The 72,089-nt window shown below is 48.4% G+C and overlaps 1 pseudogene across 1 annotated transcript; it reads right to left on the reverse strand.

Annotated features, from left to right (window-relative positions):
* Positions 1 to 30,627: 30,627 nt before the first annotated feature.
* LOC123093589 (actin cytoskeleton-regulatory complex protein pan1-like) lies at positions 30,628 to 37,553 on the reverse strand (annotated as a pseudogene). The gene is made up of 13 exons (XR_006445421.1): positions 37,274 to 37,553; positions 35,749 to 37,105; positions 35,256 to 35,469; positions 34,922 to 35,130; positions 34,130 to 34,201; positions 33,877 to 33,948; positions 33,608 to 33,706; positions 33,424 to 33,495; positions 33,209 to 33,323; positions 33,010 to 33,078; positions 32,127 to 32,442; positions 31,486 to 31,594; positions 30,628 to 31,411 (listed from the first exon to the last, which is right to left on the reverse strand). The product of XR_006445421.1 is annotated as an actin cytoskeleton-regulatory complex protein pan1-like (transcript).
* Positions 37,554 to 72,089: the final 34,536 nt, after the last annotated feature.

Raw genomic sequence — 72,089 nt, forward strand, 5'->3', positions numbered from 1 at the left:
CCACTTAAACTTAGAGAAATTAAAAATTGCAACTTTTGGTAATTAGTATCTAATCACCCCCCCCCCCCTCTAGACACCTCTTCTCGATCCTCTCAATTGGTATCAGAGCTTTGGTCTCCATTGCCTTTGTTTAATCACCATTGGAGGAAGATGGATGAGTCTACTTTGGGGAGTCTTAGACATAGAGTGCCTATACTTGATGGAGAGTATTTTCATGATTAAAAAATGAGATGCTTGTGATTTTCAATCAATATCATTTGAACAAGTATATTGCTAGCCCATGTGCACCTCATGTTGATCCTATGCATCCTACCCTTGATGAGTCAATTGACATGATCAGGAATGTTAGAACTGCTAATCTTATCACTAGAGGCTTGCCTAGAAACTTTATTGGAAACTTGCCTACTCTTGAGTGTGCCTACACTATATGGAAATTTCTTGAGGAATGATTTCCTGATTATTCCTTGAAAAATCTAGATGAAATTCTTCATATGTCTATTGCCTTGAGTAAGATGAATTCCAATGATCCCATGTTTGGTGATTTTCTATTCGAACTTACAAATCTTATGCGTGCCAAAGGAAATGTTGGAATCATTAGCGATATTATTTCCGAAGCTACTAGACTTCATAAAGGAGATCATTGTCAAACTCATTCTAACGAATCACCCTCTCTAGGAATTGATCCACCACATGACGATGTTGAACATGGATACTATGATGAGGATGATGATAGTGACTTTGATCTTGATGATGCAATGAGACGCTTTGGTCTTATGGCAAATCTTCGGGGATATATGGCAAGAGGAAAGGAATGGGTTCTTGACAGTGGATGTACCGATCACATGACCGGAGATAAAGACATGTTTCGTGAGCTTGCTGAAAATGATGGTCCTCGAAATTATGTCACTTTCGGTGACAACTCAAAGGGTAAGGTGGTTGGCCTCGGTAAGGTGGCCATCTCACATGATAGCTCCATTCAAAATGTTATGCTCGTTGAATCTCTTGGCTACAACTTACTTTCGTTATCTAGACTTGCTGATTTTGGATTCAATGTCTTATTTACTGAAGTAGATTGCCAAGTGTTTCGTAGAGATAATCATAAAATGGTCTTTACTGGCATTCGTAGAGGTGATCTTTACATTGTTGATTTCACTAAAAAGGCTCAACCTAGAACTTGCTTCATTGCTAAATCTTCTAAAGGTTGGTTATGGCATAGACGATTAGGTCATGTTGGCATGCGAAATCTTGACAAGCTTATTAAAGGAAATCATATCCTTGGTGTTAACGATGTCATATTTGATAAGGATAGACTTTGCAGTGCTTGTCAGGAAGGCAAACAGGTTGGAGGAAGGCATCCTGTGAAGAACATCATGACCACAAGGAGGCCACTTGAGCTACTTCACATGGATCTCTTTGGTCCCAACGCTTACAAGAGTCTCAGTGGAAATTCTTTTGGTCTATTTATAGTTGATGATTTTTCAAGATTTACATGGGTGTTCTTTCTCGATGACAAATCGCAGGTCCAAGAGATCTTCAAAAACTTCGCTAGGAAGGCCCAAAATCAGTTTGAAGTGAAGATCAAGAAGGTTCGTAGCGACAATGAAACGGAGTTCAAGAACGCAAATGTGGACACCTTTCTTGACGAAGAAGGGATTTCACATGAGTTCTCGGCTACGTACACACCTCAACAAAATGGAGTTGTTGAGAGGAAGAACCGGACGCTCATCGAAATGGCAAGAACGATGCTTGATGAGTACAAGATGCCAAAGCACTTTTGGGCAGAAGCGGTTGAGACAGCTAGTCATGCAACAAATCGCTTGTATCTTCACAAGCTACTCGGCAATACGGCATACGAGCTCCTCACCGGTAACAAACCCCAAGTTGGATACTTTCAAGTATTTGGCTCAAAGTGCTACATTCTTGATAAGCATCATCGTTCTAAATTTGCTCCTAAGTCTCATGAAGGTTTCCTACTTGGTTATGGCTCAAACTCTCACACTTACCGTGTCTACAACAATTTCACCCGAAAGGTTGAAGAAATGGTAGATGTGAAGTTTGATGAATCTAACGGCTCGCAAGTAGAGAAATTGCCAATTGATGTAGGAGACAAGGACCCCTCGAAAGCAATCCAAGACTTATCTATTAGCAATATTCGTCCAACGAAGGTGAAGGAGAGTAACTCGTCCATCCAAGTGGAAGCTTCTACCTCACGACAAGGTGAACCAAGAGTTGATACGGAAGCATCCACAAGTGGGACACACCAAGATGAAGAAAACGAGGAAGTACACCAAGAACGTCAACAACCTCCTTCTCCACCACGACAAGAGAACGACAATGCCAATAATGAATAAGGCCAAGAAAAAGAACAAGATGAAGAAGATGTTCAACCAAGACCCAAGCAAAATCTTTCATGTGTTCGAGCAAGAATTGCTAAAGACCATCCCGTCGAGCAAATCTACAATGATATCCAAACCGGGAGAATCACTCGCTCTAAAACTCGTTTAGCTAACTTTTGTGAACACTATTCATTCATCTCTAGCATTGAACCTATGAAGGTTGAAGAAGCATTGGAAGATCCGGATTGGATAAACACTATGCATGAAGAGCTACACAACTTTGAGAGGAATCAAGTTTGGACATTGGTTGAGAAGCCCGACAACAACCACAACATCATCGGTACCAAATGGGTGTTTCGCAACAAGCAAGATGAAGATGGACAAGTAGTTCGCAACAAAGCACGTCTCGTCGCCTAAGGCTACACACAAGTTGAAGGTATGGACTATGGTGAGACTTATGCTCCCGTTGCTAGACTTGAGTCCATTCGCATCTTACTTGCCTATGCTAATCACCATGATATCACCTTGTACCAAATGGAGATCAAAAGCGCTTTTCTAAATGGTGAAATTGAGGAGGAAGTTTATGTTAAACAACCTCCCGGCTTTATCAATCCTAAGAAACCTAATCATCTCTACAAACTTTGCAAAGCTCTTTATGGTCTTAAACGAGCTCCTAGAGCTTGGTATAAATGCTTAACCAAGTTCCTTATTGAAAAAGGCTTTGAAATTGGAAAATTGGATTCTACACTTTTTACTAGAAGGGTCAATGGAGAACTATTTGTATGCCAAATTTATGTCGATGATATTATATTTGGATCCACTAACCCTCATTTTAGTGAGAAGTTTGGAAAGCTAATGTCAGAGAAGTTTGAGATGTCGATGATGAGTGAACTCAAATTCTTTCTTGGTTTGCAAATCAAGCAAACTAAGGAAGGTACTTTTGTATCTCAAATGAAGTACACCAAAGACTTATTCAAGAAGTTTAATATGCAAGAATGCAAAGGTATGTCTACACCCATGCCTACTAGTGGACATATTGATTTAACCAAAGATGGTGAACCGGTTGATCAAAAGGTTTATCACTCTATGATTGGTTCATTGTTGTACCTATGTGCTTCACATCCCGATATTATGTTAAGTGTGTGCATGTGTGCACGATATCAAGCTGCACCTAAAGAATGTCATCTTAAGGCCGTGAAGAGGATAGTGAGATACTTAATTCATACGCCAAATTTTGGCATTTGGTATCCTAAGAGGGCCTCTTTCAATCTTGTTGGCTACTCCGACTCGGACTATGCCGGTGACAAGGTTGATAGAAAGTCCACTTCGGGTACTTGTCAATTCCTTGGTAGATCTCTTGTGTCTTGGTCTTCCAAGAAACAAAACTCGGTATCCTTATCCAGCGCCAAAGCGGAATACATTGCCGCTAGATCATGTTGTGCTCAATTACTCTGGATGACCCAAACTCTTAAAGATTATGGGATATATGTGAAACATGTTCCATTACTTTTTGACAATGAAAGTGCTATCAAGATTGCTCATAATCCCGTGCAACATTCTCGAACTAAGCATATTGAAGTTCGTCATCATTTCAATCGAGATCATGTTGCCAAAGGGGACATTAATCTTAAGCATGTTCGCACCGAAAAACAATTAGCAGATATTTTCACTAAACCTCTTGATGAGAAAGTGTTTTGCAGGTTGAGAGGTGAATTGAACATCATTGATGCTTCAAAATTGGAGTAGGAACTCCATCTGATACATGCAAGACATGAGCCCATGACTAATCCTTGATATTTCTCTTATAATGATAATCTTATGTCTTGGATACATTTGCACCTTGCATGTTATCTAACCCTTGTAGGAACTTGGATGAATCTAAATCTATGAGATTGCAACTCACTCACATCTTGAGCAATCTCTACATCACCAAGTCTCTACATAATGGTGGTTGAAGACAAGGAAGCACAAAACCATTCCCACATATCCTTTGACAAATTTATTATTGAGATTCATGATTGTCATCTTGGATACACAAGTGCTCTTCCTTGCAAAAACTGACCCATGTAGGTAGATGGACTCAAATTCCAAGTGGTGCTCCCAACTCTTGATGAGCTACATCAACCTTGAGCAACCCACACAAGTTCAACTACATGATCACAATCAACACCACCACCCAAGGTATGTAATTCCATCTTAGAGAATATTTACTCCAAGTCATGAGTTAAAGCAACTCGACAAGATGTGAATACATCAAGATGCTTAAACGAAAAATGGTAACCCCATTTTGAGCTTAAACGATGAGTATGACCTATGATCAAGTGATCTCACTTGACTCCTAAGTCAATATACTCTAACATAGGTTACTTTGTCACCGACCAATTCTAGATGAAGTTCTCTTGTGTTCTTTTCGTGCTCTTGAATTTGTCTCATGCATATTTGTTTCCCCTTTCAAAAAAAACTTCATCTAGATTTCTTTTAAGATTCTTCTCGTTTATTTTCTATTCTGCATTCCCTGCATCCAATTCATTGCAAATCCTTCAGTTAATTCCTTGCAAATCCTTGTGAGATCTTACTTGTCTAGTGAGCTGAGGTGACAAGTGTTTTCTCTGTGATGAAACCGGTCACACCAGCTTGTCATTTTTGGTCCCACCGAAACCTTTCGGTGCTACCGAAGAATACAACTCGGTGCTACCGAATTCCGAACAGGAAAAACAACTTGCCACTTATTTCTGTGATTCTTTTGATCCAGCTCCACTCAATGAATCTTATCCTCTACTAGCATCACATTTTTCTTGTTGTTTTGTTCTGTGACTCAAGGACCAAACCCATGTGGCAAAAAATCTAGAAGACCCTTCTTGGAAATTGATGTCAAAGGGGGAGAGAGAGATCACATCAAAACTTTATCTATAGAGAGAGATCACATCGAAACTTAATCATATCTCTAGGGGAGAGAATACTCAAGGATTCCAGATGTTTGGTGTTCAAGAGGAGAGATGCTACATGTCTTCTAGAGGGGAAAGACATGTTCATATGTGCTTATTTGCATTAGCTTTGTTCAGTTACTTTCTTGAGCTCTGGTCTTTTGTTCCCTATCTTCTCCCAGTATCCCATGCTAGATTCAGGGGGAGCAAGACATAAGGGAAAGAAAATATTTAAATTCATTGCATATCTTTACCTTTGGGGGCATGTCTAATCTAATGTGGTGCTTGGTACTCAATCTCTACATGTCATCCCAGTCTTGGTATTCTTGTGGTTTCTTCTTGTTTGCTCTGGCTAGTAGATGCATATGTGTTATCTAACCTTATTTTCATAGGTTCACTCCATCCTAAGCCAACTCAAGACCACAAGGTAAGTATATGCATCACAGTCATGTGTATGAGGAATTCTTGCTGATGTACATACTGTTTGCAAGAAGGACTCATGAGCATGAAGGTACATTTCCCAAAATTCTTCGCTCTGATGCATATAGCCAAGATACATGTAACACATTGCCTACTTTGTCATGCTTATGCATTCACATGCTCCTATATTCCATATTCACATGATTGCATACATGTAGGGGGAGCCTATGCTTGTTATATGTCTTTCCAAAGCTTTACTTGTTATTCTATATATCATCTATCTAAAGCTTTGATGTATGTTGTCATCAATTACCAAAAAGGGGGAGATTGAAAGAACAAGTGCTCCCTGGATGATTTTGGTAATTAATGTCAACATATCTCTTGTTGGACTAACACTTTTACCTAGTATGTTTCAGATAAGTTCAACAACGAAGTGGCATGGATTAAAGGATGTGGAACCCCTTCAAAATGCTAAGGATAAAAGGATTGGCTCAAGCTCAAAGCTCAAGACTCTACATTTTATATTTTAGTGATCCAAGATGATATTGAGTCTATAGGAAAAGCCAATACTATCAAGGAGGGATGAGGTGTTGCTTAATGAGGTTCTTGCTTCATAGTGCTTAGTGATATGCTCCAAAACCCTCAACTACTTTCTCACATCCACATATGACCTAAACCAAAAGTCTAACTCGGCCCCACCGATTCTTTCTATCCGACGCCACCGAGTTCAGATGTCATAGCCACTGCCACAAACCCTAAGCAAATTGGTCTCACCGATAGGGATCTCGGTCTCACCGAGATGGGATTGTAATCTCTCTGTTTATCTTATTACCAAAATCGATTCCACCGAGTTTGAGTAATCGGTCCTACCGAGATTACAATGTAAACTCTCTGTTTCCTTTTCGTAACATTTTGGTCTCACCGAAATGAGCAAACCGGTCCCACCGAGTTTACCTGACCAACTCTCTGGTTAGCTTATTACCAAAATCGGTCTCAGCCAGTTTGTGTAATCTGTCTCACCGAGATTACGTTATGCCCTAACCCTAACCATATCGATTCTACCGAGTTGCATGTCGGTCCCACCGAAAACCCTAACGGTCACTAGGTTTACTGAATCGACCAGACCGAGTTTCTTAATTCGGTCCCACCGAGATTGGTAAATTGTGTGTAACGGTTAGATTTTGTGTGGAGGCTATATATATCCCTCCACCTCCTCTTCGTTCGTGGAGAGAGCCATCAGAACAAACCTACACTTCCAACTTACATTTTCTGAGAGAGAACCACCTACTCATGTGTTGAGACCAAGATATTCCATTCCTACCATATGAATCTTGATCTCTAGCCTTCCCCAAGTTGCTTTCCACTCAAATCTTCTTTCCACCAAATCCAAATCCTGTGAGAGAGAGTTGAGTGTTGGGGAGACTATCATTTGAAGCACAAGAGCAAGGAGTTCATCATCAACACACCATTTGTTACTTCTTGGAGAGTGGTGTCTCCTAGATTGGCTAGGTATCAGCTGGAAGCCTCCGACAAGATTGTGGAGTTGAACCAAGGAGTTTGTAAGGGCAAGGAGATTGCCTACTTCGTGAAGATCTACCGCTAGTGAGGCAAGTCCTCGTGGGCGACGGCCATGGTGGGATAGACAAGGTTGCTTCTTCGTGGACCCTTCTTGGGTGGAGCCACTCGTGGACTCGCGCAGTCGTTACCCTTCGTGGGTTGAAGTCTCCATCAACGTAAATGTACGACACCACCTATCGGAACCACGGCTCAAAAATCGTCGTGTCTCCAAATTGCGTTTGAACTCTCCAAACCCTTCCCTTTACTTTCTTGCAAGTTGCATGCTTTACTTTCCGCTGCTCATATACTCTTTGCATGCTTGCTTGATATGTATTGAGATTGGTAAACTTGTGCCAAAACTCCACTGGAACTTAGAGAAATTAAAAACTGCAACTTTTGGTACTTAGTGTCTAATCACCCCCCCCCCCTCGCTCTAGACACCTCTTCTCGATCCTATCACTTGGTCTCTTTGTTGTATAGTGTGTATTTTTAGAGGTGATAGTATAGAGTAGGATAATTCTTTGAATATGCTATATCGTTCAAACGGGGGCCAACTCACCCAAACGTTGTAGTGACCATGGCCCTCCATGGCCGTATGATCCATGGGCCAGTACGGGCCATCGGATCCATGGGCCTTCAATGGGTCGTCGGATCCATGGGCCTTCAACGGGCCATCGCATCCATGGGCCTTCAATGGGCCGTTGGATCCATGGGACTTTGATGGGCCGTCGGATCCATGGGCCTTCAATGGGTCGTCGGATCCATGGGACTTTAACGGGCCGCCGGATCCATGCGCCTTGTACGGGCCGACTCATATATGGGCCTTGTACGGGCCTTCAGTGGGCCGTAGATGGGCTAGAGTGGAAATCATACATTTTATGGGCTGACCATAACGGGCCGTTAATAGGCCGTATTTGGTGATGCTATGAAAATGGCCCAACAGATTAACGGTCCACAAACGGGCCGACTGTAACGACGGGCTGAATTTGGCCCACAAGCAGAAAATGACAGTAACGGGCCATAAGTAAATGAATGCTGGAAATGAGCCCAAGAATAAATGGGATCTGAGAAGGCCGAAAGATAACATGGACTGGAAACGGCCCAACTGAATAACAGGCCGTTATTGGGTATAAAGTGATAGAATGTTCATTATGGGCCAGTTTCACCATGGGCCGTTAATGGGTGTAAAGTGATACACTGTTCATTACAGGCCAGTTTCACCATGGGCCGTTAATGGGCCAAGAGTTACAAAGGGCCTCATATGGGCCGAAAGACGTCATGGGCCATACATGGGCCAGAAGTGAAAACGGGCTGGAATCATATTGGATGGCCCAGATGACGCTATTGGGCCTAATTCGGATAGGGCGTAACGGGCCTTGGGTTAGCGGGCTGTAAATGGGCTATATGCGAACAGGCCGTTAACACGCTTTCCATGGGCTGGCCTGCCACCTTTTTACCAAGTCAAATGGGTCGGCCTTTTCATAGGAATGGGCCTTTGCTGGGCCGTGCCATGTGTTAACGTATCATAGGCGCCTTCTGTCCAATGAGTGGATGACATCTGTCCCAACGATGAGCCGACACGTGTTCCCTCCGGCCAATCAGAATTTTACACGTGGAAATTTCCCATTGGTCCGGGCTGTTAACGGGTTATCGGATCCAAAACCCGACCCGATAGGTTAACGGTGTTCCGTTACGGTGGATGCCACGTGTCAGTCACCCTTGACGAAAGCACTTCTGTGATGCGCGATTTATCGTCATGGAAGTGGACACTTCCGTGATGATAATTTTGGTAATGTCACGGAACACTTCTACGACAGCACAGGTATGACTATCTTGATTCTGTCATAAAATCGTCATGGATGTACATGCATGACAAAAAACGCGACCTACCATGACAAACATGTATCATCATGGAAGTGTATTTTTTTGTAGTGATGGTGGTTGTAGGCGGCGTCGGCCTGCGCCTCCCGGAACTGCTCCTGACGCTTCTGCCTCAACGTGTCCATGTATTGGGCACGGGCCTCGTAGATGGTCATGGTGCAATGCACCAGTGAGGATGGCACGGAGGAGGGGGTTGGCGCCGGATCATCGACTATTTTGTTCTCCATTGGGACGTCGTCGTCCTCCGGCTGCCTGCCGGCCAGCCAGTTGGCAGCAATGGCTGCCATCTCCTTGTGGTCTGTCGTCTGTCCGTCCCGAAGAGCGCTGGAGCGTGAGGAAGCCATGGTGGGCAGTAGTGGTGTGGACGGGAGAAAGGGAACGGAGGCGGATGACTACAGCTATGGTCGGCGCAGCAGTTTATATAGCAATGGTGGGGGGCGGAGGGACGGACATGTGGCGCCGGAGTAGCCGCCTCGGCAACCGCATATCATTAATGTGGGCGGCAGACGGATGGACGGATGGCACTTGTGTTGTTTGAAGGCGGAGCAATCGCCTGCACTGGGAAACGGGGCGGGCGGCGCTTACCGTTTAGGGCGGAAAGCGCGCGGACGAGGGAGGCGGCCTGGGTAGGCCAGGGCAGTCAGACTCGTGCTTGGCAGCGGGTCGGTCCAGCAGTCGAGCAGTATTTGTGTTTTTGAGGTATGAGCACTGCAGGGTTTTTCTTTAGCGATGTTTTTGTTGTTGTTCAGATGAGAGCAGGGTATTAACTAGGCGGGCTGTGGCCCGTCTAGCCCAGGCCAGATATCCAGCCCAGATATTAAATTTTTTCAAGCTGAAAACGTCTAGCACGGCTATACTTTTTTTGAGGAATACCCAGGCAAGGTCAACTTGTTATTCTCCGCCCCACTAGGCTGCAAATCTTTCCTATGAGGGATGCATTAGGCTTAACAATAAAATGGGCTTTAAGAAATAGTAAATGGGTGTAATTATAAAAACTGGGTAGTAACTATAAAAAATGCACCACACACGTAATTACTTTATAAAATATTATTTTTGGATATTGAAATTTTTAATTTCACTAATTGTTACATGCGCAATGTTTCGTTGGATTTTTACGTAATACAAATTTATATTGAAATTATATTTAATCTGACTAGAAATTTCGAGATAAAAATATTTCAGATCCCATCAAAATGTGGGAAATTTTATTGAATTATGTTTTGAACAGTTGGTTGAAATTATTAATCGTTGCCCTAGCTAGAAAATGGGATGTACCTTTAACAAACTGTAAATGGGCTGTAGTAAATTCCATTAGAATTCAAAAATGGGTTGCACATTCTTAAAATCTCAAATGGGCTATAAGTTCTCTGCCACACACTTGTGGGCTTACTAAGTTAACGTGTCCCCTCAAAAAAAAGTTGATGCGTATGCAATGCTTTGCCAATTTATAGTCAACACACGGTTCTAGCAGCAGTGGCTGTTGGATGTCCATCCAACGGATGCCGTGCTTCTTCTTCAATCTCGGATATTCTAGCTTCACCTGCCCAAAAAATGATTCCTCCCCCCAACATCTGGGGCCTGCTGTGTTGGAAGCTGACCTATGAACCTACTAAGTTGACGCGTACCAAAGGCTTTGTCAACTTAGTCAATATAAACAATTCTAGCTGCAGTGACCGTACGATGTCCATCGAACGACCGTCGTGCTTCTTCAACCTCTGGTCTTCTTGCTCCAGCCGCCCAAAGCAGCGCCGGCCATGCCGCCTGGTCCTGCCTCCCGTGGCCGGTTGTGCTGCCGTGGAGGCCTCACCGCCCCCTACTACTCCCACCGCTGGCCAGGCCATCCCTCCACTCACCCACACCCCTATTATTCTGCGGCGACGGCAGCCTCACACTTAGCTGAACCAGTGAACCCTCGTACTCCTCTCCGCGTGGGCATCCACTGTCGCGTCTTCCCCTGCTCCGCGTCGTCCACTTCCTAGGCCTCGTTGTCGTCCATCGCCTTGGTGCTCTCGGCGCGGCATGGTCAATATGGTCAATGACCGACTTCCATCGAAAGAGTATTGTACATGGAGAGGCTGACAGCTGGGTCCACGGCCGCAGCAAGGAAGTGCCTCCTTATTACGCAGAAAATAATGATTCCTCCACCTGACAGCAGGGACCCAATGGATGGGCCACCGTATTTCGCGAAAAAACGTTTCCCCCCTGACTGCTGGGACCTACCAGCTACATCTTCGCACGCAAGGAAGTGTGTCCATATTATGGGCAAAAAAATGATTCACCCCCTAACTGCTAGACCCACCAGCTACATCTTCGCACGCAAGGAAGTGCCTGGTAGTCGGGACCCACCTTGTCTAAGCGTACATAGCGTTGTCATTCTAGTCGCAAACATGTACGTACATAAGATCAGTCTGTCTAGAGGCGCGCACGTGTCGTAGTAGAGGCGCACGTAGCATGTACACGTACTAACAGTGGCCAGGGTGCAAGAAAGTAAATACGGTCATGTACGTACATATGGGCGGGGTCTCAAACGCCTATTCACGCATACATACGGCCAGGGCTCGTGTACATGGCTGGGTCGGAGCGGAGAAACTGCATTGTCGTCATGTTCATGGGGAGCCAACCGGCTGGGTCAGAACGAAATGTGTTGTCGTGTTCATTGGGAGGGCTTGGATGAAACAGCCGATGGAAATGAGGCCTCACATACCGCAGAACGGAGGAAACGGCCTTGTGTACGACCGACCACGGTCGAAAGGGGATCATGTTCATCGGGAGGGGTCTGGCGTACTGCAAAATAGATGAAGCAAACTTCTATTGAACCTCCTACGGTTGAAACGGGGTCCTGTTGACCGGGAGGGGTGTGGCGTACCGCAAAACGGAGGAAACAGAATTGTGTTGGAGCGCTACGGTCGAAACGGGAGTCCTGTTCATCGGGAGGGGTGTGGCGTACCGGAAAACGGGACTCCACGGGATACTGTTCATTTCCATCGCCGACCTCCTCCAATCTCCACAGGCTACTGTTCATCCATCATCGACCTCCTCCAGCCTCCACCTACGACTGTTCATCCACGGGCTCCTGTTCATCCAGTCTCCACCGCGCGCTCCTCCACCGGCTACTGTTCAACCAGCCCTCTTCATGGGGTCCTGTTCAACCACCCCTCCACGGGCTACTGTTCATCCTGTTGGAAATATGCCCTAGAGGCAATAATAAAAGGGTTATTATTATATTTCCTTATTCATGATAATTGTCTTTTATTCATGCTATAACTGTATTATCCGGAAATCGTAATACACGTGTGAATACATAGACCATAACATGTCCCTAGTGAGCCTCTAGTTGACTAGCTCGTTGGTCAATAGATAGTCATGGTTTCCTGACTATGGACATTAGATGTCATTGACAACGGGATCACATCATTAGGAGAATGATGTGGTGGACAAGACCCAATCCTAAGCATAGCACAAGATCGTGTAGTTCGTTTTGCTAGAGCTTTTTCAATGTCAAGTATCTCTTCCTTAGACCATGAGATCGTGTAACTCCCGGATACCGTAAGAGTGCTTTGGGTGTACCAAACGTCACAACGTAACTGGGTGACCATAAAGGTGCACTACAGGTATCTCCGAAAGTGTCTGTTGGGTTGACACGGATCGAGACTGGGATTTGTCACTCCATATGATGGAGAGGTATCTCTGGGCCCACTCGGTAATGCATCATCATAATGAGCTCAAAGTGACCAAGTGTTTGGTCACGGGATCATGCATTACGGTACGAGTAAAGTGACTTGCTGGTAACGAGACTGAACGAGGTATTGGGATACCGACGATCGAGTCTCGGGCATGTAACGTACCGATTGACAAAGGGAATTGTATACGGGGTTGTTCGAATCCTCGACATCGTGGTTCATCCGATGAGATCATCGAGGAGCATGTGGGAGCCAACATGGGTATCCAGATCCCGCTGTTGGTTATTGCCCGAGAGCCGTCTCGGTAATGTCTACGTGTCTCCCGAACCCGTAGGGTCTACACACTTAAGGTTCGGTGACGCTAGGGTTGTATGAATATGAGTATGCAGTATACCGAATGTTGTTCGGAGTCCCGGATGAGATCCCGGACATCACGAGGAGTTCCGGAATGGTCCGGAGGTGAAGAATTATATATAGAAAGTGGTATTTCGGCCATCGGGAAAGTTTCGGGGTCACCCGGTATTGTACCGGGACCACCGGAAGGGTCTTGGGGGTCCACTGGGTGGGGCCACCCATCCCGGAGGGCCCCAAGGGCCAAAGTGGGGAGGGGAACCAGCCCATAGTGGGCTGGTGCGCCCCCTTAGGCCCACCCCCTGCGCCTAGGGTTGAAACCCTAGGGTGGGGGGCGCCCCACTTGCCTTGGGGGGTACTCCACCCCCCTTGGCCGCCGCCCCCTTGGGAGATTGGATCTCCCAGGGCCGGCGCCCCCCCCCCCTGGGGGCCTATATAAAGAGAGGGGGGAGGGGGGCAGCCGCACCCTGAAGTTCTGGCGCCTGCCTCCCCCTGCTACACCTCTTCCTCCTCCGTCGCGTGCTTGGCGAAGCCCTGCCGGAGTGCTGCTGTTCCACCATCACCACGCCATTGTGCTGCTGCTGGAGCTTTCATCATCAACCTCTCCTTCCCCCTTGCTAGATCAAGATAGAGGATACGTCACGCTGACCGTACGTGTGTTGAACGCGGAGGTGCCGTCCGTTCGGCGCTAGGATCTCCGGTGATAGGATCACGACGAGAACGACTACTTCAACCCCGTTCTTTTGAACGCTTCCGCGCGATCTACAAAGTGGTATGTAGATGCAATCTCTCTCCCATGACTCGTTGCTTAGATGAACTCATAGATAGATCTTGGTGAAACCGTAGGAAAAATTTTAATTTTCTGCAACGTTCCCCAACAGTGGCATCATGAGCTAGGTCTATGCGTAGTTCTCTATTGCACGAGTTGAACACAATTTGGTTGTGGGCGTAGATCTTGTCAACTTGCTTGCCGCTACTAGTCTTATCTTGCTTCAGCGGTATTGTGGCATGAAGTGGCCCGGACCAACCTTACACGTACGCTTACGTGAGACCGGTTCCACTGACTGACATGCACTAGTTGCATAAGGTGGCTGGCGGGTGTCTGTCTCTCCCACTTTAGTTGGAGCTGATTCGATGAAAAGGGTCCTTATGAAGGGTAAATAGAAGTTGACAAGATCACGTTGTGGTTATTCGTAGGTAAGAAAACGTTCTTGCTAGAACCCAATTGCAGCCACGTAAAAGATGCAACAACAATTAGAGGACGTCTAACTTGTTTTTGCAGCAATTGTCATGTGATGTGATATGGCCAGAAGTTGTGATGAATGATGAATGATATATTGTGATGTATGAGATCATGTTCTTGTAATAGGAATCACGACTTGCATGTCGATGAGTATGACAACCGGCAGGAGCCATAGGAGTTGTCTTTATTTTTTGTATGACCTGCGTGTCATTGAAGAACGCCATGTAAATTACTTTACTTTATTGCTAAACGCGTTAGCCATAGAAGTAGAAGTAGTCGTTGGCGTGACAACTTCATGAAGACACAATGATGGAGATCATGATGATGGAGATCATGGTGTCATGCCGGTGACAAAGATGATCATGGAGCCCCGAAGATGGAGATCGAAGGAGTTGTATGATATTGGCCATATCATGTCACTACTATATAATTGCATGTGATGTTTATTATGTTTTATGCATCTTGTTTACTTAGAACGGCGGTAGTAAATAAGATGATCCCTTATAATAATTTCAAGAAAGTGTTCCCCCTAACTGTGCACCATTGCTAAAGTTCGTCGTTTTGAAGCACCACGTGATGATCGGGTGTGATAGATCCTTACATTCACATACAACGGGTGTAAGACAGATTTACACATGCAGAACACTTAGGGTTAACTTGACGAGCCTAGCATGTACAGACATGGCCTCGGAACACAAGAGACCGAAAGGTCGAACATGAGTCGTATAGAAGATACAATCAACATGGAGATGTTCACCGATGATGACTAGTCCGTCTCACGTGATGATCGGACATGGCCTAGTCGACTCGGATCGTGTAACACTTAGATGACTAGAGGGATGTCTAATCTGAGTGGGAGTTCATTAAATAATTTGATTAGATGAACTTAATTATCATGAACTTAGTCTAAAAACCTTTGCAAAATATGTCTTGTAGATCAAATGGCCGCCGCTCATGTCAACATGAACTTCAACGCGTTCCTAGAGAAAACCAAGCTGAAAGGTGATGGCAGCAACTATACGGATTGGGTCCGGAACCTGAGGATCATCCTCATAGCTGCCAGGAAACAATATGTCCTAGAAGGACCGCTAGGTGATGCACCCGTCCCAGAGAACCAAGACATTATGAATGCTTGGCAGTCTCACGCTGATGATTACTCCCTCGTTCAGTGCGGCATGCTTTACAGCTTAGAACCGGGGCTCCAAAAGCGTTTTGAGCAACACGGAGCATATGAGATGTTCGAGGAGCTGAAACTAGTTTTCCAAGCTCATGCCCGGGTCGAGAGATATGAAGTCTCCGACAAGTTCTATAGTTGTAAGATGGAGGAAAATAGTTCTGTCAGTGAGCATATACTCAAAATGTCTGGGTTGCACAACCGCCTGTCCCAGCTGGACATTAACCTCCTGGATGAGGCGGTCATTGACAGAATCCTTCAGTCGCTCCCACCAAGCTACAAGAGCTTTGTGATGAACTACAATATGCAGGGGATGGTGAAGACCATTCCTGAAGTATTTTGAATGCTGAAGTCAGCAGAGGTTGAAATCAAGAAAGAACATCAAGTGTTGATGGTCAATAAGACCACTAAGTTCAAGAAGAGCAAGGGTAAGAAGAACTTCAAGAAGGACGGCAAAGATGTTGCCGCGCCCGGTAAACCAGTTGCCGGGAAGAAGTCAAAGAATGGACCCAAGCCTGAAACTGAGTGCTTTTATTGCAAGGGGAAGGGTCATTGGAAGCGGAACTGCCCCAAATACTTAGCAGACAAGAAGGCCGGCAACACTAAAGGTATATTTCATATACATGTAATTGATGTGTACCTTACCAGTACTCGTAGTAACTCCTGGGTATTTGATACCGGTGCCGTTGCTCACATTTGTAACTCACAACAGGAGCTGCGGAATAAACGGAGACTGGCGAAGGACGAGCTGATGATGCGCGTCGGGAATGGTTCCAAGGTCAATGTGATCGCCGTCGGCACGCTACCTCTACATTTACCTACGGGATTAGTTTCAAACCTCAATAATTGTTATTTGGTGCCAAGTTTGAGCATGAACATTGTATCTGGATCTCGTTTAATACGAGATGGCTACTCATTTAAATCCGAGAATAATGGTTGTTCTATTTATATGAGAGATATGTTTTATGGTCATGCCCCAATGGTCAATGGTTTATTCTTAATGAATCTCGAACGTAATGTTACACATATTCATAGCGTGAATACCAAAAGATGTAAAGTAGATAACGATAGTCCCACATACTTGTGGCACTGCCGCCTTGGTCACATTGGTGTCAAGCGCATGAAGAAGCTCCATGCTGATGGACTTTTAGAGTCTCTCAATTATGAATCATTTGACACATGCGAACCATGCCTCATGGGCAAAATGACCAAGACCCCGTTCTCCGAAACAATGGAGCGAGCAACCAACTTGTTGGAAATCATACATACCGATGTGTGCAGTCCAATGAGCGTTGAGGCTCGCGGAGGATATCATTATGTTCTCACTCTCACTGATGACTTGAGTAGATCTGGGTATGTCTACTTGATGAAACACAAGTCTAAGACCTTTGAAAAGTTCAAGGAATTTCAGAATGAAGTAGAGAATCAATGTGACCGAAAGATAAAATTCTTATGATCGGATCATGGAGGAGAATATTTAAGTCACGAGTTTGGTACACACTTAAGAAAATGTGGAATCGTTTCACAACTCACGCCGCCTGGAACACCTCAGCGTAACGGTGTATCCGAACGTCGTAATCGCACTCTACTGGATATGGTGCGATCTATGATGTCTCTTACCGATTTACCGCTATCATTTTGGGGATACGCTCTAGAGACAGCTACATTCACTTTAAATAGGGCACCGTCTAAATCCGTTGAGACGACACCGTATGAATTATGGTTTGGGAAGAAACCTAAGTTGTCGTTTCTAAAAGTTTGGGGATGTGATGCTTATGTCAAGAAACTTCAACCTGAAAAGCTCGAACCCAAGTCGAAAAAATGCGTCTTCATAGGATACCCTAAAGAAACCATTGGGTATAACTTCTACTTAAGATCCGAAGGCAAGATCCTTGTTGCCAAGAACGGATCCTTTCTGGAAAAAGAGTTTCTCTCGAAAGAAGTAAGTGGGAGGAAAGTAGAACTCGATGAAGTACTACCTCTTGAACGGGATAGTAGTGCAGCTCAGGAAAATGTTCCTGTGATGCCTACACCAACTGAAGAGGAAAACAATGATGATGATCAAGGTACTTCGGATCAAGTTGCTACTGAACTTCGTAGGTCCACAAGGACACGTTCCGCACCAGAGTGGTACGGCAACCCTATCCTGGAAATCATGTTGTTGGACAACGGTGAACCTTCAAACTATGAAGAAGCAATGGCGGGCCCAGATTCCAACAAATGGCTAGAAGCCATGAAATCCGAGATAGAATCCATGTATGAAAACAAAGTATGGACTTTGACTGACTTGCCCGATGATCGGCGAGCGATAGAAAATAAATGGATCTTTAAGAAGAAGACGGACGCGGATGGTAATATCACCATCTATAAAGCTCGACTTGTCGCTAAGGGTTATCGGCAAGTTCAAGGGATTGACTACGATGAGACTTTCTCTCCCGTAGCGAAGCTTAAGTCCGTCCGAATCATGTTAGCAATTGCCGCATACTATGATTATGAGATATGGCAGATGGACGTCAAAACGGCATTCCTTAACGGGCATCTTAAGGAAGAACTGTATATGATGCACCCGGAGGGTTTTGTCGATCCTAAGAATGCTAACAAAGTATGCAAGCTCCAGCGATCCATTTATGGGCTGGTGCAAGCATCTCGGAGTTGGAACATTCGCTTTGATGAGATGATCAAAGTGTTTGGGTTTTCGCAGACTTATGGAGAAGCCTGCGTTTACAAGAAAGTGAGTGGGAGCTCTGTAGCATTTCTCATATTATATGTAGATGACATACTTTTGATGGGAAATGATATAGAACTTTTGGACAGCATTAAGGCCTACTTGAATAAGTGTTTTTCAATGAAGGACCTTGGAGAATCTGCTTATATATTAGGCATCAAGATCTATAGAGATAGATCGAGACGCCTCATAGGTCTTTCACAAAGCACATACCTTGATAAGATTTTGAAGAAGTTCAAAATGGATCAGTCCAAGAAGGGGTTCTTGCCTGTATTACAAGGTGTGAGATTGAGCTCGGCTCAATGCCCGACCACGGCAAAAGATAAAGAAGAGATGAGTGCCATCCCCTATGCTTCAGCCATAGGATCTATTATGTATGCCATGCTGTGTACCAGACCTGATGTAAACCTTGCCGTAAGTTTGGTAGGAAGGTACCAAAGTAATCCCGGCAAGGAACACTGGATAGCGGTCAAGAATATCCTAAAGTACCTGAAAAGAACGAAGGACATGTTTCTCGTTTATGGAGGTGACGAAGAGCTCGTCGTAAAGGGTTACGTCGACACTAGCTTCGACACAGATCTGGATGACTCTAAGTCACAAACCGGATACGTGTATATGTTGAATGGTGGAGCAGTAAGCTGGTGCAGCTGCAAGCAGAGCGTCGTGGCGGGATCTACATGTGAAGCGGAGTACATCGCAGCCTCGGAGGCAGCGCATGAAGCAATATGGGTGAAGGAGTTCATCACCGACCTAGGAGTCATACCCAATGCGTCGGGGCCGATCAAACTCTTCTGTGACAACACTGGAGCTATTGCCCTTGCCAAGGAGCCTAGGTTTCACAAGAAGACCAGGCACATCAAGCGTCATTTCAACTCCATCCGTGAAAACGTTCAAGATGGAGACATAGATATTTGCAAAGTACATACGGATCTGAATGTCGCAGATCCGTTGACTAAACATCTCTCGCGAGCAAAACATGATCAACACCAGAACTCTATGGGTGTTCGATTCATCACAATGTAACTAGATTATTGACTCTAGTGCCAGTGGGAGATTGTTGGAAATATGCCCTAGAGGCAATAATAAAAGGGTTATTATTATATTTCCTTATTCATGATAATTTTCTTTTATTCATGCTATAACTGTATTATCTGGAAATCATAATACACGTGTGAATACATAGACCATAACATGTCCCTAGTGAGACTCTAGTTGACTAGCTCGTTGGTTAATAGATAGTCATGGTTTCCTGACTATGGACATTAGATGTCATTGACAACGGGATCACATCATTAGGAGAATGATGTGATGGACAAGACCCAATCCTAAGCATAGCACAAGATCGTGTAGTTCGTTTTGCTAGAGCTTTTTCAATGTCAAGTATCTCTTCCTTAGACCATGAGATCGTGTAACTCCCGGATACCGTAAGAGTGCTTTGGGTGTACCAAACGTCACAACGTAACTGGGTGACTATAAAGGTGCACTACAGGTATCTCCGAAAGTGTCTGTTGGGTTGACACGGATCGAGACTGGGATTTGTCACTCTGTATGACGGAGAGGTATCTCTGGGCCCACTCGGTAATGCATCATCATAATGAGCTCAAAGTGACCAAGTGTTTGGTCACGGGATCATGCATTACGGTACGAGTAAAGTGACTTGCCGGTAACGAGACTGAACGAGGTATTGGGATACCGACGATCGAGTCTCGGGCATGTAACGTACCGATTGACAAAGGGAATTGTATACGGGGTTGTTCGAATCCTCGACATCTTGGTTCATCCGATGAGATCATCGAGGAGCATGTGGGAGCCAACATGGGTATCCAGATCCCGATGTTGGTTATTGCCCAAGAGGCGTCTCGGTAATGTCTACGTGTCTCCCGAACCCGTAGGGTCTACACACTTAAGGTTCGGTGACGCTAGGGTTGTATGAATATGAGTATGCAGTATACCGAATGTTGTTCGGAGTCCCGGATGAGATCCCGAACGTCACGAGGAGTTCCGGAATGGTCCGGAGGTGAAGAATTATATATAGACAGTGGTATTTCGGCCATCGGGAAAGTTTCGGGGTCACCCGGTATTGTACCGGGACCACCGGAAGGGTCCCGGGGGTCCACCGGGTGGGGCCACCCATCCCGGAGGGCCCCAAGGGCCAAAGTGGGGAGGGGAACCAGCCCATAGTGGGCTGGTGCGCCCCCTTAGGCCCACCCCCTGCGCCTAGGTTTGAAACCCTAGGGTGGGGGGGCGCCCCACTTGCCTTTGGGGGTACTCCACCCCCCTTGGCCGCCGCCCCCTTGGGAGATTGGATCTCCCAGGGCCGGCGCCCCCCTGGGGGCCTATATAAAGGGAGGGGGAGGGGGGCAGCCGCACCCTGAAGTTCTGGCGCCTCCCTCCCCCTTCTACACCTCTTCCTTCTCCGTCATGTGCTTGGCGAAGCCCTGCCGGAGTGCTGCTGTTCCACCATCACCACGCCGTTGTGCTGCTGCTGGAGCTTTCATCATCAACCTCTCCTTCCCCCTTGCTGGATCAAGACGAAGGAGACGTCACGCTGACCGTACGTGTGTTGAACGCGGAGGTGCCGTCCGTTCGGCGCTAGGATCTCCGGTGATAGGATCACGACGAGAACGACTACTTCAACCCCGTTCTTTTGAACGCTTCCACGCGATCTACAAAGTGGTATGTATATGCAATCTCTCTCCCATGACTCGTTGCTTAGATGAACTCATAGATGGATCTTGGTGAAACCGTAGGAAAAATTTTAATTTTCTGCAACGTTCCCCAACACATCCGGCCCGCCACGGGGTATTGTTCATCCAGCCCTCCACGGGGTCCTGTTCATCTAGCCCCAACCGGCTCCATCGATCAGGGTCCTGTTCATCCAACGGCAACGGCCTCTACTACCACGGGGTCCTGTTCATCCAATCCCCCACCGGGAATGGTTCATCCACCCCCCAACAACGCTCACTATTCATCCTGAGGAAGCATCGATCGGCTTCAATTAGCAGCAGTAGCGAAGGAATCGCTCGATCGCTCGGGTTCAGTAACGCGTAACCTATAGTGCAATCGCTCGGGTTCAGTTAGGCGATGCCTCGCTCGGGTTCAGTTAGAGCCCAATGCCTCGCACCCACGCGCGTACGTGTACGAGAGAAACCCGCATCGCTCAGCCCCCGACCACCCACCGTAACCGGGAACTCCCCGATATTTTCCTCGCCCTCGCTTCTACCACGATTTTTTCCGTCATGGACGGCCCAAAGAATGTCATGCAGCTGCGTCTCCGGCCCTCCCAGGACGAAAAGCCCATTTTCTGTCATGATTTTTTATCATAGAAGTAGGATCCCACCACATCTATGATGATACCGAGCTTTGTCACAATTATCGTCATAGAAGTGTCATAAGTATGACAGAAAAAAAATTCATTCGGCCCAAAATGTCACGGATGTGTCTTTTTTTTTAGTGAATGCTTTGTTCCGGTTCTCTATTAAAAGGAGGCCTTAATATACCTTAGTTTCCTTATGGACCCCGCTGCCACACGAGGGTAGGACAAAAGATGCCATGCAAGTTCTTTTCATAAGCACGTATGACTATTTACGGAATACATGCCTAAATTATATTTGTGAACTAAAGCTAGTTCTGTATCGCCCTAGGTTATGACTGTTTTATGATGAATATCATCCAATGAATCTACCGATCCAACGCCTATGAGTTTTCCACATATTGCTCCTGCTAAGTTACTGTTACTGTTGTTACTGTCACACTTGCTACAAAACTATTGCTATCATTGTTACCGTTACTGTTATTGTTACCACTGCTATCAAAACTATCATACTAGTTGCACCGCCGCCGGCCGCTGCCTCAACCCGCTGCCTTCGGTACCCCCTCGCCGCCAATCTAGTATGCGCGCATGAGAAGACAAAGTTAGGTCGCCGGGCAACCTCGCATTCACCACGGACCTCCCCCCCCCCCCTCCCAACCACCTCTGGGGGCGGGGGGCGCCGCCACCGCTGGAGGCCAGCGAAAGCGGTGGAGGAGAGGAGGCGACCGACGACGACGCGTGTTGGGCTCCCCCGAGTCGCCCGCGAGGGACGACACATGAATTCTTTAAAACGGAGGGGGGGGGGGGAATTCCACCTCCCCGACCTCTGCACCAACTAAGGATGCATACAACCATTAGGGATACTTATGTTGGTTAATAACCAAGCCTGGTCCTCTACATAAACTGCATGAGCACAAAAAAAGCTAGTCCTCAAGAGTAAATAGGAAACTAAAGTCGCCTCTATGAGAATTTAAACTCAGGTGCTGAGCTTGTACATCAACTCCTTCAACCATTTGAGTTAGGCACACTCCCTACTCCCTAGAAAGATTACATAAAGTAGATTGCAACTTTCTCCAGTGAAGCTCATTAACAAAATTGGAGTTGCCATGTCCTCGACGTTGCGGTTCATTGTTTGTGTTGCTTTGTTGCTTGGTTCTTGGGCAACTCCAACGCGTCGACGCAAACAGATGCGGATTTTGTTCATTTTTTGTTCGTTTGGGTCTGCCGAGCGGACGGACGTGTCCGTTTTTTTGTTTAGGATCGGCCGGTGCATCCAGGGATGGCAGTTTTTCCCATGGGTATGGATACCCGTGGGTACCCTATCCGAAAATAGTGGGTATGGGTGAGACTTTCTACCACTTCATACCCATGGGTATGGGTATCCATACCCACAAAATGCATGGGTAGGGTATGGGTATGAAATTATACCCATGGGTAACCCAATGGATACCCAGAAAATAAATAAATAAATAAATAAAACCCTATAATATGTGGATAAATAATTATCTTAGGTTCTTAACTAGCCCATGGACCACATATTAAGACCTTTAATTGTGTGTCAGTTGTCATTGTGAATTTTTTATGTAAGTGCAAACCTGATTGTGATGGATGGGTACCTAAATTAAGACCCTTTTGTCATCTTACTTTTGTCATGTCAACGCTATATATTGTACCCACCAGATACCCATTGGGTATAGGATACCCGATGGGTATGGACATGGTAACAATTTGTATCCATGGATATAGAAGTGGGTGGGTATAGAAAAAAGATTTGGGTTTGGGTTTGGGTAGAAAGGTCCGTACCCGCCCATACCCCATTGCCATCCCTACATCCAACGCAGCCAACGCATTATCCGCGTGCTCATTAAAAAAACTAAATGCCTCTAAATTTTGAAGCATGCAAATAAATTAAATAGAATTGAATAATAAAAAGACCTATTAACCGCCCGCCAAAGTTCACTTTTAAATATAATTAAACATTCTTTCTAAGAAAAAGGCCCCAGTGGCCCAGTACGCAGCCCTAGGCGCCGCACTTGTCCTCTGAGCCGGTGAGGTCAACGAAGTCTGGCGGCAGCACAGCCCGGAAAGGCTTGCTGCCACGACACCCGCGCCGCCTCCTCCGCCATCTGCTGCGCCGGCGGCTCTGCTTCGCTCCTCCTCCTGCTGCTCTCGGCGCTCCTTCTCTTCCTTCCGTGCCCAGCAGGCACGCCACTCCTCCTTGTCACGCTCGTCCTGCTTTCAGGCGTGATTTCATAATGTTTGGAAATAAACGGACGCATTGCCCTCCGCAACGATCGTGTACAGTGCTTCCTTTCTTTCAGGAAGTTTCGTGAAGTTTCAAGCCACGAAATGGCGCGCAGTCAAGCCACGTCGCCGGAATGGCGGCCACACGACTCACTCCTATTTGCTGCCCTACCGCGCGGGCGGGCACACAGCCGGCTAACTGCTGTCTGCTGGAGCAGTGCTGCTGCACAATGCTGTCGATCATCGGACTGGTGAGCGCGCAAGGTGCCCGGCCACCTCGTAACGGACATGGTTGCTGTGACAGGTACACTCACTCTCCAGGCTGACATAATGAAATGCTGCATTCTTGCTGATATATGTGGGTGGCTTTTCGCGAACCATACGTGTTTCAACTACGACCTCCCATTAATTACTTGGTTCTCATCTTATTCTCGCCGTCACACGATTTCAAGACATCCATATTGAAGGTCAGGATTGCAGGAAACACAAGTTTGCACTTTTGTGTCAAAAATCACTAATTCCGTGCCTTTTTGAAAAAAAAATATTAGTTGAAGGCTGTTTTGAGCACGGTTATGATAGATAGGTCCCCCTGGACAGAGTGATCTAGCAACCTTTTTGTCACGTACACCTTTGACTAGTCTCCTTCTCCCTTTCTAAAATGTCTCCGGATCACAGACCTCGTCCCCCTCTTTCCCCGTTGCAGCGCTACCGCTGCTCGTGGCGGGCGCAACGCACGGGCGCACGAGATTGACACAACAAAACTATAAATTCGTGTTTCCTGCAACCATAGCCTTCAATGTCGATATTTTCTATAATTCACTCTTAATTTCAACATGACCACAAACTGTTTTGTGCTTTGCGATCTTCGTCTAGTTAATGCAAAAGCAGAGCACCTGTTGTTTTTAAGATATACTCCCCCATAAAGAAATATAAGAGTGTTTGGATCACTAAAGTAGCGATCTAAACGCTCTTATATTTCTTTACAGAGGAAGTACTATTGTTCTTTCTGTTGTCTTGTTATTATTGTCATCCGTGGAACTAACACCAGAAACACTAGGAGGATGGAACTCTTCAGTTGTTTCTCCCATTGTGCTGGGGCTAGTTCATCGTCATTGTCTGTCTTGCCCCTATGTCGTCTACCGTTGTGGGAGAGGCCATCGCCGTTGTCGTCGTCCATGTGCTGCAGATCATGCCCGAGCTCCAACATCTATGTGTGAGACGTACTTCGCCTTTGTCTATGGAGCATATGGAGATCGACTTGCTGACGACCTCGTGTGAGGGACGGGATTCACCTCTGTCATGTGAGCAACTGGAGGTGCCTGAGTCCATCGTGTCGGTGGTATCTATATATGGCTGATGATGTTAAGGTGGTCGGAATGTTGGCGCGTGATCCTTTGGAGCATAGCCATCGCGCCTCTGTGAACCATGGAGGTTCCGACGTTGTGGCCACCCAGTTGCATGGAACCATTGGGCAGGCGGTGTCTGTGTGTGACAAGGTCGATGGGTTTCTCTTCGAGATAGGGCTTCGCAGCTTGCTCGCATGTTTGGATACAGCTAGCCCTGGATCTGGCAAGACGATTGTGGAGGAGGCACTCAGGAGCAACAAAAAAGAAGAAGAGTGGTGCCACAGGAAAGCATCCGCGGCTGCTTGATGGATGGTCATCGGTCTCTTGGATTGTCCTTATGGCCTGACTTTTCTCTGTGAATTTCATGGTGCCCATGGTATTCGGCCGAGGTACTCTCGTTGGGTTTTCTTTACGATGTAGCAGTGTGGGGGTTGGTGGTTGGGGCGTGTTGGGTATGATTGTCTGATTGTCGGGCTGATCGTGCGCTTATGGGGTTGCATGCTCTGTGAGTAGTCCACATGTGATTGGTTTTTGTCGGTTTTCATCTGGTTTTCTGTTAATTAACTGGGCAGTTCTCTCCGCTTAATTAATTGATAAGGCAAATGCTTTGCCTCCGTTTTAAAAATAACAATTATTGTCATCTTTATTGGGGATTCCTTGAATAACTCAAGACGGTTTATTTTAATCATCTTTTCTTTTGATCAAGCTAGTATATCCTTTCCTCCCTTACATACTTGTGTGCCCTGCTAGGGGTATGAGGTCCAATGCACGGGGGGCTTCTTATTTGAAATGGAGTGCATACTCCAGTTTTGTGTATAGCTTCAACGATTGATTCATGAGCAAAGCAAGTGGCACATGCATGATCGAGATTGGCAACTATGACAAAGTCAAGTGGTCTTTTCTTGAACAAACTCTCGTAATGAAAGGTTTTTCTGCAGAGTGGTGCGCAATGATCCATAGTTTCGTGACTGGAGGTAGTGTTGCCATTAAAGTCAATGATGACATTGGCAACTATTTCCAAACGAAGAAAGGATTGCGGCAAGGTGACCCAGTATCACCCATGCTATTCAATATAGTGGCTGATATGTTAGCGGTCATGATTGAGCGTGCCAAGGTTGATGGCCAAATTGATGGGGTAGTGAGTCATCTAGTGGATGGTGGCCTCTCTATCCTCCAATATGCCGACGATACTATTCTCTTTATGGACCATGACCTCGAGAAAGCAAGAAATCTGAAATTAATTTTAACAGCATTCGAGCGACTCTGAGGGCTTAAGATCAATTTCCATAAAAGTGAATTGTTTTATTTCGACGAGGCTCAAGACGAGGCCCATCTGTATGCTGACCTGTTCGGATGCGGATTGGGCCAATTTCCGATCACTTATTTGGGGATACCGATACATTATGGGAGACTCACAAATGCTGAATGGAAACACGTCGAGGAGAGAATACAAAAAAGACTTAGCAGTTGGAAAGGTAAATTGCTATCTCTGGGAGGAAGGTTGGTCCTCATAAATTCAGTACTAAGTAACATGATACTATATATGATTTCCTTCTTCCAATTGCCGAAAGGAGTATTACATAGATTGGATTACTTCCGATCGAGATTCTTTTGGCAAGGAGATAGCGAGAGAAAGAAATATCGACTGGCTAAATGGAGTGTGGTTTGCCGTCCCAAGGACCAAGGTGGTTTGGGCATTCATGACCTTGAGGTTAAGAATAGGGCCCTCCTCGGAAAATGGTTGTTTAAATTGTTGACGGAATATGGTGTATGGCAAACCCTCCTAAGGAGAAAATATGTGGGTTCTAAGGCGGTATCCAAGTATACTAAAAGCCTGGGGACTCTCATTTTTGGGCCGGACTAATGGCAACGAAGAAATATTTCTTCCGCTATGGTTCCTTCTCAATTAAGGACGGCTCGGAAATTATATTCTGGGAGGACAAGTGGTTAGGTAATGCTACTCTCCGGGAACAATGTCCAGCTCTATACGATGTTGTGCGTTACAAGGGTGATACTATTGCCAAGGTTTTGGAATCATTTCCACCAAATGTGACGTTCAGGAGGGATTTAATTGGACCTAGACTCCAATCGTGGAACATACTGCTCCAACGGTTAACCACGGTACAATTATCACACGGATCCGATGTGTTCTGTTGGAACCTACATGGGAATGGACAATTCTCAGTGGATTCTATATATAGAGCTTTGATCCAGTCAGACGTGCCAGTTGATAATAATAAGAAGATCTGGAAGATGAAGATACCTCTTAAGAATAAAATCTTTGCATGGTATCTTCGTCGCGGAGTCATTCTTACTAAAGATAACTTTATTAAGAGGAATTGGCATGAAAGTACGCAATGTGTATTTTATCCGCATGATGAGACAATAAAACATTTGTTCTTCCATTGTAAATTGGCTCATTCTATATGGTCAGTCATCCAGATAGCTTCTGGCATGTATCCTCCGTGTAGTGTTGCTAATATATTTGGCAACTAGTTACATGGGATTGATCACAGGTTTAGAATTCTTCTCAGGGTGGGAGCGCTTGCCGTGATTTGGTCGCTTTGGCTATGTAGAAATGATAAGGTTTTTACCGATAAAAGTACTTCTCTTATGCAGGTTATCTACAGATGTACCGGGACGCTTCGTTTATGGTCCTCTCTACAACGAGTGGAGAATTGAGACATGTTTACAGAGGTGTGTACACTATTGGAGGATGCGGCGAGGGATACTTTTACCCAACATGGATGGAAGCATGACCTTAGGATTGGGCCACCTATGCTTTAGGCGTCATACAGATTTCATCTTTGTATTTCGCCTTCTTCGTTTATATTGGCTTGTCGTGAGGACTTTGTTGGGCGTGTGCATTTTTGCAGAGGCCGGATATAATGGTTAAACCTTTTAAGTAATAAAGCGCCCCTTTTTTAAAAAATGATCGAGATGCATCGACAAAGGATAGCCACCACCATGTTGCTAGCAACCCTGTCCCTGATCTCTACACTTCGGGTGTCTATATATATCCGCACCGAGATCCATCTTTCCACACGATAGCTACCTCTTTCTGGGAGTTAGCTTGCAGCTGGCTAGTCATTAACATAGCTAGATGCCGGAGGTGAAAGATCGCCCGAGGCTTGCGAGGCTGCACAATGCGGTGAGGCAGCAGAAGGAGAGGTTGTACATCATCAGGAAATGCATCACCATGCTCATCTGCGGCATCCCCAAATGTGTATGCTGCCTCTTTCCCTAGCTAGTTCTATCATGTTCTTCCCCAGTAGGTTAGTATATATATTTCTGTCTAGAATCGACAATATGTAAACACTAAACATGGTGCGTTTTAACAGGATCGTGTTGAGATACATTCTAGTTATATTGGCGTTAATACAGAGTGTTAAGAGAACGGCCTAATACCTTACTCCCTCCGTTCGGAATTACTTGTCGCGGAAATGGATGTAACATCTAGATACATCCATTTCCGCGACAAGTAATTCCGAACGGAGGGAGTATGTCACAATGTAGTCAACAGTAAATGTGCTAAACAATTGACAGGCCCAGTGCTAAAAGCTCCCACAAACCAGGTGGGATATGAAAAAGGAAGGATCATACGAGACAAACCTTATCCCTGCACAGTGCAATGCAGATAGTCCATTGTGAACAGATGCTAGTTCGAACAATTTTTAGTTTCGATGATCGATGCAGAAAACATACTGCCATCACTAAGACTACTAGATCCGTCGAAAAATACATCCATATTGTATTATTGACAATCTCATATATGCATAAGTGCAGGTCGGGGATGAAAACGAAGAGAATGAAGACTAGCTACAAATCCATCTTGGTCGTCCAACACTCAAACTTGTTTCTCAGTTGTTGGGTAGTACTACAAACCTGGATGCTACATATTTGCAAGAGTCGTGGAAGACGACCGCAAGCTACAGTTAATTAGTCATGATAATATACATGGTGTGTAGCCATGCATGTATGTCTCCCTTCACTTCATACGCGCACGCATCTAAGACCATCATATAATAGAGCTAGGCAGGACAAATATATATGCACAATCCGTGCCATGAAGGATGTATATCGAACCAATATACAAAGTTGGTTAATCTACACATCACTAAGAGCTTGAAAAAAGAACAGATATGCACGTGCTCCTTCTCCATCACCTGCCTCGCACGCAATATTTTGCGTTGTGAACGAGCCAAGCTGGGCCAGGTGTACTCGCTGGCTTGTTTTGCATACACTAATATCATGGCACGCCTCAAGAAAACATCGGACTCGGCTTTGGCCACAACGGTTTTTCCATGAGTTCATAGAAAGTGTAATCCTAATCTTTGCCACACTTATTCTCAATGACCGTGTTGTACATGATGATGTAAGTTGTGATGATGTGTTGAAGGATCTCTTGGTCCCAAAACCTAGCCGGCCCTCGCACGATAGCAAATTTGGCTTGCAAAATCCCAAAAGCCCTCTCCACATCATCTTTCCTAGCGGTCGTTTGGCAATATGGAAGTAGATTCGTTGGGGGCTTGAAATTGGCTCGACAAAAGTAGCGCAATTCACATGTATCCCATCCGCAAGGTAGTAGCCCGCCAGTGATAATTCCACATTGGCTAGCTTTGCAAAGAGAGGTGGCCATTGCACCCATTGATGTCATTGTAAGATTTAGGATCCCAAAATATGCATGTCAAATCCTTGTCTGCTGATCGGCCACGATTTCAAGAATGATGGGGGCATCCTTGTGTTCTCTAAACTGTCCATTTCATGCTGCAGAGGAGCTGCGACGGCCATTACAGGCAACAGAAGACCGGTGGCATCCTTGTGTTCTTTGAACTGTCCATATCATGCTGTAGAGCAGTTCTTCCAACTCCAGCATGCAATCAACGAAAATCCAAGCATACCTGAAAACCCACGGGCTTTGTTCATCTTCAAAAGTCTCGATGTGTCCCGAGCATTAGGTGCTCTCAAATACTTTGGTCCAAACACTTCAATGATGTGTCCATCCGAATCAACGATGGCTCTGCTCAGTCACGGCGGGCTTGTGTGTCCCGAGCATTAGGTGCTCTCAAATACTTTGGTCCAAACACTTCAATGATGTGTCCATCCGAATCAACGATGGCTCTGCTCAGTCACGGCGGGCTTGTGTCCAGCACCAGAGCATAGGGGACGAGCGGCGGAGTCGGGTGCGGGTGGCGGGACGGTAGCAGTGTCGTTGGCGGCTGAAAACGTGGGGACAGCCCATCTTCACGGTTTGTTCCAGTTTGGCTGTGATTGTGTATCCGCTGGTGTCGGCCCAGACCTTCATCTTTCCTGTCCTTCAATGAGATAGACAGCATAGCCTCATAGGTTGGGACCTGAAGCGAAATTACCAACACTTGTAATATGAAGACAGCACAAAAGATACTTCGGCTCTCGGTTTCTTACAGCTTGATGGAAGGGAGTCATCTTCTAGTCTAGTACGTACCAATTTGACGTTTGTATATTGTACAAAAAAGAAAGAAACAGGAACCGCACACGATGAGTAGCTGTTGTTCCAAGGATACAGGCCACTATAAACAGAGAACAATCTCGGGATACTTTACAGAGCACGACCAAAAAAAATGTCCACTTTGTACGTGGGGGGTGGGGGGTGGAGGACAGGAAAAATGCACACAAGGCCAACACAAGAGGCTTGCCAACCAAAAAAAAATGGATCCGCTGTATTGTACTTTCCTCGAACAATCCGAGCCTTGTATCGACAAATGAGCCCGCAAGAGACAAATCCTCGTAATACCACAAATGAATATCAGAATTTGGGGGGCGACCGCGCTCCTGATGCTTTAAAAGGCCCGGTCGAGCCAAAAGGATCGGCTTCATCAAAAGAATCGAACCGGCCGAAATTTCTCGAGCTGTTTGACGAGTCAAATCCCGCCGCGCTCTCGCCTTTGGAGCTGGTTACTGAGTCAAACCTGGAAAAGCGGCTTTCCTGTGGGACGGCGCTGTCTTGGGATCTGAAGGAATCGAACCTTCCGAAGTTGTAGGAGGAGCTATCGTCACGACTTTCACCGAACTTCGGTGAGAATCCAGACGTGTATGCAGGGGAACTTGGGACGGAATCGTCAAAGAATGTGCTCTTCTTTCCATAGGCACTAGCGCCAGTTGGAGAGCCCACTCTAACAGGGTCCACATTGAAGTCATCTGACCCAAAGAAAGAGTTGCTTCCATGATGTCCAGGCTCCTGTATCAAGATAATTCATCAGAAATAGATGGGTGGGGACCAAAAAAGTCCAAAAATAAGAAGACAAAGCTTACATTCATTGCATTAGATCCCCAAACTGATTCAGTATCTTGGTCATCAAAGTTCCATGTAGTCTCATCACCATAATTATCTCCAAAAACGGACTCAGAGCCACCATGGTCACTGTTACCAAATAATGATTAATGACACTCTCACATGAAACTCAAAATGTATAACTCATAGTTGAAGACCATATTTGTGCTTTAAATCAAATATTACTTGCAATATTTTTTGGAGGATATTATTTGCACTGTACAGACTAGAAAGTAGGAAACAAGGATAATTGTCATACTTTAAGTGGTAAAAATGAGAGGGAATCTCTCCAGTGTCAGGTAAATAAATCTACCATGTATAACAAAAAGTTACGAATAAACATCCAAAACATTCAGGTGATAAGAACCGATAAATCTTGGTCAGCTAGTGTTGCTGGAAATTACAGTGGGGTTTGCTCAAAGGAAGGCTCATACTTCTAAAGGCAGGAATAGCACAAAGAAACAAATAGGTCATCATTTTTTAGTTCATCAAGCAAATAAAGAAACGGAATATAGCTCATCATGTTGTTCATTCATGTAGACTATGCTTGATAGATATATGTCAGTTTTTTAAACTTTGAGAAAAAGGACTCTACATGAAAAAAATATGTGAAAACAAGCACCTGTAGGTTCCTTTTTTCGTGGGAGACGAGTCATGCACCCCAAAACGAGAAGACTTAAATGGACTCCCAGAGGCACTTCTTCCAGCACTGCCGGGGCTCCTTACAGGTTCATCACCAAAATCATATGCTAATTCACTCTCAGGCGCTTGATCACCAGCTCTGTAATGTCTCACATCCTTGATATGACCATTAGAAGATGCAACAGGGGACATCCCATCCGTAGAGACACCGTCATCCCAAAGAGATGATGCATTTGCAATGTCAGCAGAAGCTGGGTTTTCGACAATTGTACCATTGTCCTTTACAAGACCAAACCCTGTTATGACGAATGGCATAGTTAGAAATATAATAGGATCAGCCAAAAATGGAAGTAGGTTGCTGATGTCGAAGACACCAAATCTGATCAAATAACTGATTGTGGGATCAAGATCAAATATGTGCGCAATAGCAATTGTGCAGTGAGAAAGGTTCCGCGGTAAGCAAGCTGACACTTCCATAATTTCTGGGTGCATGAGGTAGGGACGGAAAATAATGACAAGACGGAAAAATACACTAGTGCTCATTTATCTACATAATTTACATCGAAAATTATTTGACAACAGCAAAATAGATTGGGATTAGAAATACAATCATGCTTTAGTTTCTTTTCAGGACAAAACATAACTGGTGTAAAGCATGAAGTCCAGGATCGGGAAATGGTCTGCATGAGATGAAAAGTACCATTTTCTGCCCTATAAACAGAAAATTACCAACTTCGAAAGGAAATCAGCACTTTTATTTTGGATAAAGGCCCATGGCCACGCTTTTAATAAAGTTACAGTTCAAAACAAGCACAATACTCTAAGTAGTGATGTAAGGCAAGATGGATCAAAAAGTATCTGACCTTCATCCTCAAATTTATCCCAGTCTTCATCCCACTCAACTGCTCCCTCTTGCTGCCCAGGTTCCCAACCTGGCAAACAAGGATATAAGTGCTCAATAGAATTATGGATTGTAAATATGACATGAAATAAGGGCATAATTTGATATATAGAAATTAAACATGAAGATGAAAGTCTCAACAAATACTGAAAGTTGGGTACCAAATGGAAGCTCGACTGTTGCAGATGGCTTGAATTGCAGTCCAAAGTGCTTGCACCGTTCGTTAAAAGCTTTCTCCATCTCCTCTAATTGATGTTGGATTCGATCAGCTCGAACCTAGGTATACAGTTTGGTGTTATTTAGAGAGAGACAAAATAGAACTGATTGAAGGTATGAGATACTGCCCGCAAAAAGAAAGGTATGAGATAGACCATACCTGAAGCAAACCATCAACACTTCCACCTTGTACCATTTTAATTAATGCATCATTCAGCTCAACTTTCCTCTCCTGAAAAAGATTATTAAAAAAAGACAGTCGGAATGAAGATATGACCATCAAAAATTGTAATCACAGTAAGAATCGCCAGATGACATTTTTCTAAGGTGTAGTGTCACAAAACCTGAACATCACGGAAAGCGGCTTCCTCAACTGCCAGTTTGGAAGCTAACTCTGCCACTTGCTTGTATTTTTCTTCATATTTCTTAGACAACAATTCCACCTGAATTGAGTTAAAGACCATCCATCATTTTGCAAAGAACCCAAAAAAAAAAAGACAACTAACAATCAATTTCCATGCCTGGACCACTAGCATGAGAAAAATAGGGCTAAAGGAAGAACTACAATGCTGGCATACATCAGATATGATAAGCATTACACAGTAATCTGTACCTCACGTTTATCAGAAGACGCCCTTTCTGTGATCTCATTCAGTCTATTGTCACATCGACTTTTATACAGAACCTTTGATAAGAAGAATAAACGGATTTCAATACAACATGTAAATATATCAACTTTTGTTAACCTAAATAAGACCAGTAAATGTAATAATAGATCACAAACTGCATACGAGTCAGAATTTATTTACCGAGTCCTAATAATTGTAATACTATGAAAACAACTAACAAGATAGAAACATGCTTACAAGATCTTGCATTTTCGAGCGGTAGTACTCTAATTTCTCTCTGGAGTCTAGGACCTGCTTCTCCACCTCAACCTTCAAAATGCAAAAGAGACCAGAAAAAAGACAAACTGTTTCAGAGTTCACAAACTAGGATTAATAGAAAGTTGTTGCAACTACAGAGCATGAGAAACAACCCGTTCCTGCTATCTATAGGAAATTGCTTGTTTAAGTACATAAGGAAGTGTAATAGAGCAACTAGAAAAAAGGCTACCCTGTAAAGTTTCCAAAAATAATTCTGGACAAAAGCAAAAGAAATAATCCCTCCCTCCCTAGGTGACGTTTTAGAGAAGTTTGCTTACAAAGAACTAATTGAACTTCAAGGATTGCCAGAAAGATGACATGTTTCTGCTAAAGTATAGTAGTTCAGACTTCAGAACTCCAAGCTTTGCATCTTGATAAGATGTAATCCTTCGAACAATTGTACTGGGCTACTGGCAGTATGATATATACAGGAGACGTTTTTTTACTGCCTGTATGATATATAAAAGACTCGTCTATATGGCTTTTCCCTAGGGCCTAATTTTAGATTTTGCACCGGTCCTTCAATTTCTCGAGTACAACTGGTCAATGTTAAATCATGTCTGCGACAAGATTTGGATACACCATTCAGCTGTACTTGCTTAATTGAATAACAAGAGCAGCTTAAATTATTCTCGATGTAATCAACTAGTGTTGAACACCACAAATCCAGTCTGGGCATAGTGGATCAGCAGTTCAGCACACTGATCCAGATTTAAGGAACGGGTCCAATACCTTCTTAGGAGCCTCCTGTGCAGCTGAGTTTACCCCACTTCTGTCATCTTTAATTCCTTGAGCTGCTGCATGATTATCCATACCAGGCATGTGAGGTCTTGGTTGCCCTGGTCTTGTTGCTCCATCAGTCTGTGAATGCATTTGAGGCAAGGGTGGCCGTACACCACCAGTAGGCAACCCAGGTGCGCCAGGTCCCCTATGCAGTAATCCTGGCCCAACATCAAATACCTTGTAAGCGGCAGGCCAAGTAAGCTAGACAAAGTATGTGTGTTTCAACTTGGACTACAGTTATATCATGTAATAACTGAGATCTTGCAGCCAATACAAATATTACCTTGATTAGGCTGCCATGATGGGGCATTGTAAGCTGTAGAAGGCAAGCCTGTTGCTCGTAACAGTGTCTCATCAAATTTAAGAGAGTCAGGGAGCGATGGAGGCAGAGGAGTTCCAGCTCGGTTCCTCTCCATTAAATAAAGAGCAATGCAAAACTCTCTCAGAGAAAGCATGCCGTCATTATCCAGACAAGTCCCACACTTGCTTCAGTACATCTACAAAGTACAATGAAACAACAATTTCATTAGCCAATGGCAATGGTATTCATATGATGATATGTTCGCACATCATATGAAAACCATCATAGAAACAGAAATAAAATACAATGATATCATTATGGAAAAACAATGACAGAATAGCCAAATAGGTCTAACAAGGAGCTCAACCAATAAGCCTAGTAAAGGTACCCCGTTACCGCAATATATTAGAGCATCTTACAGGCAGAAATACACATATGCATGCTTAGGAAAGTAAAGTTGGTGATGAGATCCAACCTCTTGGAAGTCTCCAACTGAGAAACAGAGTGCGAGCTTCTGCGCCAGTTATTTTGCCATCTCTGTCCCTATCCACATCCCCAAAGACTTTCGTGTACTTCTGGATATCGGATTGAGTAACTTTTGGCCATTGAGAAGTGGAATTAGAAACGCCGGCAGAAACACCTGGAGATGGAACACTTGGCTTTGTGATGGGCTGTGTCTGCTGAGGTTGGCTGGTGCCGTAACTCACTGTTGGAGTACCTTGGAGAGAACCAGGCTGTGTTAGATTAGCCAGGTTCTGGGAGCCAGTCGGCTTGGACATAAAGCTCGATGAGTTGGGCATCTTGCTGGTCGGAAGTGCAGGTGTGGATGTACTTGGCTTTGGCTGAGTAAGAGCAGAGAAGATGTCAGTGCTTGCTCCTGAGCCACTGGCAGGGCCATTTCCAGATAGCACCAAAGCTCTTGAATCTGAAGGCAATACAGCACTGTTGCTCTGTGGAGGCAACGATGAAGAGGACATTGCATGTGTCTGCTGTCCAGGAACCATGCTCATTGAGCTCGACATTCCAAGACCAAATCCACCTGATGTTGTCTGTGAAGGAACAGCTGCTCCTGGAGAGGGTTGTGAGATACCTCCAAATGAACCAACATTACCCCCTTGCCAGCCAACTGATCCTCCCATGCTGCCTCCACCCAGTGGACTTTGATTCATTCCGGTTGCTTGAAGTGATGTTGCAGGAGCTCCCACCTGAGGTGGTGGCCTCATGAAACCAGTGCTTGAACCGAGGAGCTGCTGAGCATAACCCATGTTGGGAGATTGTGACTGAATGCCCCTCGGCGCCGTAAACTGATTTGGCGGCATGGCGCCGCCCTGACTTGCAGCCGGCATCATCGAGTTGACGCCTTGTGGTCTCGGAACAGCTCCGGCGCTCGCCTGCGGTGCACCGGCAAATTGAGTTGAAGTCGGCATCATACCGCTTCCCTGGGGCCTCGGAGCAGCAGCAGAAGTCGGCATCATACCGCTTCCCTGGGGCCTCGGAGCAGCAGCAGAAGTCGGCATCATACCACTTCCCTGGGGCCTCGGCGCAGCGGCTGCCGGATTCATCTGCGCAGCTCCAGCCTGCCCCGGAGCGGGTGCCGGCGCAGCAGCATTACCTTGGGGCCTAGGAGCACCAGCGGCCGCCTGCGGAGGGGCCGGCCCGCCGGCAATCTTCGGAGGCGGAATTCTGGCAGCTGCAGGGCCATATAGCGCGGACTGCACTATGTCGGGTGTGAGCTGGCGCCCGCTCTGCGCCACGGTGACGAGCCGCAGCGCGTTGAAGAACTCCGGCCGGCCGAGGAAGCCGGTCTTGCTCTGATCGGCGTGCATCCACACCTGCGCGCACAACGTCCGAACATCACCAACCAACCAACCCTTAGCTTGTCTCGAATTATTCCGCTAGAGAGGGGCTCTGATCTAGCGCCACTCTAGGAAGATCACACCTAGAATTGGGGCGCTCGGACCGGGGGAATGGATTGGGCGGCGGGGTTTAGGGGCGCTCACCTGGGCGAGGACCTGCTGCGGCAGGCTGGCGCCCTGGAAGAAGGCGACGGCCTCCTGGCCGCTGATGCGGCCGTCCTGGTTCAAGTCGGCGCGGCGGAAGTAGGCCTCGAAGGCCTCCATCCCCGCCATGGCCGGGATCCGGGGCGGGGATCTCGCCGGCCGCGCGGATCTGCTGCCGCGGGCTGTGGGGAGATCTCGGGGGAGCGTGTCGCGGGCGGGCGGGCGGGCGGCTCTCTCGTGTGTCTGCGAGCGAGGGCAGTGGTTGGGGGTCGGTCCTCCGGGCGGGCGCCCCGTCCAGATGGTGTGTGAGCTGCCTGCTGCAAAACTTTTTGCTAAGTGCCCCCCTCCAGTTTACGGCATGTTTGGTTTCCAGCCACAGTTTGCCAAGCCAAAATTTGGTAGCCACAGTTTAGTTGGCATGTGTTTGTTTTTTGCCACATTTTGATTTGCCACACTTTATTGTTCCTATGATCCATTTGTCATAGAGACAATTTTTTTGCCAACTTTTGCCAAAGTTTGGCATCCAATTTCTTAGCCACACTTGTGTGGCTTGCCATACTTGTGTGGCTAGCCATACTTTGGCTTGGCCACACTAGTCTCCAACCAAACAGGCCCTACATCGAGCAACTGAGCCGCAAAAGTCACAATCCTGCAAAATTCTGGCGAGTATACGGGCTCGGCCCAATTTTCTAACCAAAATAGAGCATGTATACTCGCCCGGTCTGTAAAAAAAATTTACCGCGGCCCGCAACCCCCCCCCCCTCCCGGCAGTATATCTACGGGTTCGCGGTGCATTTGCGGGTCGAACCCCTATCGCCCCGTCGTCGCGTCTCTCCGCAATTCCCCACTCCCCTCCTCACATTTTCTCGCCGCCAGTGAGCCCCTTCCGCCTCCAGCCGCCATGTGGGGCCGCATGTGAAGCTCCGACCGCGGCTCCGGGAGCAGTTCCGCCGCGGGCGGCGACCCCGAGCGTGAGTGGCGTGTCCGCTCGGACGGCGCGAGGAAGCGTGGGGCGAGGAAGTGGGCGAACAAGGGCTTCTCGCCGCCGCCGAGCTTTCTCGTCCGCGAGACGGATGAATACGACCGTCGGCATGGACGTATGCCCTCCTCGGCGCGGGCTCGTCCTCCGCCGCGAGATCTTCCCACGCCGCGAGCTCTTCCTCTTCCGGTGCGAGGCTTCTTCCCGTGAAGAGGAAGTGATCGAAGGAGCCGAAGGAGATCGAGGTCGTCGCCGTCATGTAGGAGCCGGGGGAGATCGAGCGCCGAGGTGTCGTCGGGCCCGAAGATTTCGTGGCCGATTTCGACGCGGTCGCGGCCGCCATTGCCGAGCGGAACTTGCGCGAGGAGGCGGAGTGCCGGCGCCACGACGACGAGGTCGACGACCTCATCCTCCAGCAGGCGGTCGCGGCAAACCTTGTCGCGAGGGAGAAGGACGACGAGTGGCGGCGCATCCGCGAGGAGCAGAGGTCGAAGTTCATCGATCTCGTCAGCTCCGACGAGGACTGAGCTCCTCCATCGCGTCGTCCTTAGCCGCGAGCTTGCCGCCGCGAGAATCCCCCCCTCCCCTCCCTCTAGTAGTAGTAGTAGAATGTAGTATTTATGATAATGTAGTATGTGATGATGAACTATGAATGATCATGTAGTATGTGATGAACTACTATGGTTGCAATTTCTCTCACGGAACTTTTTTTTCCAAATTGTGCAGTTTCATATACGGTTTCTGTTCGGGCGCGCATGTTTTCGACCCGCAAACAAGATCTTCGTCGAATTGCAAACGCGTTTTGCGGGGTCTGCTAGGGATGCTCTAATCAAGTTTATTTTTCCAAACCATTGAGACATGTGATTCACTAAACGAGAAGGTTCTAATCAAGTTTACCACAGCTAAATTGTTGATCTACAAGGGTTGATCATGTTTTGTTGTATCCTTGTTCTTGTTGTTGCATTCCACAACTTTTGTTTGTTATTTAGTTTGGTGCGTTGGAAAGATGGAGTGCCTTTTTTATAATCAGTGTTTTGATTGGCTTTCTTGGTAGTGTGATTTTGTGTATCCGCTAATCAACTCATATTTATCTCGGTGGCCGTGTGTATTATTTTGTTGCTACGGTGTCACATGTTGGTGCTTTTTTCTAGGTGGTGAAATGATGCGCAAGACCTATGTGTTTTTTGGCTGGTTGTTGTTTATTAATCCGAGAAATCTTTGACCCAATCAAAATCACGAACCAAATATAAAACTAAACGCCTCAACTGAATGAGAGAGCTCCTTGATAAATAGTTGACACATACAAATTCATGAATCAAATACTCCCTCCATCCCAAAATTCTTGTATTAAATTTGTCTAGATACGGATGTATCTAATACTAAAACGTGACTTGATACATCCGTATATAGACAAATTTAAGACAAGAATTTTGGGACGGAGGGAGTACAAAATTGAACACCTTGATTGAATAGGAGAGCTTCAAGATAGGCAGCGGGGTGTATTGAAAGATTCAAGACTAGTTAACTGAATAATTAAGATGACGACATAGAGGGGAGTAAATAGGTCTCTACATTGAGGGGAGTCAAAATACGACTAACGATTCCAGACCGATCACTTTACTTATAAGTTGTTTGAAGATCAGAACGAAAATCCTAGCCAACAGATTGCAACAAGCAGAACAAAAGTCCTAGCCAACCGATTGCAACAATTCATTTCGAGCATTGTTCCAACAGAGCATTGGTGGTCCACGTCATCAATCCAAGGTAACTAAAGGATTCCTTTGCATCAGAAGGATCCAAGATTGACTCGCACAAGCATTTGAATATATATACCAAAGTCAAAACTTGGAAAAACCTAGTATTCTGCTTAAACTGAACTTCGCAAAAGCATTTGTTACAATCGAACACTCATCCATGTTGGAAAATCAAATAATATATGGATTTGGTGATAGATGGTCAAATTGGATCAAATGCATCTTGGGATCAGGTACCTCATCGGTGGTGCTGAATGGTGTCCCCGGTCGCCAATCTCTCTGTCGTTGAGGTGTACGTTAGGGAGACCCTCTCTCCCCCTTTATTTCTATGGTAGCCGCGGACCTATTGCAATCGGCCATCAACGATGCGTACCATTGCTAGCTGATCCGGCTACCCGTACCTGCTTGGGGGCCGACGAAATACTCAGTGGTGTAGTACACCAATGACACAATTCTGGTGATGCCAGCTTGCCAAAACAAGTGAAAACTATTGATCGACCACGCGACTCAATTGGTCTTGAAATCAACTTTCGTAAATCGATGGTTGTGCCTTATGTGTAAGAATCCCTGGTAACACACATTTATGTCAATGCTCTGTTGGAACAATGCCTTTTACTATGTTTGCAAGGCGACTACCCAAAGGCCCCAGCGTCGTCTAGCTTAGGCAACACGGGCGGCGACTCGGTCCCCCGCCGCCAGCAGCTCCCTCCACCCGCTCCACCCCCCTCGTCGCCGCCGGCGGCCACCTCCGGGCAAAGCCCGCATTGTGGTGGCGGCGGCGGCGCGGCCTTCTTCGTTGCTCATCTCTCTTTCAATTGGAGCTTCGATCGGCGACGCTCGATCCAGTTGCCAGCGGCGCGACGCGGCGGCCTCGCGCATCTCTGGTAGGGCTGTGGTGGCAGTTGTGAGGAGGAGGCGGGTCGGGAGGGCTGGATTTGGTCGGACTCGGCCGGATCTGGCTTCTCCTGTCCGTCCGGCGGGTGCAGGGCTCCATGGCTGCTGCGGATGGAGTGGAGGACGCCGGGGCGGCGGCCCTCGGCTCGATGTTGCAGGTTCTTGCCGTCAGGGAGCCGTTCTGCGTGGATCTGGCGGTTTCTGCGCGGATCCATGGCCGGTGGTGGTGTTTTGACCGACGTAACGAGAGGTGCTGCGGAGGACGTGACGTGAGATGCAGATTGGTGGGCTTCGCATCAGGGCATTTGCGACATGCTGCATGCTCCGGCCATCCTTGCGCTCCGGTGCCCAGATTTGGTCGTGCAACCTTTCCATTCTCGGGTTTGTGGATGAGCTCCAGGCGAAGCCTTGCCCGACCTCAGTTGGTGCCGGCAACGGTCACCTTGGTGCCATTTTCCTCGTTGGAGGCGTGGTCATGGAGCCTCTTTCCACCCCGTGGTGGATGGGCTCTCCGGGAGAAATCCGTAGCTCTGATCTCTCGGAGGGGCGATGATGGAGGCTACGTTGCATCCTCCTTGGAGGCATCGCCTTGGAGAGCCAGATGCAGATGTTTGCGCCATTCTTGTCGTTGAGGTTGGTGGATGTCGGGGCGGCGGCCCCGGATGTTTGATGTTTGTGCCTCGAGGCGGCGGCCTCGGGAATCATGGGTGGAAGCGGCTCCATGAGGAGGGGCAACATCTCAACATGGCCTGGGTGGCAACTCTGTGTCGCTAGTGTGGCGGGGTTGTCGGCTCGGTCGACGCGTCCCAGAGGGGGCGGTCTGACTTTATGTCGGGGCAGCGGCCCCGTATGAGTTGGTGCGACGGTCGTGGTCTGCGGGTGGTTGCCATGTTCAGCCTGGGCTGTGGGTGACTAAGTCATGCAATGTTGCAGCTCGAGAGAGAGCGGTGGTATGTCGGGACGGCGGCCCCGGAAGGTGGTATGTTGGTGGAGGTCGAGGTGGTGGCCTCGAGAGTTCGGCAACATCGGTTGTGTTCACCTCATGTCGCTTGGGCGGTGAGGTTGCTCTCGATATTGTCGGTGGCGTCTCAAGTGTCGCGTTTGATGGATTGCAGGCACCTTCACCTTGTGGGAGTGTCCCTGGTCTACTCCTCTCATAGCAGTCGTGGCTTCTTCTCTCCAGCAACAGTGGGTTCATCTGTGTGTATGGCGTCAGTGTGCTCCAATGATGGTTGTGGCATCATTGGCAAGTGTGGTGTGGCCTTGTGGTGTGGCGATTCGAGTTGGCTTGGCCATGTGGCGACTAGGGCTTGACCCTGTTTGTATCGGTTTTTGCCCGACTTTTTTGTAATTAACTTGGCAACCTTCTTCTTAATTAATGAAACGGGCAAAGCTTTTTCCTTGTGTTTCGAAAAAATGCCTTTTACTTACCTCGGATTGTCGATCGGGACCATCAAGCTTACCGTGGCAAATCTCATGTCGATTGTCGAGCGTGCAGAACATAAATTCCCCAACCCCGTGTCCCCCCCCCCCCCGGGCGGCCCGGGCGCCCAAACCCTAGCAGCCGCCCCAACCCCCATCCACCTCCCCTCCCGCCGCCATCGCCGGCGGACGCCTCCGGGCAAAGCCCGCGCGGTGCCTTCTCTTGCCTTCCCTGGAGTGGGGCCGCGTTGGGCTTCTTCTCCAGTCGACGGTGGTGCTCAGCGGCTGGTGCATCGGGTGGGGCGCGCTGACAGATGGCGGTGTGCGGCGGCGCCGTTGCTGGCCAGGGCTGACGCGTCGCAGCGGAGCACTACAAAAAAAAGACACATCCGTGACATTTTGGGCCGAACGAACGTTTTTTCTGTCATACTTATGACACTTCTATGACGATAATTGTGACAAAACCCGGTATCATCATATATGTGGTGGGCTCCTACTTCTATGACAAAAAATCTTCACAGAAAATGGGCTTTTCGTCCTGGGCGGGCCGGAGACGCAGCTGCATGACATTCTTTGGGCCGTTTGAGGGAGTCCTAGATAAGGGGGTATCCGGACAGCCGGACTGTGTACAACGTCCGGACTATTGAAGCATGAAGATACAAGACTCAAGACTTCGGCCCGTGTCCGGATGGGACTCTCCTTGGCGTGGAAGGCAAGCTTGGCGATCTGGATATTATGTTTCCTTTCTTGTAACCGACTCCATGTAAAATCTAGCCCTCTCTGGTGTCTATATAAACCGGAGAGGTTGGTCTTTAGAAGGCCGATCACAATTACAATCATACCATCATAGGCTAGCTCTTAGGGTTTAGCCTCTACAATCTCGTGGTAGATCTACTCTTGTACTACCCATATCATCAATATTAATCAAGCAGAAAGTAGGGTTTTACCTCCATCGAGAGGGCCCGAACCTGGGTAAACATCTATGTCCCTTGCTTCCTATTACCATCAGCCTTGACGCACAGATCGGGACCCCCTACCCGAGATCCACCGGTTTTGACACCGACATTGGTGTTTTCATTGAGAGTTCCTCTGTGTCGTCGCCGCAAGGCTCGATGGCTCGTCTTGTCATCAAGGACGACATTACTTCAGAGGGAGCTCTGGTTGTAGGCCAGACGCTCCGACTCAGCGACTTTATCATGGCCGCCCCGTCGGCGGTAGCGCCGACGATGGCCTCTCGGGTCATCAATCATAACCTTCGCGTTAGTTCGGAACTTGCTGAACAGATGGATCCGATGGAGCTCTCCTCCCTTAATGAACTCCTAGATCGCATTGCCGCTCTGGGAGTCGCTACGAACTATGATCGGATTGGGCTTAAACTCGACCGAAGGGACATTAGGTCCCCGCCGGTCACCCATGAGATAGTGATAGTGGAAGAACCACACGCGAATTTTCCCTCAACCTTGATGACGAATTATGTTCGGATCACCGAACTCCTTGGGCCGAAAACCTGCTCAAAGGAAAACATGACCCAGGTCCCGGACTTAGAATCGGGCATTGGGCCGAAGAAATTGGGCAGCACTCCGGATTCTGAGCTGTTAAGCTCGGAACCGTCCTCGCCTTTGGGCGTTAGATCGGATCAAAATCCATATTCTGCTAACGACACCTACCTGGACCTAAACTGTCTCTCCTGCATCAGGCAAGAGCCCCAGGAAACCGTACATCACTACTGGGCCAGATTCCTCCTTGCGCTTAACAAGGTCAAGGACTGCCGCGAGGAGAACATGGTCTCACTCTTCTGCAAAAACTGCACGGACGAAGGACTCCTCAATGCTATAAACCACCGCGACATAGCACGCTTCGCGGACTTGGCAATCACAGTACAGAAGTACTGTGCGATGGAGAGCGCGTGGAAAACCCAAATAGAATTTTGGAATAGTACTGCTCTCACCAAGACCTTTGTCCGAACTAAACGGACGAACTCTCGTAAGTCGTCTGATCCAATCCCCAAGAAACCAAAGCCCACCCCAGGGCGGGGATCCGTATTGGAAGAATGGCTCGGCGGCCATGTAAGCTCCACAGTACTCCGGATACAATACCAACTCATAGCCTTAGGGCATGTTGGATACTCCGGCAGGTGGCAAAAAGTGGCGAGAATCTTCTTGTAAGCCATAAAGCGGAACAACATCCTGCCAGCGGACACAATACGGTACTAACAGTCTTCGAGACTTTTTCCTCGAACAACAGGCGCAAGCGAGCTCATCGAAGCTCTGTGGAAATTTGCCATGTGGCAAAGATAAACCCCTGGAACGACACTGCTATAACTTTCAATGCCAGTGATGGACCTCGATTCCAGACTGTCCTGGCACCGGCCACTCTGGTCCTTAGCCCAATCGTGGACGGCTTTCGGCTCACCAAAGAACTCATGGACGGCGGAAGCGGATTAAACTTGATCTATGAAGAAACGCTCGACAAAATGGAAATTGATAAAGGCCGCATTGAGCAAAGCGGCACCACCTTCAGGGGAATGATCCCTACTCGGGAAGCGCGGTGCGCGGGAAAAATCACACTCGATGTGGTATTCGGCATCCCGGAGAATTATAGGTCCGAATAAATCACATTCCAAGTGGCTCCCTTTAGCAGCGGATAACACGCCCTTCTAGGGCAGGACGCGTTTACAAGCTTTCAAGATGTACCCCATTACGGGTACATGAAGCTTAAAATGCCCGGACCCAACGGAATCATCACTCTAGCCAGTGATCCGGACGTTGCACTTCGCGCCGAAAACAAAACCGTAGCACTAGCCCTGGAAGCATTATCTGAAGCCCTAGCGGCCGAAGAGTTAACAACACTGCGGGCCACCGTGGACAGGGACGACGTGATACTCGACAAGCGACCCAAGTCCACCTCATTTAAACCTGTAGACGAGATAGTCAAATTCCAAGTCCACCCAACGGACCCCACGAAGACAGCATCCATCGGGACACAGTTGAGCCCCGTGATGGATGCCGCACTGCGAGATTTTTTACGCGAGAATTAGGAAATTTTCGCCTGGCACCCTTCGGACATGCCAGGCATCCCACGCCGGCTGGCCGAACACAGCCTCAATATACTAAAGGGATACAAACCGGTCAAACAGACCCTAAGGCGGTTTTCAGAACCCAAACGGCAGGCCATGGGGGAAGATCTAGCCAAGCTACTTGAGGCCGGATTCATCAGAGATATTAAACATCCGGATTAGCTGGCAAATTTGGTAATGGTACCAAAAAAGGACAAATCCTAGGGCTTATGCGTCGACTTCAAAGACCTCAACAAGGCTTGCCCCAAGGATCCCTTTCCCCTCCCTCGCATCGATCAAATCATCGATGCCACAGCTGGACACGACTCGCTGTGTTTTCTCGACGCATACTTCGGATACCATCAAATAAAGATGACAGAGTCTGACCAAGCTACAACAACTTTTATAACGCCATATGACCCTTTTTGCTTCAACACTATGCCCTTCAGGCTCAAGAATGCCGGTGCAACCTATCAACGCATGATTCAAACATGCCTGGAAAAACAAATCAGCAAAACAGTGGAAGCATATGTGGACGACGTGGTCATAAAAACTAGACACGTCGAAACCCTAATAGATGACTTGAGGCTTACATTCGATAACCTCCGGACATACGACATCAAGTTGAATTCGGAAAAATGCGTTTTCGGTGTCCCCTCGGGGAAGCTGCTGGGCTTCATTGTTTCCAATAGAGGAATCAAAGCGAATCCAGCAAAAATCTGAGCTCTGTCGCAGTTGGCTATACCAACAGACCTCAAGCACATCCAGAAGCTAGCTGGATGCGTGGCCGCTTTGAGCCGCTTTATATCCAGGCTAGGAGAAAAGGCATTGCCTCTTTACCGCCTCCTTCGGCGCACCGAACACTTTGTATGAACGGATGCAGTCGCGGTCGGACTCGATGAGATAAAGACCTTATTGGCCAGTAATCCAGTCCTAACAGCGCCAAACATCGATGAACCTATGCTACTATACATAGCTGCAACACATCAAGTGGTAAGTGCAGTGCTCGTCGTCGAACGAGAGGTGGACGGATACAAATTCCCGCTTCAAAAGCCGGTTTATTACGTATCCACAGTCCTCACCCCATGCAAATCCCGATACCCACACTATCTAAAAATAGCATACACGGTCTTCATGGCATCCCGGAAGCTAAGACACTACTTTCAAGAGTGTTCGATTACCGTCGCCTCTGAAGTAGCACTCAATGACATAATTAATAACCGCGACGCTACGGGCCGGATCGCTAAATGGGCTATCGAGCTCCTCCCGTTCGACATAATATACAAACCATGGCGAGCCATTAAGTCGCAAGTACTGGCTGACTTTGTCGCCGAATGGACAAAAGTCGAACTCCCTAAAGAGTACGGCGCATACTCCAACTGGATCATGCACTTTGATGGCTCCAAAATGCTGGCCGGACTGGGAGCAGGGGTAGTCCTGACGTCTCCCACCGGGGACACGGTCCAGTACGTCTTGCAAATATTATACACAGACTCCAACAATGCAGCCGAATATGAGGCTTTGTTGCATGGTCTCCGGATGGCAGTCTCTATGGGCATCCAATGCCTGGAAGTACGCGGGGATTCGAACCTCGCAATATCACAAATAAATGGAGACTTTGATGCCAAGGATCCGAAAATGGCGGCCTATCGTAATGTCGTCCTCAAAATGTCAGCTCGGTTCGAGGGGCTCGAATTCCACAATGTGGCTCGAGAAAACAATCAAGCGGCGGACATCCTCGCCAGCATTGGCGCCAAGCGCGACACTGTCCCACCTAATATATTCCTGGAAAGGTTGTTCAAGCCATTCGTAGTATGGGAAGGGGAGTCCGGCAATACCAGCACGGATCCGAACACACCCCCAGACTCCAAACCATCAGACACAATCGGAGGCTCTGCCACCGAAATAACATCTTCGGCTCACGAAATCATGGCCGTAATTGCCCCGTGGACCAAGCCTTTCTTGGCCTAACTAAATAGGCAGGAGCTCCCCGAGGACCAAAACGAAACACGCTGCATAGTCAGGCGCTCTAAAGCTTACAAGGTCCACGAGGGGGAACTCTATAAGAAAAGCGCGACCGGAGTGCTCCAAAGGTGCATCTCCGAAGAGGAAGGGCGGCAACCCTTGGCTGAAATCCATGCCGAACTGGGCGGACATCACGCCGCGGCTCAAGCGCTAGTCAGCAAGGCCTTCCGTACATGCTTTTATTGGCCAACAGCCCGAGCAGACGCTCAGGACCTTGTCCAACATTGCGTTGGTTGCCAGCTCTTCGCCAATCAGAGTCATATGCCCCCTACCGCTCTCCAAACAATCCCCATAACTTGGCCCTTCGTGGTCTGGGGGCTGGATATGGTCGGACCTCTTAAAGGGGGAATCCATAAGAAAAAATACTTATTGGTCATGGTGGACAAATTCACCAAATGGATAGAAGCCAAACTAGTTAAAACGGCCGAATCCGGACCACTAATAGACTTCATATCCGGGGTCGTACACCGGTACGGTGTCCCCCACAGCATCATCACTGATAATGGCTCAAATTTCACAGCCGATGAAGTGAAAACTTGGTGCGGCAAAATGGGCATTAAGCTCGACTACGCTTCCGTCTACCACCCCCAAACAAACGGCCAGGTCGAACGGGCAAATGGTCTCATCATGAGCGGCATCAAACCCAGACTAGTGCGATCTTTAACAGAATCGGATACGCACTGGGTAGAGGAGCTCGACTCCGTACTCTGGGGGCTGCGGACCACACCGAATCGAACCACCGGATATACACCATTTTTTATGGTGTACGGTGCGGAAGCAGTACTACCCTGCGACATAATACATGATTCGCCACGCGTACGCATGTACGAAGAGAAGGAAGCCGAGTTAGATCAGCAGGATAACTTGGATGCCCTGGAGGAGGAACGTGATGTCGCAAAAGCCCGTTCCGCATTCTATCAGCAGCAGGCTCAACGATATCAAAGCAGAGAAGTGCGGGCCAAAACTTACAATATTGGCGAGCTCGTTCTGCGCCTACCGGAGAAGAGGAAGGACAAACTCAAACCTAAGTGGGAAGGTCCCTTCGTCATTGACAAAGTCCTCACCGGAGGAGCGTACCGTCTACGTAATGCATCCGATCACAGACTCGAGCCGAACCCATGAAACACGGCCAGACTCCGGAGATTCTACGCCTAACGCCGAACTCAGTGTTCGTCTCCTCACCCCTCCTTTTTAATTATGCTCCACCTCTCTCTCCTTTCTCGACCCTTTTTCTATTCACACAAAGTATTTAATATAGTGTGGACTCCCGGATCATTCAGGCCGTACTATGTGTGTAAGCTGTACCTGGGGGCTTCCTATCCGGAAGCTAGACATAATTACTTTAAATGGCTTTTTGCCCATCGCATATGCGTTCTTTTTCCATATGTGCCTTTTTCTTCACCATTATATGCATCGATATGACTTAAGATGTGGCCAAGCTGGGTTGCCTGGCTCTTGTCTTTATGCTCTACGTTCCTGTTAATTCGGCTAGGGCATAAGGGGAGCACCTCTGCGATTGTTACTACCGGTTAAGTGGGATGTGTACCTCAGACTAGGTGAAGCCGAAAGCTAGTTTCCTTAAGAGAATATTCGATCGGTGAACAAAGGATGTATTCGTTGGTTACAACAAAAAAACCAGAAGCTTTGTATCCTGCGCCGTCGTTCGCAGTCCGGACATGTGCATCGACACATGCATTCCCAGGGAAAGGAACCCCTAACGGAACTATTCTCCCTGGAAGATGTTTCTTGCTATCCATGCAATATAACATAACTAGTTGGGTACTTGTCTGTTCAAGAACTTATGACCCCTACGCCTGGTCTCCATGCATACTCCGGTTCTTGTAAAACCGAGCGGGTATTCGGACACACCCCGGACTATAGGATCCGGGGGCTGAAGCGAAAAGGTCCGCCATGACAAATGATTTCAATCCGACTAGGGGCTATTTATGCCAATTAAATTACAAGTCACTGAGACTGACTATATTCCTCCTCTATACCATCTAACAGGCTATCTAGCCTACAATCCTGTTGAGAATACTTAGCGGCTAACGCTACCTGGTCATATACCAGACTCACGGGAATTTCTTGCCCATCGGCCCCGCCGTTCCTACTTCGGCCATATGGTTCGGGTCCAGCTTGGTGTAGCCCGTCTTCACCATTGCCCAGGCTTCTCTTGCTCCTTGCCGGCATGCTGATATCTTCCACAGACGGAAGCGCCGCCGGGCTCCTTGAAGCAGGTCCGCAAGCTCCCCCATGCCATTCGGCAGGAGGCTTGATGGCCACAAGGCCTGAGCAACGCCGTGCATCACCTGCCGAGCACGCTCGTGCAACTGCGAAAGTTGTTGCAGCAAATCACCTGCAGATGAGGGCATCTCCTCTTCAGGGCGGCCCGCTACAATTCCTGCAGGCAAAAAATTTTCAAAAAACTTCCTCGCCGAACTATCACACAGTTCGCTTGAGCTCTTACCATAAATGCCGCGTCGAAGCTTTTTGTTCTCCTTCACGGAGTCCGCCAGTTGAGCGCGGACGTCCTTTAATTCCACGTCCAGACGAATATTGGCATCTTGTAGCTTGTTCTTCTCTTGCGTCACATGCGTAAGGATGCGCTCGCCAGCCTTTAGCTGTCGTTGGAGATGCGAGTCGTCACCCATTACGCCCTCCTGATTCACCCTGGGATTGTCTGCTGAATTTTCTGTTAGACTAACCGCACCAGCCATTTACTAACTGGTACATCTGCGTATAATGGAGACAAATATTACCAGAGGGGGCCTTTCGGGATCCCTCTAACTTGGCCACCGCATCAGTCAGCTGGGCCTTGCATGCCTCCAGCTCCCGCGCCAATTGTTCATTCTTGTCCACAAGGACCTGTGCATATATTGATCCTTCAAACAGTTGTCCCAACTATTCCAAGTCTCAGGGGCTACTGCTATACATACTTATCAAAATTTCTTACCCGTATGTCTTTGGTATACTGGTTTGTCGCTTGGGCAAGCCCGCCTCGAGCAGCTCGGACATATGCGTCCGCCGAATTGAAGGCATTAAAAGCCTCTTCGGAAAAGATGTTGTTCCGGAGCACGGCCCTCCGGCGCCGGTGATTCATGGCGCTCTCCACTTCGGAGTTCGTGGCCGAACACATATCCGCATCCTCCGTCGGGGAACTTTGCGGTGCTGGCCCCGTGTCCGCCTCCGCCCCCGAAGCCGGTTCTGGAACCCGGCTGGTGGAGGCGTGATTGGTGGGGTCTCCGGATATAGTCCGGTTATTCCTCTTCCAGCCATACACAAAGGGCGCTGTCATATTTCAAATTCTATAATTGCAGGACAGGTCATTACTTTACCTCTGTAGCGGTGTGTCAACCCTCACCGCCTTCCTCTTGAGCCTGCTCGATCCGGACGCCCGTGGTTGACGAGTCCCTAGGGGCTCGGCCCCTCGCTCCGGCCGTCGTTTCTGCAAATAGAACGACGCCTCAAGGGTAAATTATAATACCTGGGGGAGTCCTCTTCGGAGGATAGGGTTTTTTAGCTCGGCTTACACGCGACGCGTTTAGCAGTCCAGGGTAGTCGGCCGTAATGGCCACTAGGGCGCCATCCCAGCTCGCTTGATAAAATACCCCGTTGACAAGCTCCACAGTAATATCCGGATCTACTTTGAGTCCCGGATCTAGGGCCCTTCCAGGGTCCTCTGGTTGCGGGGAGGGGCTGAAGATTCCTTCTACGGCCCTCCTCAGTTCCTGCTCGGAAGCATTGATGCAAGTAATCTTAGCAGGAGAACGCTAGAGTAAGTGAAGCAGGGAAAAGAATGGCAACTTACCCACTCTGGGGGGTTGTACATGGAGAATCCGTCCCGCGTTTTTATGCGAAGGAATTCCTCCTCTTCCCCTTTGTACAAATCGGACAATATCCTTGCCAAAGCGGCAGCGGAGTCCGGACCCTTACGGCCGCAGCGGGTGGCGTTGTCTTCCCTGTTGAAATGCCACATGGGCTTCCCCCGATATTGGAGCGGTTGCACTCCCCGCCTTATGCATATCGCCATGACCTCAACTATCGTCAGTCCGGATTTGGCCAACAACTTTATCCTATTCATCAGGAGGTATATTTCCCTTGTGTCCTCTTCTTGAGGGCCCCGGGGGCGCCAGCTTAAGCGTGCCCTCAGTGGAGCATTGCTGAACTTGGGGAGACCTGTCCGGACTGGATCCGGAAGGGGAACGTCATTTATATAAAACCACTCTGAAGGCCAGTTTTTTGGTGCCTTCTCAGGAGTGCCGGACAAGTATCCGGTCTCGGCGATGCGCCATACTTCGGCCCCGCCCACTTGACATAGGGACTCTCCCTGGGTGCGGGGGACAAGGCAGAACAGCTTCCTCCATAATCCGAAGTGTGGTTCGCAGCCTAAAAACAGCTCGCAAAGGGCGACATACCCCGGTATGTGCAGAATAGAGGCAGGGGTAAGATTGTGTAACTGGAGGCCGTAGAACTCCAGGAGCCCGCAAAGAAACGGGTGGATAGGAAACCCGACGCCCCTCAGCAGATGCGGGATGAGGCATATCCGCTCCTCCGGAGATGGGTTAGGAGATCCCTCAGCTTGTTCCCCTCCGTCATAAGTGGCTATTCCAGCTCGGACGGGGACCATGAACACCGGTGGGAGAAACCCTTGGGTTTGTAACTTTACTAAACGGCTGTGAGGAACTGAGCACTCTCCCCAATCCCCCGACTTAGAGCGAGGAGGGCAAGCAGAAGAGCTGCGACGGCCGGCCATGTTGGAATGGTTTTTCGCGGAGCGCTCTAGGATGCTAGCTCAAGGGAGGAGAGTGAGGTTTGGATTTGAGAATCCCTATCCCTTCAAATAGACGGTTGGCCCGAAGGGTCGAGGGTGGCAAATGCAAAAATGCCTCAACTCCTCGCATTCGCTCGACACGTGGAGATGGTCATTACTGGGGCGCTGAAGCCGAGGAGCACAACATTGATTGGAGGCCGGACACTATTCATCGTAACAGGTACTTTGGAGTATTCGGAGAAGGAACCCGCCTTGCAATGCTGAAGACAATACTGCGCGCCGGACTCATCATCATTGAAGCCTGGTTCAGGGGCTATTGAGGGAGTCCTGGATAAGGGGGTATCCGGATAGCCGGACTGTGTACAACCTCCGGACTATTGAAGCATGAAGATACAAGACTCAAGACTTCGGCCCGTGTCCGGATGGGACTCTCCTTGGCATGGAAGGCAAGCTTGGCGATCCGGATATTATGTTTCCTTTCTTGTAACCGACTCCATGTAAACCCTAGCCCTCGCTGGTGTCTATATAAACTGGAGAGGTTGGTATTTAGAAGGCCGATCACAATTACAATCATACCATCATAGGCTAGCTCTTAGGGTTTAGCCTCTACGATCTTGTGGTAGATCTACTCTTGTACTACCCTTATCATCAATATTAATCAAGCAGGAAGTAGGGTTTTACCTCCATCGAGAGGGCCCGAACCTGGGTAAACATCTGTCTCCCTTGCTTCCTGTTACCATCATCCTTCACGCACAGATCGGGACCCCCTACCCGAGATCCGCCGGTTTTGACACCGACATTGGTGCTTTCATTGAGAGTTCCTCTGTGTCGTCGCCGCAAGGCTCGATGGCTCGTATTGTCATCAAGGACGACATTACTTCGGAGGGAGCTCTGGCTGTAGGCTAGACGCTCCGACTCGACGGCTTTATCATGGCCGCCCCATCGGCGGTAGCGCTGACGATGGCCTCTCGGGTCATCAATCATAACCTTCGCGTCAGTTCGAAACTTGCCGAATAGATGGATCCGATGGAGCTCTCCTCCCTTAATGAACTCCTAGATTGCATTGCCGCTCTGGGAGTCGCTACGAACTATGACCGGATTGGGCTTAAACCCCTCCCGATGAACAGGACCCCCGTTTCGATGTAGCACTCCAACACAAGTCTGTTTCATCCATTTTGCGGTACGCCACACCCCTCCCGATCAACAGGACCCCGTGTCGACCGTAGGAGGTCCAACACAAGTCTGTTTCCTCCATTTTGCGGTATGCCAGATCCTTGTTGGTGTCAAAACCGGCGGATCTAGGGTAGGGGGTCCCGAACTGTGCGTCTAGGCGGATGGTAATAGGAGACAAGGGACACGATGTTTTTACCCAGGTTCGGGCCCTCTCGATGGAGGTAAAACCCTACTCCTGCTTGATTAATATTGATGATATGGGTACTACAAGAGTAGATCTACCACGAGATCAGAGAGGCTAAACCCTAGAAGCTAGCCTATGGTATGATTGTTGTTCGTCCTACGGACTAAAACCCTCCGGTTTATATAGACACTGGAGAGGGCTAGGGTTACACAGAGTCGGTTTACAATGGGAGGAGATCTACATATCCGTATCGCCAAGCTTGCCTTCCACGCCAAGGAAAGTCCCATCCGGACACGGGACGAAGTCTTCAATCTTGTATCCTCATAGTCCGGGAGTCCGGCCAAAGGTTATAGTCCGGCTATCCGGACACCCCCTAATCCAGGACTCCCTCAGTAGCCCCTGAACCAGGCTTCAATGACGACGAGTCCGGCGCGCAGATTGTCTTCGGCATTGCAAGGCGGGTTCCTCCTCCGAATACTTCATAGAAGATTTTGAACACAAGGATAGTGTCCGGCTCTGCAAAATAAGTTCCACATACCACCGTAGAGAGAATAATATTTACACAAATTCTAATCTGCTGACGTATTCCGCAGCGTGACATCACGCCACGGCCAAGCCTTTATTCGAATCGTTTTACTGTCCCACCTCAGTGCGTTTAGCGAGGCGGTTTCCTTGGCACGTCTTGTCGAAGCAGAGATCGTGTCCCCTTATTCCGGGATTCTCATCAATACGGGCGTGGGTAACCCAACCGTGCCATTAATCACGGCGCTTGGGAGATAAGCGAGTTTTACCAGGCTGGTGGGGGACGCATAGTTTCGTCCGCCCATATAAGGGGATAAGGATCCACCTTTTCATCTACGCCTTCTTCCTCCTTCGCTTATCCATTTCCGCGCACTCGAGCTCCAGCGCCCAAGTCCGCACATCCCCCTCAACCTTCTCCAGCCATGTCCGGAGCGGGAGGCAGGTGGATGGCCTCCTCCGTCATGGAGGGGCACATCAAAAAGTTGAGGAAGGCCGGATACTTGTCCAACGACATTGCGCACCGGCTTCCAGACGAGGGGCAGCTCATCCCCACCCCCAGGCCCCATGAGAGGGTGGTGTTCCTCCCCATTTCCTCCGCGGACTGGGCTTCCCACTCCACCCATTTGTCCGGGGGCTCATGTTCTACTACGGCCTGGATTTCCACGATCTGGCCCCGAACTTCATCCTCAACATCTCGGCGTTTATCGTCGTGTGCGAGGCCTTCCTCTGCATCAAGCCCCACTTCGGCTTATGGCTGAAGACTTCAATGTCAAGCCGAAGGTAGTGGGCGGCCAGCAAGCGGAGTGCGGAGGCGCCATGGTGGGCAAGATGCCCAACGTCATATGGCTCGAGGGCTCCTTTGTGGAAACCATCAAAGGGTGGCAATCGAGGTGGTTCTACATCACCGAGCCGCGTGACCCTGAATGGGCAGCGGCCCCCGAATTCCGATCTGGTTCCCCACACGGCTCACCTCCTGGAAAGAGACGGGCCTAACGTGGGGAGATTTGGAAGAGCTGACCGGACTTCAAACCTGCATCCAAAATCCGGTGAACAAGAATCTCAAGCTTGTCAACGTAGTCCAGGTCATGCTCATCCGCCGGATCCTCCCATGCCAACAACGGGCCTTCAAATTGTGGGAGTTTGATCCGGCACAGCACCAAACCTTGCGCAAGCTCTTCGACACTACGTACGAAGTTGCCTGGAAGGTGCTGTTTAAGGGCGCTGAGGCCCCCGCATCCGTTACCGAAGATCGCGGATTCAGCTCGCGGCGTCAGTCCAGCGAGGTAAGCTATTCTACCCTTTACGGGACTCTTGTTTTTCATAGTTATACTCTATGTGGGATCTAAACTCCCTTACCTTTGACAGGCCTGGCAGAAGAAGTCCGGGCAGGTTAACTGTCCGGCTCCCTTACCAGAAGACCCAGCAGATGCCCGCTTGACGGCGCTGCTGGTCCCGGCACCTTACGTGGTGCCGGAGAAGAAGGCCAAGAAGAAGGCCACGGGAACTCGAAAGAGTTCCCGGCGCCTGGTGGTGTCGGATTCATCGTCCGATGACTCCGAAGCGCACTCCTCCCACGAAGACGAGGGAGGAAGAAGAGGCCTCTCCCCTCCAACGGGGGAGGAAAGAAAAGGAAGGCCGCCCCAACTAGGGGGGCGGAGGGTCCAAGAAGGGAAAGACCCTTCCTCCGGACTACTCCACCAACGCCGACGACGGAAGAGGAGTGGCCATCCAGGGCCAAGCCCCTGGCAAAATCGTAAGTATCCGGATACCAGAATAACTCATGGCGTTCCTTTATTGCACAGTATCTTCTGACGCCAAATATAATCATGCAGTCCGCCTAAGGCCCGGCTCGACGCTTCATCGAGCGGCTCCCTGGATTCGTCGGATGTGAATAGTCTTTCACTCCCGACTGCTACCTCCCCTCGCCCTACGGATGATGCCGAGGTGGAGTCCCAAAAGGGGCCAAGCCAGGAGGAGGTGGTCCTGGAGGCGCCGCAAGGCGACCTCCCGGACTCCAGGCGCAAAGGGGATAAAACCCCAAAGGGCTCTAAGTCCGGCCCTGGGCCGGACACCGCACCGAAACCTTCCATGGTTCCGGAGTCCGGCAGGCGGCCCCCTCACAAGAAGGTCAAGCCTACGACGCCGGTGACCTCTGTCCAACCGGAGGTGCTGGATAATTTGCTGGAGGTGCTTAACGGCGCCTCCATCGACGAGGAGCACCGCACTATTATGAGTGCGGTGATCCAGAAGGTTCAGTCCGCCAAGAGCGGGCTGACGGAAGCCTGTGCCAGCCTTCTAACAGGCTTTGAGGTATGTATTTAAGATATGTAAAAATATTACCGCATAGACAGTAGCCCCTGATGCTCAGTTTGGTGTTCGGAAAGAAAAGCCGACTGAGGATCTAAAAAGATATACGCAGGAGTCTAACATAAGTATGTCAATATGGGAATGCAGGCTGCGCTGCTGACCTCTGCCGCACTGACTGCGGAGGTCGATGCATTGAAGCAGAGCCTCGAGCGGTCCGAGAACGAGCTCGGCCTTGCCAAGAAGCAGCTCGAGGACAAGGAAGGTAAGTAATACCTTATGTAAGTATATAAAAAGATCTGGTTGCAAATAATGACAGGACTAACGTGAGTATTACAGGGGCCACAACGAGGTGGCGACCCTGAAGGAAGCGTGTCCAAGGCCGAAGACAATGCGGCCGTGGAGCGCACCGAGCGAGAAAAGCAGGAGGCGCGGGTGGCGGAGGTGCGGCAAGAGCTCCACGCTCTCGTGAAAAAACACGAGAGTTTGGAGCTTGACTCAAAGACTCGAGAGTCCGAGCTCGCCTCGGCCCTTGAGAGCGCCAAATCTGCCAAGGCCGAAGCCCAAAAAGCCCTCCAGGAAATTGAGGCGATGAAGAAGATAGCGGCGGGTAAGGCATTCTTTATGCAAAGCAAGCACGTGAAAGTGAATTACTTGTTACTTACCCGAGTCCGGAGCTCTCCAGGAGCATTCGCAGATCTGCCCCGCAGTGTGTCCGACGCTGCCGCATTCTACCGAGCCGAGGAAGGGAGCTCGACGGAGAAGGTGTTCTGGTCCCAGTATGTTGAGGCCGGACACCCGGTGCCCTTGAGCGACCAGCTGAAGCAGCTGGTCGAGCTCCATAAGGTAGCCGAACAGGCCATGAAGGGCCTTATAGGCCGGCTATGGCCTGGGGAGGTCATGCCTGGGAGCTACTTTGGGCTGGTGAGGCGGCTGGTGGATGCCTGTCCATGGCTTGAAATCATCAAGCGCTCAGTATGCATCGAAGGCGCCCGTAGGGCCCTTGCCCGTGTTAAAGTACACTGGGGCAAGATGGATGCTGAGAAGCTGGTGACAGATGGGCCACCGGAGGGGAAGGAGCATCGCAAGCCCGAGTTGTATTATGAGGGCGTCCTGAAGGGTGCCTGCCTTGTGGCGAATGAGTGTTCCAAGGATGTAATTTTTGAGTAAACTCGCTCGTGTTATCCCGTGCGCTGAAAACTTGTTCATATGCGCTAAGCAACGCTTTTTGAATTTAAAATATTACCTTCTGTTCGGTCGTTTATTAAATCTAAGGGATGGCGAGTCGTCGGCTTCTACCCCCATGCCACAAGTGCTGGGGTGTTCGGGATAAACCTGAGCGCTCTTTTCCCATTCTTGGGTCCTTCGAGGGAGGCGCTCAGCACAACGAACAAGGCAATCGGACTATAATGCTTTATCACTCCCACTTAGCCATAGAATTCTATAATTTTAAATTTCGGCGAAGCCCCTAGTATTCGGAAGACCGAGTTCGGGGCGCTATCCACACCTGGGCCGGACAAAGCCAGCTCCTCGCTCTAAGCGGCATAAGACTTTAGGGACTCAAAACCTCTCGAACAGCGACCGGCTCTCGCCCTATCATGACGGTCAGTTTTAGCTTTCTCTACTGAGGTGCTTAACCCAGCTCAACCGGGGCACAATTGTAGTGGTTCTCCCAGCGCTACCTTAGCCGATATAACGGAACGTAAGGTACCAAAACATGGGAGCCGGGCAAACCAACTATTGACCCAAGACATGATTCGGAGCCGATGCATATAATGCTATAAGTTAGGGGTGCCGCACTTGTGAAAGTGTTCGGACTTATCACACCATGTTTTGGGTACTTAAGCCCCTGGTGTATTGACCCTACCAAGTTGTACGGGTGCAACATATCATAGATGAACATTTATGAAAAAAAGGAATGCAATAATAAGCAAAGCTATGTATTGTTTATTCAAAAGATACTGCAATGAAAACAGAATGATACAAATAGTGCGATAAGCAAGGGATGGGACTATTTAACATGTTCCCCTCCAGGGGTAGGCTGCGGGATGGTATGTAAAACAGGTATACTGCTCGTAATAGAGACCACCTGGACACTTGACGTAGCTTTCTGCTTCCTTGGCTGTTGCATCATGAGTTCGGCGATTGTACTGCCGGACAGGCCTTCCGGAGAGTGGAGTCCTGAAAGTAAGAAAAAAAAATGACAAAATCGGGAGCCCCTAGTGCGGTTGAGCCGCATTTTGGGCGTGCCGTGGTTGTGCCCCTCCCCTTATGCCCATGGTATTTCCAGAGCGTAATTATGTACGCGTGGTACTGGTTTCGCAATTTCGCGAGGGCTGGGGTTGGGGCCGCACTGCTACGCTTGCTTAGAATGTGCCAGGCGATCTTGTTGTAGGTTACTCCGGGCGCGCTTGACGGTGTCCGGACGTTTAATAGCCGGACTGGAGAATTGCCTTGAGAGGCTACTTTGTACTTCCGCCGCGAGGGCCGCCGTATGCTCCTCCGTTCGGAGAGAGCGTTCGGTGTTTCCATTGACCGTAATGACTCCTCGAGGGCCTGGCATCTTGAGCTTGAGGTATGCGTAGTGCGGCACCGCATTGAACTTTGCAAATGCGGTTCGTCCGAGCAGGGCGTGATAGCCACTGCGGAACGGGACTATGTCGAAGATTAACTCCTCGCTTCGGAAATTATCCGGGGATCCGAAGACCACTTCGAGTGTAACTGAGCCTGTACAGTTGGCCTCTACACCTGGTATGACGCCTTTAAAGGTCGTCTTTGTGGGTTTAATCCTTGAGGGATCTATGCCCATTTTTCGCACTGTATCCTGATAAAGCAGGTTCAGGCTGCTGCCGCCGTCCATAAGGACTCTAGTGAGGTGAAATCCGTCAATGATTGGGTCAAGAACCAATGCGGCGAATCCGCCGTGGCGGATGCTAGTGGGGTGGTCCCTTCGATCAAAAGTGATCGGGCAGGAGGACCACGGGTTGAACTTTGGGGCGACTGGCTCCAACGCATATACGTCCCTGAGTGCACGCTTCCGCTCCCTTTTGGGGATGTGGGTTGCGTATATCATGTTCACCGTCCGCACTTGTGGGGGAAAGCCCTTCTGTCCCCTATTGTTCGGCGGCCGGGGCTCCTCCTCGTCATCGCTATGCAGCCCCTTGTCTCTGTTTTTGGCACTTAACTTGCCTGCCTGCTTGAACACCCAACAATCCCTGTTGGTGTGATTGGCTGGTTTTTCGGGGGTGCCGTTATCTGGCACGAGCGATCGAGTATTCGGTCCAAACTGGACGGGCCCGGAGTATTTCTTTGAATGGCTTTTTCCGCTGACCGGGTTTAGAGCCTCTGAATCCGGCATTAACTGCCGTATCCTCAGCATTGTCGCCGTTAATGCGGCGCTTGTGCTTGTTGCGATGCGACCTGCCATTGCTGTCCTTGGTATCCGAATTACCAGGGCTCTTGGTCATGTTATTACTACGAGCTAGCCAGCTGTCTTCTCCCGCGCAAAAGCGGGTCATGAGTGTTGTGAGGGCTGCCATGGATTTCGGCTTTTCCTGTCCTAGGTGCCGGGCAAGCCACTCGTCACGGATGTTATGTTTGAAGGCTGCGAGGGCCTCTGCGTCCGGACAGTCGACTATTTGATTTTTCTTGGTTAGGAACCGTGTCCAGAATTGTCTGGCCGATTCCTCTGGCTGCTGAATTATGTGGCTTAGGTCATCGGCGTCTGGTGGTCGCACATAGGTGCCCTGGAAATTGTCGAGGAATGCGGCTTCCAGGTCCTCCCAGCAACCAATTGACTTTGTTGGCAAGCTGTTAAGCCAATGCCGAGCTGGTCCTTTAAGCTTGAGTGGAGGTATTTGATAGCGTGTAGATCATCACCGCGGGCCATGTGGATATGAAGGAGATAATCCTCAATCCATACCGCAGGATCTGTTGTGCCATCGTATGATTCGATGTTTACGGGTTTAAAACCTCGGGGATTTGATGATCCATTACTTCATCTGTGAAGCATAGTGGGTGTGCGGCGCCTCTGTATTGGGATATATCACGACGTAGCCCAAATGAGCTTTGTCTACTGTGTTCGGCCTGGCCGTATTTTCCATATCCGTCATGACGGTTATCGTCACGTGTCGTGGGGCGCCCACGTGATCCATATATCGATCTTGTTTGCCTTGCCTTGTCCTGTAATATGTCTCGCAGGTCTGGCGCGTTTCATAGTGCCTTGGTATTTTTTGAGCGACGCCGGGGTGTAGCTTGAGTGGATGGCCGAGAGGCCTCTCTGTCGCGGCCACGAGGTGGCTGGTCGGCTGTGTCGTGCGTTGGTGATGCAGGTTTAGGTGCTTCATCCTTTAATCGGGGTAGCAGCCTGCGCTTTGGGTAGCTCTTGGAGGGGCGTTCGAGTTCATACTCTTTGGCCGTAAGGACTTCAGTCCATCTGTCGGCTAGCAAGTCTTGGTCAGCTCTAAGCTGCTGCTGTTTTTTCTTGAGGCTGCTCGCCGTGGCCATAAGCCTGCGTTTGAAACGCTCTTGTTCGACGGTTTCCTCAGGCACGACAAATTCTTCGTCGTCGAGGCTTGCCTCGTCTTTGGAGGGAGGCATGTATTTATCGTCCTCTACCTCTCTGTCTGCCGCTCTCTCATGAGGGCTGGCTTCTCCATCCTCCTGTGCTGAATCCTGCTGGAGGGAGTTGTCTTCGGCACTGTCCGGGGTGTTATTATATCCCGTGGTGGAATCGCCGTTTTTGCTTTGGCGGGATTTAGAGCGGCGCCGCTAACGCCGGCGCTTAGGCTGCTTCTTGGAGGGGTCATCCTCCGTTGTTCCATCGCCATTCCCTTCTTTTGGGGTGTCCACCATGTATATGTCATATGACGAGGTGGCCTTCCAGTGCCCTATAAGCGCTGGTTCTTGGTCGTCTCCTGCATCGGCGTCCATACTGTCGATGTCTTCGGAGTCGAAGTTGAGCATGTCGGTTAAATCATTAATAGTGGCTACAAAGTGGGTGGTGGGTGGGTTTGAATTTCTTCGTCATCCACATCCCAACCTTGCTGACCATAGTCCGGCCAGGGCTCTCCTGATAAAGAGAGAGACTTTAGTGAATTCAGGATGTCGCCAAAGGGCGAGTGCTGAAAGATGTCCGCGGCGGTGAACTCCATGATCGGCGCCCAATCAGGTTCGATCGGCGGGCGCGCAGAAGGTTCGGAGTACGGAAAGGAGTCCGGCACCTTGGAGTCACGAGCTTTGCAAAGGACAAGGCTGGTGTTCGGCTCGATCGCTGTAGAGATTGCAGCCCTCGAGTCGGTGTCCAGCCACCTGTCCTTGATTGGCGCAGTCGGCTCCGAGCTAAGGGCCGGAGCGGATACTGGGGCGGCCTCCTGGGTACTGTTCGGCGGCAGAGCTAGATCATGCCCATCGTGACAGTGCGGCGCGCTCGGCTGTGGCTCGTACCCGTCGAAGATCAAGTCTTCACGGATGTCAGCCGTGTAGTTCAAACTTCCAAACCTGACCTGATGGCCAGGGGCATAGCTTTTGATCTGCTCCAGATGGCCAAGCGAATTGGCCCGCAGTGCAAAGCCGCCGAATACGAAGATCTGTCCAGGGAGAAAAGTCTCACCCTGGACCGCATCGTTGTTGATGATCGAAGGAGCCATCGGGCCTAAAGGTGACGACACAGAGGAACTCTCAATGAAAGCACCAATGTCGGTGCCAAAACTGGCGGATCTCGGGTAGGGGGTCCCGAACTGTGCATCTAGGCGGATGGTAACATGAGACAAGGGACACGATATTTTTACCCAGGTTTGGGCCCTCTCGATGGAGGTAAAACCCTACTCCTGCTTGATTAATATTGATGATATGGGTACTACAAGAGTAGATCTACCACGAGATCAGAGAGGCTAAACCCTAGAAGCTAGCCTATGGTATGATTGTTGTTCGTCCTACGGACTAAAACCCTCCGGTTTATATAGACACCGAAGAGGGCTAGGGTTACACAGAGTCGGTTTACAATGGGAGGAGATCTACACATCCGTATCGCCAAGCTTGCCTTCCATGCCAAGGAAAGTCCCATCCGGACACGGGATGAAGTCTTCAATCTTATATCTTCATAGTCCAGGAGTCCAGCCAAAGGTTATAGTCCGGATATCCGGACACCCCCTAATCCGGGACTCCCTCACCCCTCCCGATGAATAGGATCCCGTTTCGAACGTGGTCGGTCGAACACAAGGTCGTTTCCTCCGTTCTGCGGTAGGCTAGGCCTCGTTTCCATCACATGTTCCGTCCAAGCCCTCCCGATGAACACGACGACGCATTCCGTTCCGACCCAGCCGGTTGGCTCCCCATGAACACGGTGACGACGATGTTTCTCGATTCTGACCCAGCCATGTACACAAGCCCTGGCCGTACGTATGCGCGAGTAGGTGTTCGAGCCCCCGCCCGTATGTACGTACGTGGCCGTATTTACTTTCTTGCACCCTGGCCGCTGTACATAGGTGTACATGCTACATGCACGCCTCTACTACGACACGTGCGTGCCTCTATTATGATACGTGCGCGCCTCTCCACCAGTATATATGTACGTACACATTCGCAACTAGAATGACAATGCTACGTACACTTCGACCAGGTGGGTCGCGACTGTCAGACACTTCCTTGCGTGCGAAGATGTAGCTGGTGGGTCCCAGCTGTCAGGGGGGCGAATCATTTTTTTGCCCGGACGCACTTCCTTGCGTGGGAAGATGTAGCTGGTGGGTCCCAGCAATAAGGGGGGAAACGTTTTTTTGCGAAATAAAGTGGCCCGTCTGGTGGGTCCCTGCTATCAGGTGGAGGAATCATTATTTTCCGCGTAATAAGGAGGCACTTCCTTGCTGCGGCCGTGGACCCAGCTGTCAGCCTCTCCACGTACAGTCCACGTCCGATGGAAGTCGTTCCTTGACCATGTTGACCACGCCGCGCTAAGAGCACCACGGTGGTGGACGACGGCGAGGCCTAGGAAGGGGACGACGCAGAGCTGGGGAAGACGCGATAGTGGATGTCCATGCGGATAGGAGTACGAGGGTTCACTAGTTCGGCTGCGGTGTGAGGCTGCCATCGCCACAGAATAACAGGGGGTGTGGGTGAGTAGAGAGATGGCCTGGCCAGCGGCGGGAGTAGTATGGGGGAGGTGAGGCCTCCGCGATAGCACATCCTACCACGGGAGGCAGGAGCAGGCGGCACGACCGGCGCTGCTTTGGGCGGCTAGAGCAAGAAGACCAGAGGTTGAAGAAGCACTATGGCCGTTGGATGGACATCATATGGTCACTGGAGTATTGACTAAGTTGAGAAAGCCCTCCGTCCCCATCAACTTAGTAGGCCCACAAGTCATCCACCCACCATGGTGGGTCCCAGCTAGTAGGGGGTATTCATTTTTTTTGTGCGTAATAAGGAGGCACTTCCTTGCGTGCGAAGATATAGCTGGTGGGTCCGACCTGTCAGCGGGGGGAACATTTTTTTTGCGAAATACAGAGGCCCTTCGGTGGGTCCCAGATGTCAGCTGGAGGAATCATTATTTTGCGCGTAATAAGGAGGAATTTCCTTGCATGCGACCGTGGACCCAGCTGTCAGCCTCTCCACGTATAGTCCATGTCCGATGGAAGTCGTTCCATGACCACGTTGACCATGCCGCACCGAGAGCACCAGGGCAGTGGACGACGGCGAGGCCTAGGAAGGGGACGACACGGAGCCGGGGAAGACGCAACAGTGGATGCCCACGCGGAGAGGAGTACGAGGGTTCACTAGTTCGGCTGCGGTGTGAGGCTGCCATCACCGCAGGGCCTAGCTAGCGGTGGGAGTAGTAGGGGGCGGTGAGGCCTCAACGGTAGCACAACCGGCCACTGGAGGCAGGAGCGGGCGGTCTCACTGGCGCTGGTTTGGGCGGCTGGTGCAAGAAGAGCAGCACTTGAAGAAGCAGCAGGACCGTTCGACTCAAATCCAACGGTTACTACTACTAGAATCATTTGTTGACTAAGTTGACAAGCCTTGCTTACGCGTCAACTTAGTAGGCTCACAGGTCAGCCTCCCAACCGGTGCACCCCATATGTCAGTGGGAGGAATCATTTTTTCGTGTAATAAGGAGGCAGTTGATTGCGTGCGGCCAGACCAGCGGAGGGAGTAGGGTGGGTTAGGGAAGCCTGCGCGGCATCATAGCGGGCCACATGAGGAGGGAGCAGGCAGTCCTGCTGACGCTAGTTTAGGCGGCTGGAGCAGGAAGATCAGATATTGAAGAAGCACGTCGGCCGTTGGATGGACATCCAACAGTCACCTGCAATGAGGACTCAACAATCCCATTACCATGGGTATCAAGACTATCAAAGCTTAATGGGTAAAGGAATGGATAAGTGATGAGGTTGCAGCAACGTCTAAGCATATATGGTGGCTAACATACGCAATAAGAGCGAGAAGAGAAGCAAACGGAATGGTCGAGAAGCTAGAAAGGATCAAGGGGTGATCCTGAAACTACTTACGTTCAAACATAAACCAAACCGTGTTCACTTCCCGGACTCCGCCAAAAGAGACCATCACGGCTACACACGCGGTTGATGCATTTTAATTAAGTCAAGTGTCAAGTTCTCTACAACCAGACATTAACAAATTCCCATCTGCCACATAACCGCGGGCACGGCTCTCGAAAGTTTATACCCTGCAGGGGTGTCCCAACATAGCCCATCACAAGCTCTCACGGTCAACGAAGGATATTCCTTCTCCCAGGACGACCCGATCAGTCTCGGAATCCCGGTTTACAAGACATTTCGACAATGGTAAAACAAGACCACCAAGACCGCTTGATGTGCCGACAAATTCCGATAGGAGCTGCACATATCTCGTTCTCAGGGCACAATGGATGAGCAATCCATACAACTAAAACCAGACCTCAAGTTTCCTTGAGGGGGCGCTGCAAAGGGCTCTAGTTTGGACCAACACTCAGAGGAGCACTGGCCCCGGGGGGGGGGGGGGTAAATAAAGATGACCCTCGGGCTCCGGAAACTCAAGGGAAAAAGGCTTCGGTAGGCAAATGGTAAAACCAAGGTTGGGCCTTGCTGGAGGAGTTTTATTCAAAGCGAACTGTCAAGGGGGTCCCATAAATCACCCAACAGCGTAAGGAACGCAAAATCAAGGAACATAACACCGGTATGACGGAAACTAGGGCTGCAAGAGTGGAACAAAACACCATGCATAAGGCCGAGCCTTCCACCCTTTACCAAGTATATAGATGCATTAATTAAATAAGAGATATTGTGATATCCCAACATAATCCTGTCCATCATGGAGCAATCTTCAACTTCACCTGCAACTAACAGTGCTATAAGAGGGGCCAAGCAAAAGCAGTAACATAGCCAAGCAATGGTTTGTTAGGAAGGGTGAAAAGGTTAGAGGCTGACATGGCAATTTGGGAGGCTTGATCACCAAGAGATAGGTAGCGCGGCAAAGCGATAGAACGAAGCAACTAGCATAGCAATGATAGTAGTGAGATCCAGGGTGACAGTCATCTTGCCTGAAATCCCGCAAGAAAGAAGAACAAGTCCATGAAGAAGATGAAGCCACGAAGACGAACCAAGCGTAGTCGAACGAATCCTCACGATCGCGACGAAACAGGAACTAACGAGAAGGAGCACAACCGGAAAGAAGCAAACAACAAGGTAAACACACAATACATAAATATGACATGATGCACAACCAAGCATGATGCATGACAAGGCTACATGCAGCTACTCATGGCAAGAGATGATGCATACAAGAGCAACACATCAAAGCAAGATTAAATGAGGCCGGAAACAACATATAACAAAACCGGTAAGTCCTCGTATGCAAATTTCGAAATTGGTCCAGATCTGAATAAACCTTATGTTGAAGTTGCTAAAAAGCAAGTTAAAATGCAACAAGATGATCTACATGAAATTCTAGTCAAGTTACATATAAAGTTCATTTAGTTCGGAGCTACGGCCTAGAGGATATGAGCAAAACAAGTTAAACATGGCATTGCTGCAAAATGCATAAAACATCAAGCAAACACATTCAAAACATGGATGCAACAAGGTAACATGAAATTATACACAAAATTAAGCAAGTTTCATATAGAGCACACTCCAAACGGAGCAACGGTGCAACACATATACTCCAAACAAGATATAACAACAATCTATCCAAAACAGCAACTAGGCATCTAGAAAGCATCAAAACAATATGCTACAACACCTCAACATGAAAACAAAAGGCATGTACATGATGTAAAGATAAAGCATGACAAAACATGAACACTAAGTTATCTCTAGAAATCACTAGATCATGCTCAAAAGGACATGGCAAGATTGCATATAATAACAGTTCACAGACTTAACAGAAAATCACTGAGCATGACAGAAATAACATCAGGTTGCAATGTTTAGAGCTACCAAACAACATGCTACGGGCACTTATCATGGCAAACAAAGGCATGGAGTGCTAATACTAAAGACAAATAACAAAACTCCCTTACTGAACTTATTCCAAAGATCAACAGAAAATATGGTAGCATCCATGCAAACATGGCAAATGATATGACATATTCGGAATAACAGTGCATGGTAGGAACAACGATAAGTAGGCATGTTGGTGAGCTTTTACAGCTCACTACAGAGTATTTCATGGCATGAAAATGTGACCAACAGTAAGAAGACACATTTATGAAGCTAAACACGGCAATAGCATAGTCATAGGGTACATGAATCAGTAGCAAAACTCATGGCAAAACTGAACTTCATGTTAACAGTCTGACAAACATTATTTAGCAATTTTGGAGCAAGATAACAACAAGCTTCAGCAGTATATAAATGCAACCAAGAGCATGGATGGGTAGAACGTAACATGTACAACAAAACATCCATATTGAACATCTCCAGATTATGCATAGAATGACTTGTAGCAGCAGGTTTACATATCATCATGATATAACAGATCCAGACTAGCAAAACAACAACAACAAGTACCCTACTTCACAAGCTTTATGCACTCACTACAAGACTCACAAAAATACATGTATTGCACCACTGTAAAGATGGCATGATGTAGTTCAAAACCCATGTAGACATCAAGCTCATAGGATGCACGCACAAAATGCAATGAAAAGGACAAAACAACAAGTTATAACAGTCTCAACAGGTTAACATCATTTAGCACTCTTGAAACGATTATTAGGGCATCAATATGGACTCAAACAAGCTTGGCACATTGGAATGAAATGAGGAGCATCTCAAAATGAACATTTTGATGTATCATATGCACAAAACGGTATTACGAGCATGAAGTTATGGCATGATGAACAAGTGCACAAAATGTTAGAAAACAGGGACTTGGCCGTTTTATACCTAGCGAGAAACGGGACGGCGAGGTTCCAGGACGGAGGGATCCGGGTGCGGGGGTGCGACGTTTGGTTTGGGTCTTGGTGGATCTTGTCCACCTTCCACCAGATCTCGCCGGAGAGGAAGGAGACGTCACCGGAGAGGGAGGTGCCGGCGAGGAGGAGGTGGCGGGGCCGGCGAGTTGCGGCGGAGGGACGACGTGCGGCGGCGGGGCCGAGGCGGTGGAGGAGCGAGGCAGCGGGGCGGTGCGCGGTCGAAGGCGGAGCGCGGCGCCGGCGGAGGAGACAGGCGGCGGCGGGCGCGGTCGCCGGCGAGCGGAGCCGCGGCTCGAGCGGCGCGCTCAACCGGGGCGCGCGGGAGGCGGAGCGGGCCGGGAAGGCCCCGCTTGGGCCCCGGCGGGCCGGCGCACGGAGGCGCGGCGATGGTGGCGCGGGGAGCCACGTGGCGGCGGTGGATTGGGTGAGGGGCGGCGCGGACATGTCCGACCGTCGGTGCAGGATTTGTCCGGTAGCGGGGAGGAGTTTGAACTAGGGTTAGGGTGGATTCATCCGTGATTTGGGGAGGGGAAGGCCTTTTTATAGGTAGAGGGAGATAGGAGTGTCCAAATGAGGAGCTGTTTTCGCCCACACGGTCGTGATCCAACGACGGAGAGCATGGAGGGGGTTTGGATGAAGGGGGGCTGGGCTGCAAAGAGAGAGGGGTTTCGGGCTACGCGGTTAACCGTTGGGGCATCAAACGACCTCCAAATGGAACGAAATTTGACGGGCGGTCTACCGGTGATATACCAAGGCCACTCGGCAAATCTCGGTCCATTCCGAGAATGTTTTTCTCCCGCTCACGAAACAAGGTCTGGAGAGGGGCGACAGGCGCGTGCGAGTGTGTCTGTGCTCAAAACGGACAACCGAGAGAACCGGCGGAACCCGAACGGATGCAAGTTTTGAAAAACATGCAGATGAAATGCAGATGATGACATGGCAAAATGCAACACGCAAGCAAATGACATGGCAACAACGATGAATAGCTGGAAGACACCTGACGCATCGGATCTGGGGCGTTACAACTCTCCTCCACCAACAGAAGATCTCGTCCCGAGATCTTAGGAACGAGACGGAAGAGAAAGAGGATGAGGTGAAATAAGAGCGCAAGAGAAAAGATGAACCAAGTCGAGAGCACTCGGGTAGAAAGAGGAACGGCGAATATGACAACAATCAAAAGATCATGGAATAAGATAGACTCTGAAACCACTCCGGTTAGAATAAGATAGGAAAGGAACAAGAACAAAAGAATTTTGGCAGCACTCCAGCTGAAAATGGAAGGAATAGAACATGAACTTCACAAGATGGGATGGCACTTGATGAGATGAACAACGCAATGCCTCCGGAAGAATTGAAAGAATGGAATGAAAAGAACTTAGAAGGAAGGATTGAACAGAGTTGTTGTGCTATTCAACAACAAAACAATAAGCTTGTTGTGGGCTTATGGAAAAACATCTCAAAACTTGAGGTGAGATTATGCCACAACCAAATGCTTGAATATCTGGGAATAACAAAGAAATGCAAAACTTCACTTGAAAAGAATACGGAGAATTAATTGCACTTCGAGATGCAAGAAGAATAAAACTTGAGCTCCTCCAACAAGAATCTTGATGAACACTTGAAAGAATGAATTAAATCATGAAGAACCACCATGAAGAACTCCGGTAAACAAAAGGACAATGAGATAGAATTGAAGGATAAAAAGAATAAGATTAAAGCCTTGCAGTGATTTAGATGGAGGTTCCGACGAGATGGCCGAGGAAAATTTGAACTCCAGAAAAGAAAAGATGCAAACACATGGAACTAGAATTTATTCATCAAGAACAAACTCCGACGGAAGGGATTACTCACTTGGATGAAATAAAGAAAAAAAGGATTTATTGTATGCTTATCCTTATCAAATTTAATTGATGAATAAACGAATTTTTGCCTACTACTTATTCTTGTTTGGAAAAATGATTAAGGGGGGGGGGGTAATAGGCACAAAACTTGAGAAAGTCTTCATGAACCACCGGTAGGATTGGTAAGAACGAATGAATTAATATGATAAACAAAGAAAAAGTAACTTGAACGAACCACCGTAAGAATTAAAAAATGACTAATGAAAGAGAATGAATCACCTGGGAGAATTAGAAGAACAAATATGCTTGAGGGGATTTAAGTACAAGGGAATGGGAAGAACTCGAACTGATTAATGAGCACTTGAACGAAGCACCGGGATAATTGGATAACAGTAGCTGAAATGTGAGGACGAAGAATTCTTCTGGAACAATGGCCTTCGGTGGAAAAAAAACCGGGAAAACAACTTCTGACATACTTAGGATGGCTAAGAAAAGAATATCTGACAAATGGAATAATTCGAGAGGATAATATGAAGCTAGAACCACAAATCTTCAAGAGAGCGGGCAAGATTTAGAGGAAAAACTCTTCTTCTATCTTCCAATGACGACGAGCAACACCACCAAAATTACTGAGATACTCCGGTAGAATGAAAAGCAAAGAGGTTGAGCCAACAATGAAATGATTTGAAATCGATCTTGGAAAGGCATCTGACTGATGAAATTCATTCTTACGTCAAACTCCGAAAAGAATTAGGAATGGGTCTGGAATAATTAGAAGAGTCAGGTAAGATCCTGGGAAAAGACCTGTGGGTTAGAGCCCACTAAAAGAAAACACCATTGAAAAAGGATTGTTGAGGAGATAGATGATGCACCGGAATGATTAAAATATTTTAATGAGGTGAAAACCTCGAATTAATTTGAACACAGACGAATCTCCTGAGATGTCTTGAGCACGCCGGAAGGATAAACTGGCGAGAGACGAACGAGCAGGGAAAACACTTGATCCAAGGAAAAGAATATGATCAACCCGAAAATTGAAATTGAATCCACCGGAGAAGAAAAAGAGATGAAGAATGTCGAACAAAACTAGAATCCACCGGTTGAAACAATTAACGAAAGACTGAAGAGGCTCTGCACGAATGAAATTGATGGTTGAAAGAGACTCAGACTCCGGGAAGAAGAGGGTGGGAGGGCGGGAAAAACAAAGGCACCTGGAAGGGAGAACCGACGAATATCTTGGAGAGAAAACACCGGTTGAAAGAAAGCAAAGGCTTCGCACGAGTAGGATGGATACTCGATTAGGGACTCCGGCTCTGAGAAGAAAAAAGGGGTGGGCGGGTGGGAAAAGAAAACAACTGAGGATTGAACTTGGAAAAGAAGAAGAGGCTTGAGTCAACTTGACAAGAAATGCACCGCATGAAAAGAGCTGAGAACAACACTCGGAAAACCAACTTTGTGATCCTAAAGATAGTTTGAAAGGGAAGAGGAGTAATTCAAAACACCCACATCAAGATTCCTCACCAGAGCGACGAAGGGGCTGAGGAGTAAAAAGAATTCCTACTCTCCGATATAACTAGACTGCAAAAACAGTTTTCTTCTAGACTCGACAACGACCAACTACGAACAATCAAGGGGGCTCCTATGGTCGGTCGAGGCTCTAATACCAACTTGTCACGCCCAATATGCGACCCTATCCTAAAGGAACTTGAAGGTCCCACCAAGGGTAGAAGCGCATATTGGAGATGCTTTTGCAAGGTGGATTTCATTACATCGTACCATTACACAATAGTTGGGGATACGTAAAAGAGGCATACAATGCCACACGATTACAACATCATACATAAGAGCATCATCCGACTACGGATGAAACACAAACAGAAACTCAAACAACATCCACCCTGCTAGCCCAGGCTGCCGACCTGGAACCTATCCCCTGATCGAAGAAGAAGCAGAAGAAGAACTCCAAAACAAGCAACATCGCTCTCGTGTCAAGATCATCGCATAACCTGCACCTGCAACTGTTGTTGTAGTAATCTATGAGCCACGAGGACTCAGCAATCCCATTACCATGGGTATCAAGACTATCAAAGCTTAATGGGTAAAGGAATGGATAAGTGGTGAGGTTGCAGCAATGTCTAAGCATATATGGTGGCTAACATACGCAATAAGAGCGAGAAGAGAAGCAAACGGAACGGTCGAGAAGCTAGAAAGGATCAAGGGGTGATCCTGAAACTACTTACGTTCAAACATAACCCAAACCGTGTTCACTTCCCGGACTCCGCCGAAAAGAGACCATCACGGCTACACACACGGTTGATGCATTTTAATTAAGTCAACTGTCAAGTTCTCTACAACCGGACGTTAACAAATTCCCATCTGCCACATAACCGCGAGCACTCGAAAATTTATACCCTACAGGGGTGTCCCAACTTAGCCCATCACAAGCTCTCACGGTCAATGAAGGATATTCCTTCTCCCAGGAAGACCCGAT

This window comes from Triticum aestivum, chromosome 4B (genome assembly GCF_018294505.1).
Source record: "Triticum aestivum cultivar Chinese Spring chromosome 4B, IWGSC CS RefSeq v2.1, whole genome shotgun sequence".
Classification (NCBI taxonomy): Eukaryota; Viridiplantae; Streptophyta; class Magnoliopsida; order Poales; family Poaceae; genus Triticum; species Triticum aestivum.